The sequence below is a fragment of the Nicotiana tomentosiformis genome, chromosome 6 (genome assembly GCF_000390325.3).
Source record: "Nicotiana tomentosiformis chromosome 6, ASM39032v3, whole genome shotgun sequence".
NCBI lineage: Eukaryota > Viridiplantae > Streptophyta > Magnoliopsida > Solanales > Solanaceae > Nicotiana > Nicotiana tomentosiformis.
This window is the reverse complement of record NC_090817.1, coordinates 44,149,436-44,221,524: the sequence shown is the minus strand read 5'-3', so window position 1 is coordinate 44,221,524 and position 72,089 is coordinate 44,149,436. Positions and strand designations below refer to the sequence as shown.

The following is a 72,089-nucleotide window of genomic DNA, read 5'->3' as shown; positions in this document are numbered from 1 at the left end:
TAAAGCTTCTAAAACGAGAATCATTATTCCAAATCAATCCTGAGCCACTCGAAAATCGAAACCAACCATACACGCAAGTCATAATACATAATATGAAGCTACTCAAAGTCTCAAACCACCGAATGAAACGCTAAAGCTCAAAACGACCGATCGAGTCATTACATTTATGAAGGCTTCAAATAGAGAATAGGCTAGCTAATCACTGGACTATTCTGAATAGGTTAATTGCAACAAGACGAGTGAATTTAGTTTTGAGAAAATATCTTACTTTAATAAGCGGAGAGTTTTAAAGCGAAGGCAAACACAACTATTTATGTAATATCCTAACTATCAATAAGGTAGGCTCATTAAAAATCCAACCGACCAAAAGTTCCTTAAGAACGAGAAAGCCAACTAAAGGCTGTTCCATAACCGACTTTTGTTTCCGAGTCGAGGGGCTAGTGACACTTTCAAAATGCCACCTTATTCATTTAAAATGTGTTTTTGCTTCCATTTAATTCGAACATTAGGGATTCTTGAACCTTCCTTTTATTGATATTAACCTAGAATCAGCTATTCCTAGTCCTGGGAAGCTGGGCCTGGTAATGAAGGAAGAAATGGATGTGAAAAGGTAGAATTGAGCAAATGAATGCTATATATCCTTTCCGCTCTATGACAAAGGAATGATATATGTACACTATTGTACTATTTAAAACAAAATTTATCCAATTCTAAACCAAACACATATTTATATCATACATCATATATTTAGTGTTCGGTACAACGAACTAAACGATACGACAGGAATCACATATCCACAAAATCTTCCATTGACTATTAATCAATTTGTTATAAGCATATAATAATTTGTCTACAAATCAAACGACTCCATATTGTATTCCAATTTAATCTAAAAAGAGATAGGGTAATTATGCTAATGGTAGTTTCTGAAACAAAATAATGATAATCTACCGAAGCATGCTATTATATCAATCATTCCTTTCTTTTTCTTTAAAACTTATTATTTCGTTTTTCCTAAAGAAGAGTGAAATTAAATATATCAAGTGATAAGCAGTGGCTGTGATATGCATGTTTTGTTGTGATTGCAATTATCGTTTTCAAATTTAAAGATTAAATCAGGTTATAACTTTATCTCAAAAGATTTCACACACAATCAATGATAAATGAAGTTAGTACGTATCACTCTTGGTTAAAAATTTAACGTGCATGCATTATAATCATAGCAAGCAAATTATTTTATTAGACTATATATATTAGTGAAACATACACAAGAAACTAACTTGCATAGAAAGACAATGCTAGAGAATAAACTTTATGTAATCAAACACACAGTGCAGATCTAGCCTAACCCGATAGATTTCCTTTCAGAAGAGATGACATATATATTTATGTTTGAGTTGTTGTTTTTATGACAATATAAGAGTGAAAGATAAGGAGTCAGATTTGTTATATGTCAGCACAGCAGACAAGATGAAACAAATGGAGTAAGTTACACATGCATGGACAGAGACATATTGATGTTAGGTGATAGTTGGTTATATTTATGCAATTTAGACATTATTTACATACTAATTTAGCCACACTTTATTGATATTTGAATGCTAAAAGATAATAAAATGCTCTAATTAGGAATTTGTTGCTTTGCAGGAGCTACTCCGAGCTAGGAGGGAGCTAACGAGTATTTTGGAGTCAACATGGAATGTGGAAGGCCAATCAAAGGTTAGCCCGGTCGAAAAGGAGCGAGAAAAGCAAGCGAGACGACCCCTCCAGGTGCGCGGCCGCGAAGTGGGCTGCGAATTGGCCTGCAAACTCAAGGCAGTGAGGCAGTGGAAATCCGCGGCCGGATCCGCAGCCGCGGACGGGCGGACGAAAGCCAAACATGCAGGGTTAATTATGTAATTTTCTAGGCGACTAACCTAAACCTATATGAAGCCTAAACTCGCCCAGAAGTCAGGTATAGCTATTTTTAGAAGATTTTAGAGGCAAGAACAAGGGAAAGAAGACAGATAATTTCCTAAGAGTTTTCATCTTCTTCTTCATACTTCTATTTGTTGATTATGAATTATTTTAGTGATTTGTTTTCCATTAGTATGAGTAGCTAAATCTATTATCTAGGGTTGATAGAACCAATTATTGGATGAAGTCTTGACTCTATTTTGTTATAATTGAGCCGTGTTTGTTCTATGATTGTTCAACTACGTATTGTATTGTGGTTAATTGAAAGGCCCCCTGATTAATCGTATCTAGTTACCTTGTGTTTCTTGAGAAAGAACACTTGGTTAGATTGTTATTGAACAACATCACTTTTGGGTAAGTTAAGAGATTAATTACTTGAATTTAAAAGTGGGGTTAGAAATAACGAAGCTTTGGTGGGATAATTCTGAGTTGTATAAGTTGTTAACTAGAGTAGTTCGAGAGAATGTTTCTAGTAAATTATAGTAATTGATCGAGAGATAATTACGATAGTCTGGAACTCATAATCCTCATAGAGTATTACGGTGAGATTATATCTAAAGAGTTAAGAATTAATCCGGCAATTGGGGAAATCAATAGCCCTAGATCCATTTATCCTTGAATTCAATTTTAGCCTTGATTATTGCTAATTTTATTGTCATTTTTCCTTAGCTAAATAAATTCCACTGATTATTCATAAAACTCTTGCATCTGGAAGTTGTCTGAGCTTATCATTAGCATTATTTAAAGTTGTAGTAAATAGGTTAGTTCCCTGTGGGATTCGACTCCGGACTTTGAACTGGATTATATTTGCAGCGACCACTTAGTCATTTTTACAAGGCATAGTTGGGCGTGATCAAATTTTGTCGCCGTTGCCGGGGAACTAACAGTGTTATTTATTACAACTTAAAAGAATTGCTAGGATTCTTAGTTTAGATCAATTTCCTACGGTGTTAAAAAAAAATTCCATTGAAATTCTCACGTTTGAACTCTTATGTGACTCAGGTGTATGCCTAGAAGCTCTCTGAGGACTGGTGAACTTTTTGAAGGGCTCTCAGACCCCGAGAAAGCATTCAGGGCATTGAATCGGGCCAACAAGAAGAACAAACCGTTAAAACAAAAAGACTAACTCGAAAGTGAAATGGACAACGTGGACGACGTCAACGTAAACAATCAGAATGATCGTGTTGACCCAAACAATGGAGTGGTGGCACCTCTTATGATGGAAGCTGCTCTTTATGATTGGGCACAACCAACTGCTGATAACTTGGCCACCGCCATTGTTGTTCCTCAGATACAAGTAGAAACATTCCAGATTACCAACAACATGCTGCACTTGTTGCAAAATAAGGGACTGTTCTCCGGGTCATACATAGAAGACCCACAACAACATCTGAAGAACTTCCTATCAATTTGTGTGATTCAAAGACAACCGAATGTGACTCCTGAAGCAATTAAGCTATTACTGTTCCCATTCTCAGTGACTGGAGAGGCTCAAACTTGGCTGAATTCGCTCCCAATAAACTCCATTGCTACTTGGGAAGAATTAGTCAAGAAGTTCTTAAACAAGTTTTATCCTCCCAACAAGACTGCAAGGCAAATTGATGAGATATTGCAGTTCAGGTAGAAACCAACTGAGACCTTGCAAAAAACATGGGAGAGGTTCCAGGGTATGCTAGTGAAGTGTCCACACCATGGCATTCCAGATCAGATGCTGGGACAGAGATTCTACATGGGTTTAGCAAACAGTTTGAAGGCCAATGTAGATGCTTCAGCTAGGGGTGCATTTTTGAGCAAGACATTCACAGAGTGCAAGATTCTTCTTGACAAGATGGCTCAAAATTCAGGCTGGATGGCTAGAGGTACGACACTTACACCACTAGTGCATTCTATTGCTCTTGAGCCAAACAACTCCCATATAGAGAACATAGCCACTCTTATGACTCAGATGACATACTGACAAAGAAAATTGATGAGATGGGTACAAAGCAAGTGCACATTGTTGATACAACAAATGGAGGATTGTGCACTCCTTGCATAAACCAGTCATATATGTGCTCGTGGAGTGGAGAGAATGACAACCAGGGCTTCAGAGAAGACATGAATTATGTCAATAATTTTGGAGGTCAGAGGCAAGGTGGGCAACAATGGGGACCAACATCAAACCAGCAGTACAGACCCAACCTGCAACAACACAACCCCAATTCTGGAGGCGCACGACCACAAGGTCAAGTTGTGCCTTATCAAAGGTAGCAGGGCTATAATCAGCAGTACCAGCAACAGTTGGCCTACCAACCACCTCATCAACAACAGGACAACAACATGGTAAAAATCAGGGGTATGTTGTAACAACTCATTGGAACTAATGGTAAGATGCAAGAAAAGTTAGCAGCACATGATTGAACAATCAAAGGCATTGAAACTCAACTGGGATAACTGTCTATGGCCTTGAACAATCACCCCCAAGGAACATTGCCTGCAGATACAAATATTAACCCAAAGGAGCAAAACCCAAATTAGCTAATGGCAGTGAGTCTCAGGAATGGAAGAGATTTAGATAGAGAGCAAGTACTTGTTCAATCTAGGAGAGAGACTACACCAACTACTCTAGTTACATTAGAGGCAGATGGGTCAGCAAAGCTCACCGAGGTGGTAGTTGAATAGGCACAGGTTGACAAGGGTAAGGCGAAGGAAGGTGAACAAGTCTCAAAACAGGTGGCACCTCTTGTGCCAGAAGCTTCCAACAAAGAAAAGACATCAAGTAGTGGATAGAGGTTGACTCTTGCACTATTCTCTCAGAGATTGGCAAAACAAAAGAAAGATGATCAATACAGAAAATTCATGGAAATGCTTCGACAGATTCAATTGAATATTACACTGATGGATGCTTTGAGGGAAATGCCAGGGTATGCAAAAATGATGAAGGACCTGATGTCGCAGAAATTTGACTTCTAGGACCTATCCACTGTAACTCTGACATAGACCTGCAACGCGGTAGTGACAAGACGTATGGCCCAAAAGGTGTCTGATCCAGGTAGCTTCACTATCCCATGCACTATTGGGAGTTATGCTTTTGCTAAAGTATTGTATGACTTGGGAGCCAGCATAAACTTGATGCCCTTGGCAATCTATACAAAACTGGGCATTGGCAGAGCTAGAACGACCTTAATGTTGCTGCAACTGGCTGATCTCACAGTCAAAAGACCGACAGGAATTCTTGATGATGTGCTTGTGCGAGTGGGAAAATTTGTATTTCCTGCAGACTTTGTTATTCTTGACTGTCAGGTGGATGAAGAGATACCCATCATCTTGGGAAGGCCATTCTTAGCCATTGGGAGAGCATTAATTAATTGTGAGACTGGAGAGTTGAAAATGAGGTTGAACAATGAAGAACGTTTAACAATCCATGAGGAGACCCAGTGAACTTGCAAACTACTCACTAGTGGAGGTCGTGGATGTGATATTGCGAGAAGAGGATGAGACCTTTAATGTCAAGGATCCATTAGAAACCTGCTTGATGAATTTGGAAGAGATGGACGGTGAAGGGTTGGCAGAGTGGGTCATGGCTCTCGAAGTTCAAGGATTCTGAAAAAGGGAACCTCAGTTCGAGCCCCTACGCTTAGAAGAGAGAGCAACACCACCTGCAAAACCATCAATAGAGGAGCCACCACAGCTGGACTTGAAATCGCTTCCAGCCCACCTCAGGTACGCTTTCTTGGGGCCTAATTCTACTTTGCCTGTTATTATATCATCTGGTTTGCTAGTTGTGTAGGTAGAGAAACTATTGCAGGTATTGTAAGAATGTAAAACTGCCATTGATTGGACCACAACAAACATAAAGGGTATCAGCCCAGCCTTTTGCATGCATAAGATTCTTCTGGAAGAGGGGCACAAACCTTCCAGGGAACATCAACGACGGCTGAACCCGAATATGAAGGAAGTAGTAAAGAAGGAAGTGATCAAGTGGCTGGATGCGGGTATCATCTTCCCCATCTCTGACAACAACTAGGTCAGTCCTGTCCAATGTGTGCCAAAAAAAGGGAGGAATGACGGTTGTACAAAATGAGAATAACGAGTTGATCTCGACTCGTACAGTCACGGGGTGGCAAATTTGCATAGACTATCGGAAACTGAACACAGCCACTCGAAAGGACCATTTCCCATTACCTTTCATTGACCAAATGTTGGACAGGTTAGCTGGGCGGTCCCACTTCTGTTTCTTGGATGGATACTCAGGGTATAACTAGATTTCAATAGCCCCGGAAGACAGAAAAAAACATCATTCACTTGTCCATATGGCATCTTTGCCTTTCAGAGAATGCCCTTTGGACTTTGCAATGCACCGGCTACATTCTAGCGGTGCATGTTAGCCATTTTCACTGACATGGTGGAGGATATTATGGAGGTGTTTATGGATGATTTCTCCGTGGTGGGGGATTCATTCGAAGATTGTCTTCACAACTTAAAAAGAGTGCTCAAAAGATGTGTGGAGGCAAATCTGGTGCTGAATTGGGAAATGCGCCATTTTATGGTACAAGAAGGAATAGTGTTGGGGCATCGAGTGTCCAGCAAGGGCATTGAAGTCGACCATGCCAAGGTTGATATGATTGAGAAGCTACCACCGCCCACTTCGGTAAAGGTAGTGAGAAGTTTTCTTGGGCACGCCGGGTTTTATAGGCGATTCATTAAAGATTTTTCCAAAATTGCTAACCCCTTATGTAAGCTGCTTGAAAAGGATCAGCCCTTTGTGTTTTCTAATGATTGCAGGTTGGTTTTTGAGGAGCTGAAGAAGAGATTTGTGACTGCACCTATCATAGTGGCACCCAACTGGGAGCAACCGTTCGAGCTCATGTGCGACACCAGCGATTATGCTATAGGAGCAGTCTTGGGGCAACGCAAAGATAAGGTGATGCACCCAATTTACTATGCAAGCAGGACGCTCAGCGATGCACAGCTCAATTACACTGTAACGGAAAAGGAAATGCTGGCTATAGTGTTTGCCTTTGACAAATTCTGGTTGTATTTAATTGGTTCAAATTTATTGTTTATACTGACCATGCAGCAATTAGGTAAAGAAGGAGCCAAAGCCACGTTTGATTCGTTGGGTTCTTTTGCTACAAGAATTCGATCTGGAAATCCGTGACAGAAAGATGATGGACAATCAAGAGGCAGACCACCTCTCAAGATTGGAAGGAGCTGAAAAGAGAATGGAGATTGAAGACATAACAGAGACATTCCCGGATGAACAGTTACTTGTTGTGACAATGGAGGAGATGCCATGGTATGCTGATATTGCTAACTATTTAGCAAGCGGTATTGTACCTTATGAACTCTCCTCAATTCAAAATAAAAAGTTCTTCCGCCATTGTCGAGCCTATTATTGGGATGAACCTCTATTGTTTAAAATATGTGTAGATAACATGATCTAGAGGTGTATCCCCGAGCAAGATCAACCCTCTCTTTTGCAGGCTTTCCATGCTTCACCATATGGTGGACACTTTGGAGGAATCCGGACAATAGAAAAAGTGTTGGAATCAGGATTGTATTGGCCTACTCTATTCAAAGATGCCCATGTTTGGGTCAAAAGTTGCGATGAATGCCAAAGGACAGGCAACATATCTCGCCGTCACGAGATGTCGATGACCACAATTCAAGAGGTGGAGGTTTTTGACATGTGGGGAATCAAATTTATAAGGCCGTTCGTTAGCTCGTATGGTAACAAATATATATTGGTAGCAGTTGACTATGTCTCCAAGTGGGTCGAAGCGGTGGCTCTCCTGACCAATGATGCAAAAGGGGTAACAAGTTTCCTAAAGAAAAACATCTTCACACGGTTTGGCACCTCGGGAGCTATAATCAGTGATGGTGGAACCCATTTTTGCAATAGAGTGTTCGCACGTCTGTTGGAAAAGTATGGAGTTCGCCATAAAGTAGCCACACCGTACCACCCACAGACGAGCGGGCAAGTTGAAGTGTCCAATAGGAAAAATAAAAGTGTCCTGACAAAGACAGTAAATGCAACAAGGACTGATTGGGCGAAGAAGTTGGATGATGCATTATGGGCGTACCGCACAGCATTCAAAACTCCAATTGGTATGTCACCGTACAAGTTGGTGTTTGGAAAGGCATGCCACCTTGGTAGAGCTCGAACATAAAGCACTTTGGGCACTGCGGCAGTTGAATCTGGATATAGAGACCGTAGGCACCAGCAGAGTCACTAAGTTACATGAGCTCGAGGAATTCAGGTTCCATGCATTTGAGAATGCTAGATTATACAAAGAAAAGATGAAAATGAACTATGATAAGCACATCTTAGATCGGAACTTCAAGCCCGGAGATCTAGTGTTGTTATACAACTTGAGATTGAGATAGTTTTCGGGTAAGTTGAAGTCCCGATGGTCAGGACCCTTCAGAATGGTGCAAGTGTTCTCAAGTGGAGCTGTAGAGATTGAATCCGAAGATGGGACAAACAAGTTCACGGTAAATGGGCAAAGGTTGAAACATTACCTTGGAATGGTCGAAGAGAAAAGGGATAGAGTGGTGATAACTTTGGAAGAGCCCCAGTACGCGAACGAGGAGTGATAATGAAAGCCTGCGTCGTGCCGCGACGCTAAATCAGGCGCTTCTTGGGAGGCAACCCATGGTTTGTTGTAAATTGTCGTGCCGCGACGTTAACTTAGGCGCTTTTTGGGAGGCAACCCATTATTTTTCTTACTTTGGTTGTTGTAATTGATTTTGAACTACTTTGACCGATCTACTAGTGTGCAGGTCAAAAATTATGCGCATCGGAAGGATTCGGGGGTCGAAATTAACCCGAGAATAGGTAAAAATGTGGCAAAGACAAAACTTGGCTGGAGACGGAGATCCGCGGCCGCGAATTGGACCGCGTATTTTGGCCTGTATTCTGTCCCCCGTCCGTGGCCGCGAATTGGACCGCAGATTGGGGCGCAGATTTTTGGTCCCCCTCTGCCCAGAATCCGCGACCGCGGATCTAGGCGCGGATATGGGGCTTGTCCAGGTAAGTTTTGTTTTTTATTTTTAGTCAAATTATTTTTTTATTTTCCCTAACTTAAACCCCCACTTCTCCCACTTCTCTTCTTTCCTTCATAACTCCAAGTCCCTAAACCCTTATCCTTCCCCCCACAACTAAAACGCCCCCTCCCTTCCCCCATATTTTCCTTTCAACACAAGACTCTTCTCCTTCCTTCTCTTCTCCACTCAACCAATCTCCAACCTCCGTTCTTCTCAAGATCTCCAAGTTCATGATTTTATTCCTCTTTCTTAGTATTTTTCTTTTTTTTCTTTTCAGTTTTTGTTTTGTAATTGTTTTTCAATCTTTTCCCTTGCTATTGTATGTATAGGGTAGTAAAATCATAGGTGCTTTTGTCTGGGATTTGGATTATGGTTTATATGTGGTATATGGAGGCTATTTGAATTGGTTGATTTGGGGAAAGCCATTGTTGGGTTTATGATGAATGGTAGTCTAATTGGGTGTTTGGGTAACTTGGGTGGTCTATGCACCTTAAGTGTTTGTTGAATTGCCACAATGAGTTTAAATATAAATTGTGACCAATTGTGCGAGTGAAGTCTGAGTAACCGCCATTGGTTCCCATATTCCACCGATTACTGATAGTATTGTTTGTTGTGTAGGTACCATGACACCTTCAAAGAAGAGACGCACCACCGGAGCCTCGTCAAATGGTCATGGAGGTTAATCCTGGACACGGGCACCGGCCAATGCAGCTCAGTTGGATCGTACCAGGTTTGTCTCCAGAGCTTCCTAAGACCATTTCAGTTTGAAGGCTACTAAAAAACCTGTACCGGAAAGGAGTATTGACAGGACGTCCCTCCAGGATGAGTGCCCTAATATGTATCGGGAGCTGATCAGGCGCAGGTTGGACATCTTTTTCGAAGAGCCGAAGGAGGGTAACTTGATGCTTGTCCGGGAGTTCTATGCCAACTGCCCCAAACATGAGGATAGAATATGCACTATGCGACACCCGATGGTGGATGCTTCGATAGAATCCATCAGGAAAGTATATCGATTTCCTGAATTCAATGGGGATGAGGATTTCTATGATACTTACAGGAGAGAACCCATCACATGGAACAGGTTTTTCAGAACTATCTGTGAACCAGACAAAAAGGTAGTATGTGTTGTGCCGGGATCGAAGCTACACTCTGCCTCACTCACTTTTGAAGGAAAGTGCTGGTTGTACATCATCAACAGTCTCTTGCTGCCATCCCACAACACCATGGAGGTAAATGGTTCGAGAGCTGCCTTAATCTGGTACTTCGTGAATGGCCACGACTTTGATGTGGCCAAGGTTATTCAGTCTGAGATGTTCGCCTGTTCACCACAGAAGAGGTATGGGTTCTTTTCCCACTCTCTGATCACTAGATTGTACCGGGCAGCAAGGCTGCCTGAGAACCCAAATGCGGATGGCATGGTAAAGAAAGAAGCAAAGTTCTGGGCAGACAAAGCGACCATCGGGAAAGACCTGGTGGTACCAGGGGCAACTCATAGTGACGATTCTAATGCGTCAAAAGAGGGCGATGAAGGGCAGAAGGAGGTTGAGACTGCCTCACCCCCATAGGAATAAGCTGCAGCGGCTGAAGGACCATCCCAGGTCACACGGAGTACACGGATGACAGCCTTAGAACAGGATATGGCAGGGCTGCGTACTTCCGTCATGGAATTGGGGACTAGAGTTGATCCCTTGGCCACCCAAAATGCAAAGTCAGAGAAGAAAATCATGGGCTGGCTGCGTGCGCTGGGGAGGGCATGTCATCTCGACCCGGCCACTGTCTCCGATCAAGACTGATCCACCAGGGAAGTTCCTTTACCTCGCATTACTGTATTTTGTATGACATGGGGACATGCTATCTTTTTAAGTGTGGGGTGGGGGATACTCTGTTGTATGTTGTATGTAGATAGTTTTGTAGTTTATTTGTATAAATGAATTTCGACTTGGCCCGACGATGGATATCATTCGACGGGTTTCTTGAGGGACTAAAGTCGAAAGAAGAGAAAAAAAAACCAAAAAGATTTTCTTTTGTAGTAGTGTATCAATTCCCCCTTGGTTTTTCTTTAAACCACGGTTCTTTTCCAAGGGTTTTGTTTGAACCGGGTATAGTTAGCTTTTTATTTTTAGTTAGGAACTTATGGGCAATGGGCAGAATTAGAATAGGATCTCTTAATTTCGTAATGCCTTGAATATAACGGTTACTTTAGTATGACGCTTAGGCTCATTTGTTGACTCTTGTAAGAGGGCCTTAAAATATATGTTCTTAATTTGGCTTAAGTACCCTGATCTGAGTGTTTGATGATCTAATCTGGAATGAGTCATGTGCCATGTGTGTGTGAGGCTTGTTATATTTTATGCACGACATTTAACGCCTAGAACTTGCCCCGTGCGTCTGTAAAGCAAAATGGTAGTCGTGTTTAGTCTGGGAAGTGATATAGGCATTTCTTTGTTGAACCATATATATACATACTCCACCCACCTATTTGTTATGTACCATAGTTAACCCCGTTGAGCCTGTAATCATGTTTCCTTGGCAACCACATTACAAGCCCTATCCCTTGTTTGAATTGACCATCTTTTTGAACCCTTTACCTCTCGTAAGCACTTGAAATACTATGAATTTACAAAGGATAAAGTGTGGGGTAGTTGGTGGAGCTTTTTAGTGGAACTAGAGAAATAAGGAGAAAGGTATATCTTGTTTGAAAAGCCACCTGTGAAAAAAAATATATTGTTAATAGTGTATCATGTTGATTGGTAATAATTCTTTGGTGGCTTTTAAGGTGATTGTGCTCAAAGAAGAAGTGTGGAGTGGTATATGTGGTGTTAAAGATGAAAATATTGGTTTAACTTAGGTGTGAACTTGATTGTAAAATAAATATATTAAAGTGCTTAAGGAGGTGTAGTCACTATTATATATCCAAATATATCCTACCTAACCTGCAGCCTCCATTACATCCAAATAAAATCCTACTTGATCCTAGATTGAGTGAGCTCAATTATTAGAGTCGTACACTACGGGCAAGCCTATGGTGCATTTTTTGTGGCACAAGAATGTCATTTCTGAGGGTGAGTGAATTCTGTTCCTTTTAAAGTTCCTCAGTGTGTGTGAATTTTACTGATTGTGAAATGGGTCTCTTTTGTTGTGAGAAGGCACTTGATTCATGAAGGAGAGGTAAGTATGGCCCTATGAATTAGAGTAAGTAAGCCGGTTAGGAAGATTGCGTGGCTAGAGGGAGTCAACTCTTGAGGTGTAGATGTTGCACTAATGTCCTCAATTTATGTGAAATATTCTTAGAGTGACGAGTAGGGAAGTCGCTCAGTGAAGTTAGGCCTCTTAGAGTGTGGTTTGATGGCTCAGGGACGAGCAATGGTTTAAGTGTGGGGTGTTGATAGTAGGATATATTTATGCAATTTAGACACTATTTACACTTTAACTTAGCCGCACTTTATTGATATTTGAATGCTAAAAGATAACAAAATGCTCTAATTAAGAATTTGATGCTTTTCAGGAGCTACTCCGAGCTAGGAGGGAGCTAATGAGTGTTTTGGAGTCAACATGGAGTGTGGAAGGCCAATCTAAGGTTATCCCGGTCGAAAAGGAGCGAGAAAAGCAAGTGAGACGACCCCTCCAGGTGCGTGGCCGCGAAGTGGAAATCCGCGGCCGCGGACGGGCGGACGAAAGCCAAACACGAGGGTTAATTATGTAATTTCCTAGGCGACTAACCTAAACCTATATGAAACCTAAACTCGCCCAGAAGTTAGATATAGCTATTTTTAGAAGATTTTAGAGGCAAGAACAAAGGAGAGAAGACGGATAATTTCCTAAGAGTTTTCATCTTCTTCTTCATACTTCTATTTGTTGATTATGAATTATTTTATTGATTTGTTTTCCATTAGTATGAGTAGCTAAATCTATTATCTAGGGTTGATAGAACCAATTGTTGGATGAAGTATTGACTCAATTTTGTTATAATTGAGCCGTGTTTGTTCTATGATTGTTCAACTACGTATTGTATTGTGGTTAATTGAAAAGACCCTTGATTAATCGTGTCTAGTTACCTTATGTTGCTTGAGAAAGAACACTTGGTTAGATTGTTGTTGAACAACTCCACTTTTGGGTAAGTTAAGAGATTAATTACTTGAATTTAAAAGTGGGATTAGAAATAACGAAGCTTTGGTTGGATAATTCTGAGTTGCATAAGTTGTTAACTAGAGTAGTTCGAGAGAATGCTTCTAGTAAATTATCGTAATTGATCGAGAGATAATTACGGTAGCCCGGAACTCATAATCCTCATAGAGTATTATGGCGAGATTATAGCTAAAGAGTTAAGAATTAATCCGGCAATTGGGGAAATCAATAGTCCCAGATCCTTTTACACTTGAATTCAATTTTAGTCTTGATTATTGCTAATTTTATTGTCATTTTTCCTTAGCTAAATAAATTCCACTGATTATTCATAAAACTCTTGCATACGGAAGTTGTCTGAGCTTATCATTAGCATTATTTAAAGTTGTAGTAAATAGGTTTAGTTCCATGTGGAATTCGACTCCGGACTTGAATCGGGTTATATTTGCAGCGATCGCTTAGTCCTTTTTACAAGGCATAGTTGGGCGTGATCAGGCCAAAATGCTATACTTTTAGTACATTACTTGCTTTACATGTTGTTAGTTTAGTAGTTAATTGTGAGACGTTTGAGCTAAATTATGTTGTTTGATGTGTAGGAGCACCGGAAGACAAAGACGAGTGAAGGTTGCACAAAAAGAGGATGAAAGTGCATGGAAAGAGAACAAAAATGTCAAATACCCAAATCGTGCTACAGACCAGGCTTCGCGAGGTCTATAGCCAGCTTGACCACGCTACAGACCAGGTTTCGCGAGATCTATAACCAGGTTGACCGCGCTATAAGCCTGGCTTCGCGAGGTCTATAGCCCGGTAATTAAGTCGTGGGTTAAAAGTCTCCAACCCGGATTTGGACTCAAGGACTTCAACCCAAGCCTATAAATACTCCCTAAACATGTCTAGGAGAAGGGGAGGACGTTTTAGAGCAAATTTAACCTAAAGAAGACTTTTTTGGAGAGGTGATTCGACCTAAGGAGGCAAGAATACGCTAGGAGCAAAGCGGAGAATTCTTCTACGAGTTTTTCACTTTCTTCTTCCTATTTTTGTTATTGGTTATGAATTCTAGTATTATAATTTTGCATACTATTATGAATAGCTAATTTGTTATCTAGGGTTTTGATGAAACCTTTTGTAGGATGAATTCTTGTTATGTTTTTATATAATTGAGCCGTTGAATTTCTCTACTTGTTCAACTACATGTTTATTGATGTTGATTGAATGGCCATCAATTGACTGTGCCTATTTAGTGTGTATATTGCTCGAGGGAGAGTACACATTTAGGTAGTTATTGAACAACATTACTCCTAACGTATGTGAGAGATCAATACAGAGGGTTTAAAGGTGGGATTAGAGATAACGAAACCTTGGTGCGATCGTAGTGAGCGGTGAGTTAATGCCAGCTAGCGTAGTCCGAGAGAATATGTCTAGTAAATTATGCTAGTTGCTCGAGAGAGAATTACAACACCCGAAGTACTCACGATCGGTAGAGAATACTTAGGTGAAATTATAGAAGACATAACGGGAAGAATTCCGATAATTGGGGAAATCATAACTCTAGACCTCCTTAATCTTGTCTCCAATCCTTAGTATCTTTAGTTGTTAATTCACTCCTTTAATTTGTTAGTTAATTAGTTTAACATAAGAATATTTATATTTATAATTTAGAAATTGTTCAAGCTTGTCTTTTTAGTGATAGTCAACAGTTGTAGCTAAACCTTAGTTCTCTGTGGGATTCGACTCCGGACTCTTAGATCGGATTATTTTTGCAGCGACCGCTTATCCTTTTTTGGACTAGAGTTGGGCATGATCAAATTTTAGCGCTGTTGACGGGGAACTATCGGTGTAGTTGTAGGCTGTACATATTGCTAGGTTTCAAGTTTGAACTTTTATTTTGTTTTTTTTAGTATTTGAATTTTTTCATTTTAGTTTTACTTGTTGATTTGAGAAATATGGCATCTTGGAATTATGGGAGTTTTGATGTTGGTAATTCTACTTTTGATCTTTCTTATGCATATTGTGGAGGAAACTACTCGTGCCAAGATTATCAATATATTTCCGAGAGCGAGTTATGTGCACCAAATCAATCTCATATGTGGAATGTGTGTGATATGTGTGGTGGTCAAGATTATCACTTTTGTGGTTGTGCTTGTATTTCTTATCCTCCCCCAACCCCTTATTATGATGATTCTACTTTTTCTTGTGAGGTTAACAGGTACAAAGACCTCGGGGAAGCAGACCGGAAGGAGATCAAAGATATGTTAAAGTGCCTCTTGGAACGAAGTAATGAAAAATAACTACAAATACAAAGGTTAGGGGATACTAACCAAAGGCAAGAGGCAACTATTCTTAACCTGGAGGCACAAGTGAGGCAATTGGTTGAGGCTTTAAATGCTCAACAAGATAATATTAGGAATAGTAGACATGAGCAGTGTGCATTAGAGACATAAATTGAGGTGCCAATAGAGGAGTCCATAGTAGAACACCAACAATCAATCAAACTAGAATTTGAGGATGTAGATGTTGTAGAAGAGATACTAGAGTCAACCAAGGACATTGAGGATACATATTTAGTTGACTCTACTGTCATTGGTGTTGAGGATGTTGACTGTCCCAAAGTTCATGTAGTTGAGCGCATTGGTCCACACTCCAAGCATTTTTTCACATTGTGTTTGGATGATGATATAGAAATAGAGTCATCCGAGCCACTTGAGAAGTCAAGGAATGAGGAACAAGGTGCCTACATTTTGGAATTCTTCTTGCCAGAAAGTCGGGATTACAAACCTCATCTAAAGGCCAAAAATTACAGAATACTACATTATATCCTTGGGCCAGTTAGATTTAGTACACCACCCCAGAAGCATAATCATAATTAAGCTTGAAGCAAAACTTGGGTCTCAATTCATAAGCTCGAGATGGAGGCAAAAAGTGATTTGCGTCGTGCCGCGACATTAAATCAAGCGCTTGTTGGGAGGTAACCCAGCTTTACTTCTTTTTTATTTTTATTTTTTATTATTGTATTATTCTTGTAGTGTTGTTTTTGATTTCTCTAGGAGCATGGGAAGCAAGGCCATTGAAAAAAAGCAAAAGCAAGTGAGATGGTTAGAACTAAGTGTGGGGTGCCCGCACAAAGAATCAAGTATGGGAGAAGTCTGAGTACCCCATGAGCTGCTAATGCTTCGGCCTTTGGCCTACCAGGAAGCTTCTTTTACCCTCTTGTATTTATGGTGTGCATTAGGGATAATGCACAATTTTAAGTGTGGGATGAGGAGATGGTCTGGGTGACTTTCTATGCTATTTTAGTTGTGTTAGTTTAATTGAATACTTTTTTTTTAGAAAAATAGAAAAGATTGGACTATTACCGATGATGAATATCCTAAAAAAAATTCTTTAGGGTTTAAAGTCCGACCAAAAACACACAAAAAAAATAGAAAAATCCAAATAATATTTCTTTTATTTTTATAGGTAGTAATAATCCCCCGTGATTTTTTTTTGTGTCTCGGTTCTTTTCCATGGGATGTAGTTTGAACTAGGTCATATTTTTTTATTTTTAGAGTAGAATAGGATTTAGGGATTAAAAGAAGGAAGATGAAATTTTTAGGCGCCCTTTTGACTTGTTTGATTGTAGCATATTTACGCTCTAGCATGTGTATTACCTTTCCTATGGTTTGAAGTTGCTTATGATGCCTTGTTGAGTTAGATAGCATGTCTATTGACGCTTATGTCTAATTTTCTTGGCTCGTGTCCACTTTGTGCTTAATGCTTAGTAATGTGTGGCTCCGTGAATACTTGCAATTGTTTGAGAGTCAGAATGGTACCGTCCTTAGTGAATCATGTGCCATGTGTGGTGAGATCTTCATGTGTAATCCATGTCATTATAACTGAGTCTAGAGCTTGCCCGTCATGTGAGTTGAAGCGAAATCCTAGGCTTGCTTGGTTTGAAAAATGATTTTTGGCTTTCTTTGATCTTTTTGACCTTAATGCTTACCAAAAATAAAATCTATCCCTAGTAAACCCTTTTGAGACTATAGACTTTTATTTGGCACCTACATTACGAGCCTATACCGTTTAGTTCTTATTTGACCTTATTTTGATTCTTTTACCTCTTAAAATACTTTAATTGTGAAATGAGCGCTAGAAGAAGTAAGGACTAAGTGTGGAGTGGCTTTCGAGTGGAACCGATGAAAGAAAGAAGGGTATATTTGTTTTGTAAAATAATACACCACTAGCGGAAACTGAAAAGGAAAAAATAATAGTAGAAAAAAAAGAGAAGAAAAGAATGAAAAATATAGATGAATAAATTATTGTCTTGTTCTTGCTAGTGGGGTATAAAGTAAAGTAGTGCTTAAAGAAAGAGAAAATATTTTTGGGGTGCGATCTTGTTTGTGAAATTGAAGTGGATTGAAGAATTTGAGCTTAAAGATTATTATGAGATGTGTTAAAGTGCTTGGGAGGATGAACCACTAATCCAAAATAGATCTTACCCTTCCCTTAGCCCAGGTTACAACCATGAAAAAGTCCCACTTGATTTTAGATTGAGCAAGCCTACATTAGTGGAGATTTACATAATGGGCAAGCCTATGGTACTTTGTACATGCATGTGACTTCATTGTGAGAGTGAGGAATTTCTTTGATATATGTGAGTCCTTAAAATATATTTGAGCATTTGATTTGAATGTGTGGATTCAACTTACTCTTTTGTTCTTGTTGTTAGGGTACATGATTTTGCAAGGGATAACGTTATTAGATGTTTCTATGATGCTAAGTGTTCAAGCCATGAATGCATTGTGATATTGAGTCGGTTTGGGAGGCTAGAATTATTATAAGCATGTTGTCTTGTTGTTGAATAAATTTTTGAAGTATGACATGGAGTAAAAAAAAGTGTGTGTTGAAGGCATATGCTAAAGTTTAATTGTTGCTATCAACCATAGTCATAGGTATGGTGTGCTTCGGATGTGCTAAACGAAAATAAGTTGCTCTAGGAATTGGTGGTTGACTCGAGGACAAGCAACGTTTAAGTGTGGGGTGGTTATGTTAGGCCAAAATGCTATATTTCGAATACATTACTCCCTTTACATGTTATTAGTTTAGTGGTTAATTGTGCGACATTTGAGCTAAATTATGTTATTTTATGTGTAGGAGCATCGAAAGACAAAGACGAGTGAAGTTTGCACAAAAAAAGGATGAAAATGCAAGAAAAGAGCACAAAAATGCCAAGTACCCAAACCGTGTTATACACCAGGCTTCGCGAGGTCTATAGCCAGCTTGACCGCACTACAGACCAGGCTTTGCGAGGTCTATAGCCAGCTTGACCGCGCTATAAACCTGGCTTCGCGAGGTCTATAGCCTGGTAATTAAAAGTCGTGGGTTAAAAGTCTCCAACCTGGATTTGGACTCAAGGACTTCAACCCTAACCTATAAATACTCCTTAAACATGTCTAAGAGAAGGGGAGGACATTTTTAGAGCAAATTCGACCTAACGAAGACGTTTTTGGAGAGGGGATTCGACTTAAGGAGGCAAGAACACGCTAGGATCAAGGCGGAGAATTCTTCTACGAGTTTTTCACTTTCTTCTTCCTATTTTCATTATTGGTTATGAATTCTAGTATTTTAATTTTGCTTACTATTATGAATAACTAATTTGTTATCTAGGGTTTTGATGAAGCCTTTTGTAGGATGAATTCTTGTTATATTTTTTTATAATTGAGCCGTTGAATTTCTCTACTTGTTCAACTACGTGTTTATTGTTGTTGATTGAATGACCATCAATTGACCGTGCCTATTTAGTATGTATATTACTCGAGAGAGAGTACATATTTAGGTAGTTGTTGAACAACATCACTCCTAACGTATGTGAGAGATCAATACGGAGGGTTTAAAGGCGGGATTAGAGATAACGAAATCTTGTTGTGATCGTAGTGAGCGGTGAGTTAGTGTCAACTAGCGTAGTTCGAGAGAATATGTCTAGTAAATTATGGTAGTTGCTCGAGAGAGAATTACGATACCCGAAGTACTCACGATCGGTAGAGAATACTTAGTCGAAATTATAGAAGGCATAGCGGGAAGGATTCCGACAATTGAGGAAATCTTAACTCTAGACCTCCTTAATCTTGTCTCCAACCCTTAGTATCTTTAGTTATTAATTCACTCCTTTAATTTGTTAGTTAATTAGTTTAACATAAGAATCTTTATATTTATAACTTAGAAATTGTTCAAGCTTGTTTTCTTAGTGATAGTCAACAGTTGTAGCTAAACCTTAGTTCTCTGTGAGATTCGACTCCGCACTCTTAGACCGGATTATATTTGCAGCGACCGCTCCTTTTTAGGAGTAGAGTTGGGCGTGATCACATATATAACTCCAAGTCTCCTTTCTAGCAAATTAATTTCACACGCACGTACGCCGGCCCCCTTGGTCATATATAGTTATTTTCGATCGGACCTAAAAAGATTGCCCGTCAATTAATTTCTCTCTTGCAACTTGAGTTAATTGCAACTTGAGTTAATCGGCCTGTAATTAGAAAGGAAATGCATGCTTAAGCACTTTGTAAAACATTAATGTTAACAGGGGATGAAAATTAAAGGAGGGAGAGACGCCTGCATATCACTGCAAAGATAATTAATTAATAAATAAATACTGGAGTAGTATGATTTATGCTCATCCGATCCATGTGGAGCAGCAGTTAGATCACCGCATACATGGGCATAAAAAGGTCGCGTTGTCTGTCTGATGGTTTAAGGCAATCTTGTTCTAGTTAAGTGAGCCTATGTCATAATAGGCAATCCACACACAATGATAACACTACAATATAATTAATGATGACGACTTGAAGTGATCAAGAATCTTTCCCACACAGAGCTAGAGATAGTAGTAGATCCGGAGATGAATGTAAAATAAAAAATAATTAATGATAATTACAAAGAGCAGTTCCTATATATATATGCAAGGTAGAGTCATTACACAAACAATATGAGCCCCACATCAGTGAATTGATATAACATTAATTCTGAAATACACTACTTTTAGAACATTAAGGATCTTGTGCATCATGTATCACTTTAATACAATTTGCTCATATATTTGTAGAGACTTCACACATTCAGCAGATTGCAGGGGTAAATTTTGGAGGCTAAAGGAATAAGGGGAATAGTTTTTATCCTTTTGGAGACATCATGTATCGCTTTAACATGTATACCTTCTTAATTTCTCATCAGTCATCTCCTTAATTTTCCCAACAATATTATTTTTAAGTCGTTTTGGTTAAAAGTTAGCTTAGACTGCAGGCAAGGTATGTGCCACAAGTGATTTAAACATTTTTTTTTTAACCACGAAAGGAGCATATATAAAGCTCATGACTATGCAACCAATTATCAAAACAACATCTAGGTCAATAATGATGATCTACATGTTTAAATAACATGCTAACTTGAAGCCACAACTGCACCAAGTAAGAGGATATTGGAGGTACTAGCTAGTTATCAGGCAGAGAATCATCCGATCCAAATGTTTAGAGCTAGCAATTGAGCAAACGCCAAAAGTTTCTCTTGGAGCACATGCATGTTTATTTAAGTACATTGACTTTTAATCACCCTTCCAGAAGATATATGTTATCTCGTTTCTCTAAAGACGAAAACATCTTGGTCAATAATGTACTTACATGTTACAAACAATTCACTCAACTACAATAATTTTGCATGTCCTCTCTTGCAAGAATATAGATTACAATATCCTTCTTTCACATGTAAAGATAAACATATATTCGAAGACATTTTTTATTCATGTTTCTTCCAACAAATTGTATCTATACCCAGTCAGAGTACAAATTATACATGTAAATAGATCAACAAAGCTCAGAATGCATATGAATCGCATTTTAAACCTCTTAGTCCAAACCAAGAATTAAGTAATCAAAACAAAAATATTATGAATGAAGCAAGCAACACAAAGTTTTCTAAAAGCTAAACATTAATTTAACAAACCTCATCGTCTTTGTTCTTGTTGAGACGAGTTGTCCCGCCCTCCTTACTGATAGGTAACTTCATTGCTCCAAATGGCGTGTCCACATTAACATGACCTTTCATAGTGTAGCCAGTACCTCTTCCTCTCATCATGTCCCAAAGAGCAGACCCAAAGTTCTTAGACCTGAATTTTACAATTTTAGCAGATTTCTCAAGCTCTGCACCACCAATATTGACATCCTATAGCCAAACATCATAATCAAGTCCATTAAGCGCCAGGTCAAATTAGTCATTCTTGTTTTCTAACTTGAGCTTAAGAAGAGCAACAGTTTCTTCGAAAGAGAATATCTCAAAATGGATATTCTCATGATCAGTATCGATCGGGCTTGTAAGGTACAGGAATCTCGCCAGTTTTCTCAAGAGGCAGAGTCAGCCTGCCAAAAACAGGTACATCAACTACGAGGTCTACCTTGATCCTATAGGGAATGACGCTTCCGGACTTTATATCACGATACGTGCTTTTTATGTCATCATAAATCAAATTAACGGGTATTTTGACAGTTTCGGAACCATGTGCATGGATTGTTCCAGCATCAGGGATCAATCCAGAAATCAGTTTCCTTCCATCACTCTCAATCAAGTAATTTATGTCAGTGAGAGGGATTGGAATGGGGTTTGGGATCTTCACTAACACATGAGCTACTGTATACGGTTACCCGATTTTTCTATGATGACCGAGACCAATAAGTTGCATCGAAGGTCGATCCCGAAGTGGATCGGGTCAAGGCACGAAGACAAGGTACCGAGCTCATGATTCGAGACACCTGCCATGATCGAGGCCGACAACAATCGAGACCAAACAAGACAGGCATCGTGCAATACCGAAGATAGCGTAATAACGGAAAAGCGAGATATCCGCGACTGGTCGAAGATCGTGGCGGAAATCTCGGAACGGATCGAGTCATGAACGGTTGTTTAGTTAATCATGAGATTTCCTTCTGTAATTAGGATTGTACCATATATAGAATTCATCTACTATATAAAGGGGAGTTCTAACCATTTGTAAAGACACAACTGATACAAAAGGAATATAATTTTCTTTCTCGCTCACGCTCTTAGTCTTCAGCTCATTGTATTTTTATTTCTCTTACATCAACCAGTTCGAGGATACTCTAACTCAAGAGTTGGGCTCTATTCAAATACTGGTTTGATTTACTTTATTGTACAATTTTATCACTAATCTTCATATTTATCAATTGGTATTAAGTGAAATCACGTATCCTTAAATCCACATTATAAGTTTAATTGTTATCCAACTTTAAGGGTAAACGGTTTGGCGCCCACCATGGGGCTAAGAATAATAGTGATTGCTTAATACTAATTTCAATAACACACACTGCTTTACACTTGTTCTCATAAAAATCTTTGTTTTCAAGACAAACATGTCAAACTCACAAGCAGCACCTACACATGGTGACAACAACCTTGGATTTCACAAGGAAAACGACAACATAGCCGCCCCAGGAATCGAGGTGCCTCAGGCCGACCTCGAGGGAGCACCAATTGCAAATCCCGTTGATGTCAGTTCACATGTCGCCCTAAATGCAAATTTCGGCGTTGAGCCCAAAGGTAGTATACACAGGAAAGTTCGATCAGGTGGTCGAGGTACGCAGGGTAGAGAAGATGGTGGAGTTAGCCTCCAATTGATATTAGAAATGTTACAAGCTCAATAGAACACTATACCACAACTACAAAATCAACACTGAACACCGAGTAGAATCGAACCAGAAGTCGTTTAAAGGACCGAGCCTGTGCCGGAAAGGTCGAATGCCAACGAATAGGGGACTAACCCCGCCATTATGAAAATGTTCGAGGAGCTCACGAAACGGATTGAATCGGGAGAAAAGAAAACGAGGCAAATGACAAGAAAGTAGAAACATACAACTCCCGGGTTGACCAAATACCGGGGGCGCTGCCGATTCTAAAAGTTATGGATTCAAAGAAATTCGTATAGAATCCTTTCCCTCCAAGTGCAGCACCAAAACCCATTCTGAAGAAATTTCGAATGCCAGAAATTCCTAAGTACAATGGGACCAGTGACCCTAATGAGCATGTCACTTCTTATAAATGCACAATAAAGCAAAATGACTTAGAAGACGATGAGATTTAATCTGTTCTACTGAAGAAATTTGCAGAAACCTTGTCGAAAGGAGCAATGATATGGTACCTTAATTTACCGCCTAATTCCATCAATTCCTTCGCCATACTTGCAGAGTCCTTCGTAAAGGCACATGCCAGAGCAATAAAGGTTGCGACTAGAAAATCGGACCTCTTCAAGGTAAAACAAAAAGACAACGAAATATTGAGGGAATTCGTATCTCGGTTTCAGATGGAACGCATGGAACCACCACTGGTCATAGACGATTGGGTTGTTCAGGCCTTTACTCAAGGTTTGAACGAAGAAAGTTCGGTGGCATCACGACAGCTAAAGTAGAATTTAATTGAATATCCAGCGGTAACCTGGACCGATGTACATAATCGGTACCATTCGAAGATCAGGGTCGAGGATGATCAATTGGGGACCCCTTCCAATTCCGCTTATCCAAATAGGCCCGTCGGCAGAACTCAAAGGGATATCGACAGAGAACCCCGATCGAGTATAGATCGGTATCTACCATACAATGCAGATCGTAGAAACAGCGGCCCAGGATGCAATCCCATCCGAAATGATCGAAGACCGATCTCTCGAGGGATCATGAGAAAAAGTGGATTCGATAAACTTGCTAATCCCACACAAGCACCACGATTGTCAAAATGCAACTTCAGCATCGACGCATCAGGTATTGTGTCAGCCATTGGGAGAATCAAAGATACTAGATGGCCCATACCCCTACAAATCGATCCATCCCAAAGGAACCCCAATCAAACATGCAAATACCATGGTACACACGCTCATAAAATCGAAGACTGCAGACAACTAACGGAGAAGGTGGCCCGTCTATTCAACGAAGGTCACCTTCGAGAATTCTTGAGTGACCGAGCTAGAAACCATTTCAGAGACAGAGACGCAAACAGGAAGAGCGAGCAGGAAGAAGCACAATGGCCCGTGTTCAAACGCACTAAAGTATCAATTACCAGAGAAAAGCGAACTCCAGACTATGTGCCAGAAGGCGCTTTATCATTCAATGATGAGGAAGCAGAAGGGATTTCACAACCCCACAATGATGCTTTGGTAATCTCTATCCTTATGAATAAAATTCAGGTTAAACGTGTTTTAATTGATCTAGGAAGTTCGACCAATATTATTCGATCAAGGGTCATGGAGCAGCTCGTCCTACAAGATCAGATCATACCCGGAGCTCGGATTCTCAATGGCTTTAAATGGCAAGCGAAACAACTAAAGGTGAAATCCTCCTACCGGTAAATGTAGCCAAAATTATTCAAGAAACAAAGTTCTATATGATCGAAGGCGATATGAGATATAACGCACTGCTCAGAAGACCCTGGATTCACAATATGAGGGCGGTCCCCTCAACCCCTCACCAAATGCTGAAGTTCCCAACACCAGATGGAGTAAAAATGGTGTATGGGGAACAACATGCTTCCAAAGAGATGTTTGCGGTCGACGAAGTGATACCGGTATCGGCACTTTCGTCAACAAAAGCATCGAAGTCCAAAGGAAAACAGGAAGCTAAATTGCAACCACAGTTTCCAGCCTCGACTCAATCGGAGAAGCAGGGAACGTACGAGGACGATGACTATTGGATCCCTCGATCCTTCATAATACCCGAGGATTCCGACGCCACCAAATCAACGGTCGAGGATATGGAGCAAGTCGTATTGATCGAGCATCTACCCGATCGAAAGGTATACCTGGGAACGGGGTTAACTCCCGAGCTCAGGGAAAAACTCATTAAATTTCTTATAAATAATATGGATTATTTTTCTTGGTCCCATTTAGATATGACAGGGATCCCGCCGAAAATCGCTACACATCGACTAAGCTTGGACCCGAAGTTCCGCCCGATAAAACAAAAGAGAAGACCCCAGTCCGAGGTAAAACATGCATTTATCAAGGAAGAGGTAACCAAACTTTCCAAAATAGGATCCATTCGGGAGGTAAAATATCCCGAATGGTTAGCAAACATAGTCGTAGCACCTAAAAAGGGAAATAAACTTAGAATGTGCGTAGACTATAAAGATTTAAACAAAGCATGTTCTAAAGACTCTTTTCCTCTGCCGAATATCGATCGCATGATCGATGCCACGACCGACCACGAGATCCTTAGTTTTCTCGATGCCTACTTCGGCTATAATCAAATACAAATGAACCCGGAGGATCAGGAAAAGACTTCGTTCATCACTAAGTATGACACCTATTGTTATAATGTAATGTCGTTTAGACTAAAAATGCTGGTGCCACTTATTAATGCTTAATAAATCGAATGTTCGAAGAACAAATAGGTAAGTCAATGGAAGTTTATATTGACGATATTCTAGTTAAGTCCCTGCGAGCAGAGAACCATTTGACACATTTACAGGAGACTTTCGATATACTAAGGAAATACAACATGAAACTCAACCCGGAGAAATGTGCATTCGGGGTCGGCTCGGGGAAGTTCCTCTTCTTTATGGTATCAAACCGGGGTATCAAAATCAACCCCGATAAGATTAAGGCGATCGAAGACATCACGGTAATGTATAATGTTAAGGCCGTACAAAGATTAACAGGACGCATAGCCGCCCTAGGCCGATTCATCTCAAGGTCTTCAGATAGAAGTCACAAGTTCTTCTCGCTGCTCAAAAAGAAGAACAATTTTGCATGGACCCCGGAATGCCAACAAGCATTGGAAGAATTAAAGCGGTACCTCTCGAGCCCGCCACTGCTTCATACTCCGAAAGCAGATGAGCAACTCTACTTGTACTTAGCAGTCTCGAAAATTGTGGTAAGTGGAATCCTAGTTCGAGAAGAGCAAGGTACGCAATTTCCTATTTACTATGTTAGTCGAACTCTAGGAGAGGCCGAGACTCGGTACCCATACTTAGAAAAATTAGTGCTGGCCCTAATAAGCGCCTCTAGGAAATTAAAACCATATTTTCAGTGTCACCCGATCTGTGTGGTAACTACTTATCCCCTTCGCAATATTTTGCCTAAACCCAAACTTTCGGGCCGACTAGCTAAATGGGCCGTCGAGATCAGTGGGTACGATATCGAGTATCGACCCCGAACGTCCATCAAATCTTAAATCTTAGCGGACTTCGTGGCTGACTTTACATCGTAGCGGACTTCAAAAAGGAACTATTATTAAAATTGGGTACATCATCGGGGGTGTGGACCCTTTTCACTGACGGCTCTTCGAACGTGAAGGGGTCCTGGCTAGGCATCGTTTTGAAGCCGCCCACGAGTAATACAATTAGGCAAGCCATCAAAACTTCTAAGTTAACTAACAATGAGGCCGAGTATGAGGCCATGATTTCATGTCTCAAGCTAGCTAAAGGTTTGGGAGCAGAAGTCATCGAGGCCAAATGTGACTCCCTGCTCGTGGTAAACCAAGTCAACAGAACTTTCGATGTCTGAGATGATCGAATGTAGAGGTACTTCGACAAATTGCAAGTGACTCTACATAGATTTAAAGAATGGACCTTACAGCATGTACCTCGAGAACAAAACAACGAGGCCGATGCCCTTGCAAATTTGGGGTCATCAGTCGAAGATGGCGAGATTGGCTCAGGGATTGTCGTACAACTTTCAATGTCAGTAATCGAAGAAGGCCACGCCGAAATCAACTCCACAAGTCTAACTTGGGATTTGAGGAACAAATATATCGAGTACCCAAAGAACGAGAAACTTCCATCGAATCCTAAAAAATCGAGGACTCTACGTACGAAGGCCGCACGATTCACGTTGGCTGAAGATGGAACCCTATATAGAAGGATGTTCGATGGACCATTGGCAATATGTTTAGGACCAGGATATACCGACTACGTCCTACGAGAAATCCATAAGGCACCTGCGGAAATCATTCCGGTGCCGAATCATTGGTTCACAAAGTCATCAGAGCAGGATACTATTGGGCCGATAAGGAGAAGGATACAAAAGAGTTTGTTCGAAAATGTGACAAATGTCAAAGATATGCGCCGATGATTCACCAGCCCGGAGAGCAACTCCACTCAGTCTTATCCCCATGGTCATCCATGAAGTGGGGAATGGATATCGCCGGCCCTCTGCCATCGGCCCCAGGTAAAATTAAATTTATTTTGTTTATGACTGACTATTTCTCTAGGTGGGTTGAAGCGCGGGCTTTCGAGAAAATTAGAGAGAAAAAAGTCATAGACTTCATCTGGGACCACATTATATGCCGATTTGGGATGCCTGCCGAGATCGTATGCGACAATAGAAAGCAATTCGTCGGCGGTAAAGTGACAAAATTTCTCGAAGATCACAAAATAAAGAGGATCCTGTCGACACCATATCATCCTAGTGGGAACGGACATGCTAAATCGACAAACAAAACCATCATTCAAAATCTAAAGAAATGATTGAATGGCACCAAGGGAAAATGGAGAGAAATATTGCCCGAAGTCCTTTAGGCATATTGAACGGCGTCAAAATCCAGTACGGGGGCAACACCGTTTTCTTTAGTATATGGCGCTGAAGCTCTGATCCCGGTTGAAGTTGGGGAACCCAGCGTCAGGTTTTTATATGCAACGGAAGAGTCAAATCATGAGGCTATGAATACAAGCCTCGAATTGCTAGATGAAAAACGGGAGGCCGCCCTCGTTCGAATGGCCACACAGAAATAATGGATCGAAAGGTACTACAATCGAAGAGCCAATCTTCGACACTTCAAAATCGGGGACTTGGTTCTGAGGAAGGTCACCCTAAATACTCGAGACCCAAATGAAGGAAAACTTGATCCAAACTGGGAGGGACCATACGAGGTCCTCGATATCATCGGAAAAAGATCCTACAAACTTGGAATGGCAAGCGGTGAACAATTACCAAACAATTGGAATATATCACTCCTCAAATGATTTTACTGCTAAGGTACGACCTTCTCCATTTTTATTTTTATTTTATACTAACCATTTGTAGGTGTTTAATCAAATACATCAAAGGATTCTTCAAACGCAGTCCTTAGGTCTGAAAGCACGCGTTGCACTCTTTTTTCCTTAGACCGATTTTTGTCCCAAATGGGTTTTTCCGGCGAGGTTTTTAATGAGGCAACCATTGTTCGTGCTAACTTAGAGTAATTCAACAGTATCCGAGGCTCCTTTACAATCAACCTCGAATACTGGAGGGCATCACCCTCTGATAGTTACAAGGAAAATACTTCGTGTCGACAGGGTCTCGATAGGTAAATTTTGTAGAGGACTAAACGGTCAAATGAACAGTGTCCATGTAGATTACTCGAGCCCTAATGGCAAAACATGTACGCATGTATAATCTATTGGAAGAAGTATTTTTTCTTACCAGATGCTCCATGCTTTAGAAAAATTTATACTTTCATACTTATGATATATGGTGGAAACTGGCTTAAGGGCCAATCACAACTGAAGTTCAAACAATTTACCCGATACTCGGGGACTGTCATCCAAAAAATCAACACGATCGAATTATTAAACCTCAAGGTCGTAAGACCTTAAAAAGACAATCCTCGATTTTATAGGCCACGGGCACCCCACTCGGGGACCGATACTTCGAACAAGTTTGAAGTATATCAGGGAACAAGCCGAAAAGGTGAGTCGAAGTTAAAGGCTACGGCCAAATCAACACGGTTCGGAGACGTCCGTTTTCCGTTATTAAACAGGCCTTCGAATATTTTCACATACCGGTTAAAAAGGGCTACCCTCGGCTAAATTTCTAAGGGTCTCGATAATATCGACCCTCGAAAACCCTAATGGATACAAAGGAGTTCGAACTCTCGAACAAATTCTTTATTTTATGCTATGGCATTACGAAACAAAGGGTCTCGATAATATCGACCCTTGAAAATCCTAATGGGTACGGAACCATTCGAACTCTCGAGCAAATCCTTTATTTCGTGTTAAGGCACAACATAATTTATATGATTAAAGGATAAAATTTTCAAGCCGAAAAGGCGGAGATAGCCATTCTTTTTGTTATGGCCGTATCTGCCTAATTCAAAGCCTAAAGGGCCACTTTATTTTTGAGTTCGGAAAAATCATCCTCACTCAATTAAAACCTAAGGGTCACCCTACTCCGAGTTTGAGAAAATACTCACTCGATTATAAAAACTATACTAGTTTAGTTTCGATCAAATTACCTAAGCCTCGAACTAATGAACAAACCTTTCATAAGGCATAAATAAAACAAAACTTTCACAAGGCATAAATGAAATAAAGACAAGTCGGAAAGGAAAGAGATGTTTATATATATGAGAGTATTTACAAGGTCCGATCAGGATCCTATACAAAAGATCAAAAGTGAAAAATCCTAAGATTCCTGATCTCCTTCGGGGGCAGCTTCTTCTCCATCGAGGTCCTCCCCATTCTCGAACCCGCTCTTGCTACCATCATCATCATCATCGGAAGTGGACATCACTCCAGCTTTGTCTTCATGCTCTCTAGCCTTAACTATCTCGTTGGTAAGATCGAAACCTCAAGCGTGGATTTCCTCCATGGTTTCCCTCCGAGATTGGCATTTGGCGAGTTTGAGCGGTCTCGGTAGCCTCTCTCGCTTGGGCTTGAGCAGCTTCAGCATCAGCCCGGTAGATGGCCACGATCGCCTCAGCCTCGGCCTTTGCTTTTTTGGCTTCAGTTTTAGCCCTTGTAAGTTTGGAAGCCAACTGAGCCTCGATCTCCCCTATCTTCTTTGCCTGAGCTGAACTATCTTTCTTCAGGCCTCGGAGCTGACTTTCGGCCGATGACAATTAGGCCCGAACAGTCTCTTTTTCTGTAGCCAGGCGGTCCATACCTTCTTTCCACCCCAAGGACTCCGCCTTTATCGTACTGATCTCCTAGCGGAACTTCTCAATCCTCTCAATCTTTTGCTGCAGCTGTGAGAGTGAAATATTAGCCATCGTTCCTGAATCGAGCCCATGGGGTTTTAAAATTGTCATTACCTGCCCGATCAGGTCTGTCTGATCTTGGTGAGCCTTGTCACTCCCCGAACTCTAGGAGCGCAACCGGCGCTCAACCGAGTGAACCCAGTCGAGCAAGCTTACGTTACATCAACCTCTCATCATAACTCATGCAGGATTTATCAAAACATAATTAAATCATGACTTTCATATTTGAATACATTAGGCTCAATGACCCATAAATATTTTTTTTCTTTTCTTTTTCTCTTGTAATGGGTACATACCTTCATAAATATCTGTAAACATAAATACATGTCGAAACTCAAAAACTTAAGTACCTGACCCATAGTGTACATGGAGCTTCTATGGCAATAGATACCTAAGTATAAAACCAACTAGACTCCAATGCCCACTGGAATTGTAGCAGGCTCACCATAATCTGCTGCTCAAAAGATCCCTACCAAAGATCCAAATCATCCTGTAGAAGTATACATGTATCCATTAAAAGATGCAGCGCCCCCGACAAAAGGGACGTGAGTACATGTGGAATAGTACTCGCATGTAAGGCAAATAGAACAACATATGAAATCATGGTAATTCAAATAAGAGTCATATGAAGTACATCATTTTAAATTTCATTTAGGATTAACTGAGCCATATGAACTATGCGTGGAATAAATAATACAAAGTAATTGAAACAACATGTTCAAACAAGTCCAATGAAAATAGCACGTAATCTCTGCGTTAACAATGTGTCTCACTAAACCGTCCATATCCCTTTCTTATATTACACCTATATATTTCATAGACCGTTCTTAATGTTCACATGTCATATTAAACACTTATGTCTTTCATAGACCGTTCATAGGATTCCATAGACAATACACATATGCGTCTCATGGACCGTTCATAGGATTCACATATACCATACAATACACATGTACGTTTCATAGACCGTTCACAGTGTTTACTTACACAATACACCTGTGCATTTCATAGACCGTTCATAGTGTTTACTTACATAATACACTTGTGCATTCCATAGATCATCCACAAGATTTCATAACACAATATACCTATGCGTTTCATAGACCGTCCACAGAATTTCATAACACAATATACCTATGCGTTTCATAGACCGTCCACAGGATTTCATAACACAATATACCTATGTGTTTCATAGACCGTCCACAGGATTTCATAACACAATATACCTATGCGTTTCATAGACCGTCCACAAGATTTCATAACATAATATACCTATGCGTTTCATAGACCGTCCACAGGATTTCGTAACATAATATACCTAGGCGTTTCATAGACCGTCCATAGAATTTCATAACACAATATGCCTATGTGTTTCATAGACCGTCCACAGGATTTCATAACATAATATACCTATGCGTTTCATAGACGGTCCATAGGATTTCATAACACAATATACTTATGTGTTTCATAGAACGTCCACAGGATTTCATAACACAATATACCTATGTGTTTCATAGACCGTCCATAGGGTTCATACAAAATATACCTATGCATTTCATGGACCGTCCATAGGGTTCATACACATATATACCTATGCGTTTCATAGACCGTCCATAGGTTTCATGCACATCATTATGCATATAACCATATATAAACTCAAAGCGATATGATTAACATTACATTAAGGTCGTAAGTTTCCGGATCATTGGAGCACTTCATGTTCATGCTCATCATGGAGAAACATAGCACATTACATTAGCACATACATGGTGAATTAATAAATCAATTTCAATGGCACATGAGACCAATTTTCTTTCTTAAGGTTCATCATCATTTAGCATAGGACATCTCCCTTTCATCTTGTTATTCACTCACTTGACATATTGAGGTCATTAGCTAAGTTCATGATTCTTGAGGACTTAATATCGAAGTCATTTACATACATTATTTCAGAAGCATACAACTATAGTTGAAACCATTGGGACATACAATACCTCATAATTCTCATTTAGAAAAACAACCATATTTCATGTTCATACTATCACTTCATTAGTACTTTCAATTACTTACAACATCATTATTTCATTGGCTCCCTTTTTGCCATACATATTATTCTTCATTCATGGCACGGTGGCCGTATCTTATATTCCATACTTTCATTTTCAAGCATCTTCATAGATTATCGACAACAAAGAATCTCTAATTATGACTTTTAGTACACCTATGAGCAATTAAGAGTCTTAGGCACATTGAGACTTCTTACACAATTTGGCATAATAGCCTTCACTTGAAACACTACTTGGAGTCATAACATTTTATATCCAACTCATACTTTGAACACATTCCCGAAGGATAACATCATATGATAAGATCATTCAGAATACATTTTGAACATATACCTTTCAACACAAAGCTTATTCGGAATAGTTAATTTATAAAGGATAACTCGGGACTTACAAGAACATCATGAAATTCAATTCTAGGAAAGAAGTTTATCCAGCATACCTCGCTTTGAGCTTTCCTTAAATTACTACAACATTCCAGAAATTCTAGCAATCCTAATCTATTTTGAGACATGGTAAAATTGAACCATAATTAGGAAGATATTCATGGTTTCAGCTCATTTGAGCATTTTATCAAACACTAGGTGTGCATATTTGGCTACAAGATTTCCTTCACTCCATAACCTAATCCTTACTTATTTAAGCTCAACAATCTTCCCATAAACCTTATTGGTACATGCATGTATAAATAATACTTTCACACCCAAGAATCATACTCTCAATCAACCATCTTCTACCCAAATCCGAAATTAAAAACTAAGGTATGGAATCTTACCTCTTAAAGGAAGAACTTGAGGGATTTCTTGTTGGATTTCAAGGCTTGGACAAGATCTTGATGAACAAAGTACTTGAGCTTCTTCCTCTCTCTAGAACACTCTCACTTCTCTCTAAAAATATCAGATTTTGGCTCCAAAATGAGCTTCAATGGTTATTTATCAAAGTTGGTTCGGGTTATAAGGATAGAAAAATGGATACTCCGAAATTTCGGACCAGACTATAGACCAGGCTAGGCACGCTTTGTAGCGAGCTATAGACCAGGCTAGGCACGCTCTGTAGCAAGCTATAGACCATGCTAGGCACGCTCTATAGCATGGTCCAGCGCATTACAGACCTGTCTTCGTGAGGGATATAGCAAGGTCTAGTGCGCTACAGACCTGGCTTCACGAGGGTTATAGCGCGGTCACATTCTTCCAGCCTTTGGGAATTTGATCATAACTTATTATAGGAGTGTCCAAATGACAAACGAGTTAAAGCGTTAGAAACTAGACTCGAAGGACTTTAATTTGATAGGTAGATCACCTTCTAATTCATTATAGTTTGGTAGCAGCATGCGTTTGAAGTAGAATCTTGTGCGAATTAAGACATCCTTTCCATTTAATGTATCCAACTTGTTCCACACAAATTTTTGTCATTCACAAAACTCCTTAGTATGTTCAAACATACCTTAAACATATATTTTTCATTTCAAAATAAAGTGGTTCTATCCCATGGGTCTCCTTTAATAGTCGAATATGTTATTCCCAAATTCCGTTGGCGCACTTTAAAATCTTAAATCATTAGGAAATTTTAACGGGGCCTTACAATCCTTGGCCAACTCGGCCCGAAGATACTTGATCTCTTCCTCTTTTTGCCCACTAAGAAGTTTGAGGGCATTTCTCTCCTCCGAAAGCCCTCGGAAGTCAGCCTCACATCGGCTCAGCTCTGCTTGAGACTTGGAAAATGCCTCCTGATGAAGAGCTAAAGCCTATATGAAAAGGAGAAAAAGTTAGGCAGAAAATGGAAGAATATGACATCAACAAAGGGAATCGATACCTACCCGATTCAGGGCTCGTTGAGCCTCGAAAAAAAGACCCGATGCATCACTCGGGTCGGCAGCATCTTCGATACCTATAAAAAAATCACGGAAGGAGTCCTATCCTTCATGAGCTCCGTCTACCTCGAGGGTCCCTAAAGCTCGGGCTTCCCGAATTGCCCCTTCCGAAAAAGCAGGGAGAGTAGGTGAATCTCCGATTACTATTGCCCCAAGTGAGTCACTTGGGGCGTTCTCCTCAGTTTGAAAGGCTTCAGGGCCGGTCCCTTCAGATATACCCACCGTTTGTTCACTTCGGTGGGAGGCATCTTCAATTCCAACGACTCAGGGACTTTGCCCGAGTCCTTCTCCGATATCCCCTCAGTTCGAGGCGGAGCCTCATCAACCGCCATCGATCCAGCTGCCTTTAGGGCATCGATGGTTTTCTTCACTCGGGCTACCAGTACGGAGCCACCGTTTTATTCTTATTCGTCTCCATCCCTTAGACGTCGAACAGATTCTTCGATCAGAGGGATGATGTTCTTCCTCGGCTTACGAACTGTCATTTTCTTAAGTTCTGGATCCTCGGAGGCAGAGGCCCTCTTTCTCTTGTTGTCCTTTGCCGTTTCGGAACCGGGGCGGAAGTCTTTTCCTCGCCAGACGGGGGCCTTATGACCGCATCTTTGCCCAGGCTTACACGCAAGAAAATTGGTTAAGTATAAGAAAGAAATTTTGATCAAATCATCAGATATCTGAAAAATAGGCTTACCATGATTTTTGGCCTCCCATCAGCCCTTTGATAAATCGTGCCATGAGCGCTCGGCGTACATAGAGGTCGAGGCAGGTCCCGAACCTAGCTCTCGAGATTAGGAATTGCACGAGGCATCCAAGCAACCGCTACATCATGGAAAGGGATATCGATAAGAAGAAGTAAGGGGGAAAAACAATAAATAAGAACCAACAGTGGGATTATACTTACGGTTCATATTCCATCTCTCAGGAAATGGCATCTTCTCAACTGGGATTAGGTCGGAAGTCCTCACTCGAACAAACCGGCCCATCCAGCCTCGGTCCTTGTCCTTGTCTATGATCGAGAACAACACTTTGGTGGCCCGACGTTGGAGTTTTATTAATCTGCCTCAATAGAGGCGGGGGCTGTATAACTTGATGAGGTGGTCGAGGGTGAAATACATCCCCTCGACTTTGCTCACGAATAATCGGAGAAGAATAATAATTTACCAAAAAGAAGGATGGATTTGGCCTAGGGTTATTTGATACTGATGATAAAAATCAATGACGACGGGGTCGAGGGGGTCCAGCGTGAAAGGGTAAGTGTAAACACTTAGAAACCCTTCCACATGGGTAGTTATGTCCTCTTCGGTGGTCGGGATCACCACCTCTTTATCCCCCCAGTTACAGTCTTTCTTTACCTGTTCGAGGTATTTCTCTGTTATCGAGCATAAATATCTTGACACAGGCTCAAATCGACCTGGAACCGACGAAGCCTTATCGATTTTGAAATCAGAGTTTAACGCGCACCCCCGGGGAATACACTCCTCAATACGGGGTTCCACCGTCATTTTTTCGCCGGCCGGTTAAGAAGATAAAGCAGCTTCTTTTTGTGGTACCGTTTTTGATGTTTTTGCCATTTTTCGTATGAGTTTGAAGGAAGTTGTAGGACTTGGTGTTTTGAGAAAGGGTTAATAACAAAACCTGAGGATTTCGTAAAATGGAAAAACTTGAAAGAGGTAAAGGCTTTGGAGAAGAAAGTGAAAGTAAAATTTGAATCAATGAAGAGAAGGCCTATTTATGGGATTTATAGCGACGGTTCAAAAGCACTAGTCGCTGACCACCAACTGACGCTCATTAATGACTTGGGGAACCGTACTGACGGAATATTTTCTGTCATTTACGAGGATGATATCATGACAATGATGACATCATGATAGGTCAAGCTAGAGAATCGAAGACTCAGTTCGTTCCTTGTCGTTATACTCCAAAGAACTAGGGGACTATCTGTATACGGTTAAAATCGGGGCCACCCGATTTTTCTATGCTGACTGAGACCAAGAATTTGCATCGAGGTCGACCCTGAAGTGGATCGGGTCAAGGCACGAAGATAAGGTACCGAGCTCGGGATTCGAGACACCTGCTAAGATCGAGGCTGACAGCAATCGAGACCAAATAAGACATGCATCGAGCAATACATAAGATAGCGTAATAACGGAAAAGCGAGATATGTGCGACTGGTCAAAGATCGTGGCGGAAATCTCGGAACGGATCGAGTCAAGAACGATTGTTTAGTTAATCATGGGATTTCCTTCTGTAATTAGGATTGTACCATATATAGAATTCCTCTACTATATAAAGGGGAGTTCTAACCATTTGTAAAGACACAACTGATACAAAAGCAAAATAATTTTCTTTCTCGCTCATGCTCTTGCTCTTCAGCTTATTATATTTTTATTGCTCTTGCATCAACCAGTTCGAGGATACTCTAACTCAAGGGTTGGGCTCTATTCAAACACTGATTTTATTTATTTTATTGTACAATTCTATCATTAATCTTCATATTTATCAATTGGTATTAAGTGAAATTACGTATCCTTAAATTCACATTATATGTTTAATTATTATCTAATTTTAAGATAAACTGCTACTAATTCAGCCTTTTAAAGATTGATACGAGGAATGTGAACTGCAGTGACATCTGCACTTGGTTTCCCAAATCCTATTTTTTCCTCAATTTTCTCACCAACATCTTCGATCAACTCCTTAAATTTCTCAACAAATCCACCCTTTTCTTCATCTTGTTTATCCTCCTTATCTTTCTTGCCGAAGGCCCTTTTAACAGACAACATAGCTTACAAGCAAACAAGACGGACGTTCAATGAGTTAGATACCAGATTGACCACTTCTTTTAATACGATCGAGAGTAGAACGTTTTAAAGCTGAATGTATATCGACATTATTTCTACATTGAAATAAAGGAAACGCATCATAAAGAAATAGTAGTAGATTTTATTTAAGATATAAATGCTAAGCTTTACTCCCAACTCCAATGCAGTTAGCTATGGTAAGTGGACGTGAAAAAATGCATTCTTTTATACATTATACTTGTACCAGCTTGTTGTAAACGTGGTGGGGACGAAAGGATAGTGCTCCTACAAATAATAGTTACCCGCAATACTATATATGTTAGGATCAAAATAATCAAGTGTCATGTGTAAGTTAGTAAAACAATACTTGAACGACGATAAATTAGAGAGAAATATACTAAAAAAGACACAAATATTTAATGCGATTCGGTCAACTGACCTACGTCCGCAGGCAGAGATGAGATATCCACTATATAAAAGAGAGTACAACATATCGAGAGAACAACCTCACAAAAAGGCAAACACAAGTGGCAGGCTAACACTTGTTCCGAAATTCTCCCGCTAAATAAGACTCTCAAACCCCTTAGGCACTACATTGTAGATGCTACTAAATAAGAAGGAAGGATCTCCGATTTAAAGAAGTCCGAAATCTTTCACTACTAGAAATCCGGAAAAATCCGACCGAAGCATACCGACCAACGTTGGTCGGTCAACAAAAGCGACCAAAAACACGTCCAAAGCGGATGAAAACTACCAAAAAAATATTTTATATTTTTTTAAAATTATTAGTTATGATTCATTCAATTTAAACATAAACTGTAAGTTCAATTCATACGCAAAAGGTTAAACACTTATCCCTAAAAATTCAATTCATATCCAAAAAGTTCAACCATTACCCCTAAAAGTTCAATTCATATCCTAAAAGTTTAACTCATTCCCTAAATAATTCAATTAATACCCTAAATAATTCAATTAACCTCATAAAACATAAGCTCTATCCAAAAAGTTCAACACTTACGCCTAAAAATTCAATTCATACCCTAAAAATTCAATTCACAAGAACAAATCCTAAAAACTCAATCCAGTTCAAAGTTAAACATTCAATTCCTAACTAAACTACTCAAGTCAATACAAACTTAAACATTCAATTTACACCCTAGGTAATCAATTCAATTCAATTTTAACATGACCTAAACCCTAGATTTCAATAAAATTCAAAGTTAAACAATCAATTTAAATAATAATTAACTAATTCATAACTAATTAATAAAATATTAAAATTATACTAAAAATGTAAGTTCAAATCGAAACCTGAAATATTTAGGAGGTGGAGGAAGAGAGGCAGTGGCGGTAGTGGAGGCACTAGCAGTGGCAATGGCGGCGACGACGTGGGATGGGGAATGGGATTTGTGTGAGGGAAATAGAGAAGGGGTGGGGGAAGGGTATTGTGTGTGTGAGGGAGCAGAGAGTGGGGGGTTAGAAAATTTTGAGAAGAGAATAAGAGAAATGAGGGGGAAATCCCATATTTCAGATCTGAAATTAAAGGTACCGACCGACGTCGGTCAGTACACTTAAGTGACTGTTGACCGTGTTTGACCACAGTTAACCAACCGAAAACTAAATTAATTTTTTTGTGTTATTATTTCTTAAAATATTATAAACTATAAGGATATATTTTATTCACATATATATATTTACTAATAAATAATTATAAACTATAAACATAATCTTTATAAATAATTATATTAACTAATTAATTTTAATAAATTATAAGCATATATTTTATTCACATATATAGAATTAATCAATCATAATAAAAAAAATAAAGGTATATATATGAGACGTTTATTTTATTCGAATTTCACATTTTGTCTTATATATTCATTCGTTTTATAACTAATTACAAATCACATAGATTAATAAATATCGGTGAAGATGTTTTACTTTTTGTATTCATCTATCTAAGTTATAATTAAGTATATGAGTCATTTCACACACACATACACACATATATTATATTGTAATTGACGATCAATCACATACATTACTACGTACGAAAACTTGATCAATTGATGAATTGGTAAATCAATATTATTCTATTTTAAATATGTTTAGTCGATTGTTATACTAACTCGTTTACTTAATGCTAATAGCTTCTTTCGTTTATTTAATTTGTGATACATATATACATGTCAAAGAAGTTTAGTATTCTTCTATATTTCATTCATTCATCACTAATAATGCATGACATAGATTAATCGATATAGGTCAAGACGTTTTTGTTTTTAATATTCATCGATATAGGTCGAGACGTTTTGTTTTTAGTATTCATCGATGCATCTAAGTAAGTTATAAGTCGATGAATCAATTTACAAATAGATATATTTGATGATGATCAATTATATATACTAATTAGATTATTGCTTCTTCACAAGTCTATCCCTAAAAGAATAGATATACACTTCGTTGTACTACTTTAACTATATAAAGCTTGTTATAGTACATGTTAGTGCATTCATCGTTTGTATTATAAAATAAAGTGTTAATAAATTATTTTTATATTATTTAGATAGTAAATTTTATTATGATTCAAAATTTTGACCATGTTTGACCTATGAACCGACCGAAGTTGGTTGGTTATTTTTCAGAAATTACAGCTACCGACCAAAGTTGGTCGGTAAAATCTTCTCCTGTAATAACTGACCGACTTTGGTCAGTAAATTCAACTATAAATTTTATAAAATATTTTAAATAATAATATAATTATTAAATTATATTTACTATAATTTAATTTTGGTGTAATTAGTAAAAATTAATTATCTTAATTAACTAAAAATAATTTAATTAATTTATAATTGTGGAATAAATTAAGAAGTTCTAATACTTATGGAAATATCTCAATTTATTTTTATTTTATTTGTATAGATGGAACATCGTACTTGGATGTACAATAGGAATTATCCTAATCGGCGGGGATTGAGGGAGAATTTTGTAGATGGGATTGATGACTTTGTTGGACATGCAATGTCACTTTCATCATACCAAATTGAAGGAGTAATTAGGTGCCCTTGTGTGAAGTTTAAAAAATTGGAGAAAGTTAAGCTTCATCTTTAGAGGAAGGGGTTTATAGAGAATTACTTTGTGTGGACTAAACATGGAGAGATCAATGGTAGCCGTGGAATATTTCATAACATGGTTGTTGGTGAAAGTAGTAGGTCGGTGGAGAATAGAAATTATGATTCTAGAATTCATGATATGGTTGCGGATGCTTTTGGGATGCACTCCGGGGTTGAGCCCAATGAAAATGTTGAACAAACTCCTAATGATGATGCAAAATATTTTTATGGACAGTTAGAGAAAGCTAGTCGTCCACTACGTGAAGGAAGTCCGCACTATGAGCCATCTGTTGCGGTGAGATTACTAAGTATCAAATATGGTTGGAATATTTCTCAAGCGGCCATGGACTCTTTTATTAACCTTATGAGTGAACTAGTTGACCCAAATATCAACTTACCTGGTGATTTCTATAAGGCAAAGAGATTGGTTTCTAAGTTAAGACTTTCATCGATGAGAATTGATTGTTGTGAAGATGATTGCATGTTATATTATAAAGATGATGCAAATTTAGAAAGTTGTAAATTCTATGAAAAGCCTCGCTTCAATACACTTTCCAGCGGGAATATGGTTGCTGTGAAAGCGATGCATTATTTGCCTCTTATACCTAAGTTAAAAAGGTTATATGCGTCGATGAGATGCCTATGTCTTATCATCCACCACACGGCTATACTAAGCTGCCACAACATCACGAGGCATATACCTTCATCCAGACACCGGGTCTTCCATCACAGGGCCATAGGACTATACGTTCGACATACAGTCCAGTTGCCTCATAGCCACGTGGATCGCAACCATCTGCATCACAACAACGTGGATCACATCCCTACATATCACAGCCACATGGATTGCAGCCATCCATATCACAGCCATATGGGTCCATCCATCCGTATCACAACCACATGGATCGTATCCAGCTATGTCGCAGTCACGGGGATCGCAGCCATCTTCATCATCGACTCCATCCATTTCAGGACTTCGCCTGCGAGACCGTAGCTTTGAGCCCCCATCTACACCGTCTACACATGCCTCTGATACACATGCTAAGGATGATGATCCAGATGTAGTGCATTATGATCGCTATGGCAGAATCATCATAGTCCCTGAGGGTAACGGGTAAGAGTAATTTGTTATTTTAGCGTTTATTGTTTTATAATATTTTTACTAATATTTTCATGTATTTTTATTGTTAAATTGCAGGTTCAGGCCGGGTAACCAAACTACTAAGATAATCACCAATGCGATCAAAAAGCTTTATGATGGCCCCTATGCTACTTGGAGTGATTTTCCATACTCGCTGAAGGAGCAAATTGTCAATCAGTTTAAGGTATACATGTTCTTTTAAGAAGTTTAATAATTTATATTCATGTTGTTTCCATCTAATATTTAACTTTTGAAATGCAGAGTAAGTATGTATGGGAAGACTGCTATATCGAGGAAGTGGCTGCAAATTTTTATCTTAAATCCCGCAAGAGATTGACAGATCATTTCTCGGATGGTAGAAAAAAGAACAAGAGGCCTGACTGGTGTCTGTAGCATTTATGAGATGATTTGTTAAGGCAATGGCAGTCCGAGCAATCCTTACAAAAGAGTGAACTAGGGAAGAAAGCTCGCTTATCTAAGAAGGGAGGCTCCTTGCACACTGGGGTGCTATCAGCATCGGGACAATAAGAAGAAGATTGGTAATTGCTTAAATTATTACGTCTTTACTTTTCTAAGTATACCAATTTTATTTATTAACTAAATTAATTTATTTTCAGGAAAAGAAGTATGGGCATCCAATGCACCATGATGAGCTATTCAAGGAGACGCATATTTTAAAGAAGAAGAAAGAGGGGGATGCAGATAGGTGTGTCGAGGACCGGGAAAAGATTACATATGTAAGCTTTCAATTTTCCCTAAGTGTTATACTTTACTTTTATAAGATTTTTTATATACTAATTTAATTTAAAATAATGTAGGGTTGCTACCAAAGCAACGTGGAGGAATTCATCCGTAGTCAGCCAACTGGTAAATCGGGCGAGCCAAACCAATCTTCAGACGAGGATGCTGAAAGAATATGATTAGAAGTTGTCGGCAATCCAAAAAAGGGGAAGGTATACGGGTTTTCTGAAAAGAAAATACCATCACTACAGGTGTGAAATGTAAGGAATAGGGACTTCCACACAGGGTGAGGCACTTAATAGGGAGAGCTTTTCGGCTATGCAGGAGACAGTGACAAAGCTTACATCTGAGCTAGAAGAGGCCAAGGAAAGATAAAGGCTTAGAGATGCTCAATTCCTTGGTATGCAAGCTGAGATCAGAACTCTTCTTTCTACTGGATCTTTTCTGTTGTCCCGATCTCGTGAGTCATCGCCAGAGGCTCGACCTCCACGTGAGCGTTCCTCCTCGTGATCATTCTGCCTGTCCTCTATGTGATCGTTCTTCCCATCTTCCACAAGACCGTTCTTACCATCTTGTAGATGAAAGTTCATCAGATAGTGCTGATGCTGTAGAAAATACCTTTTAACCAATACTTTGATATACTTGAACTAGACTAATAGAACTTGTTTTGAATTAGAATGAACATTTTTTAACTTGTTGTAATTACGTAGTTTTTGATTGGTGTTGAATTGTGATGTATAATTGAACTTGTTAGTTTTAAAGTATTAATTGGATGTTTGGTTGAATTTGTGGTGAATTAGGGGTTGTTGGTGGTGAATTAGGGGTTGTTTGATGTGAATTAGGGGTATTGGTATGCTGCTTTTTGTATGGCGGGTGGTGTAGCTACCAAAACAAGCATTTTCTGCCAAAATTATTCCCAAAAAACCGACCGACCTTGTTCGGTAATTAAAAAAAAATTAATTACAAAATACCGACCAATGTTGGTCGGTTAATGCACATTGAATTCCCAAAAATTTAACATTACCGGCAAACTTTGGTCGGTAAGTTGGCTGCCATGTCCAGATTACCGACCAACATCGGTCGGTATTATTAAATTTTAATTATTTATAAAAAATATTTTTTTTCTAATACCGCCCAACGTTGGTCGGTATATAAAATATTATATGATTAATTTATTTTTCATTAACGACCAAAGTTGGTCGGTAATTAAATTATTAAATTTAGAACACCGACCAATGTTGGTCGGTAAAATTAAATTATTAAAATAATATTTCGACTAATAATGGTCGATAATTCAATTAAATTGTCAGATGGTCGTGTAGAGCATACTGACCAAAGTTTGTCGGTAATTTCCGACCGATTTTGGTCGGTATGCTCTACGGACCTTCAAAATACCGATCACACGTAAATGATCGCGTTTTGGACGGTTATTGGTCATTACCGACCGATTTTGGTAGGTTTTTTCGGACGGTTTTACGCGGATGTTTAGTAGTGTTTTCCTCCAAGAAAATAAGACTAGCCAAATATGGGAGATTTATGTTTCCTTCTAAGAATAGAAAAATTCAATTATGGTAAATATGTTGCCATTTTCTTTATCGAGAGATAAAAAAACCAAATATGATAAGAAAATCAAGCAACTAACAGTATAAGGGAACATAAAAGGCTTATACTTGTGCGACATGTGATAGATGTACATTTTGCTGGGCTAATGTGAATGTTGAAAGTCATGATACACATCTAAAGACTTAATCAGATAAACATATCTGATCCATGCATAATACTCAGAAGGAAAAAAAAAACGTACATTATCATTACGGGGAATCAAGATTGATTGAATCACTTACCGTCACCACATGAAAAACTTTAAGAAGAAATTTTGATCAACAGTGTTGGGAAAAGAAAACAACAAATCAGAATGAAGAATTACCTAATATGTAGAACTTTTTTGTGGCCTTGTATTAAACTTTGGAAATGCCATTGAGATGGGGAAATGGAAAGCCTTAGTAAGATGATCTGAAAAAGGAAGCGAGTACGAGGTTCTTGGACTTCCTGACACGTCTTCTCCCATTTTGTTTCAGTTATAATCATGTGAGATCTATCATGCAGACACTTTATATCTTATGTTATACTAATGAAAATCCATATTCTTGGTTTTTGTATTTTACACTATTAATCAACTCACTATCCATTAGCCAGCCTTACACTGAGATTTTCTTAATTCTACTTTTATTGCTCAACACCTTGAACGCAATCCGATAGGTGGTCAAACTTTTTTTGCAACACAAAACATTTACTTATATAAAACAAAAAATCAATTTAAGTTTCTTAATAAATCGATGTAGTGATAAGAACATTATTTTGGAACAGATGGACAACATGTTCAAATAAGTACTGTATTTCATGGACAATTCTATAGAAAAAAGCAAAGAACTGATTGATATGCACATCGTGATTTACAATTGCTAAGAAAGCCTAACACAGTTTGCACAGAATATCCTTCTCAGTTTAAAAATACAATATGTAGTATGCGGAAAAGGGTCAAAAATGACCTTTAACATATTAAAAATGACTCAAATATACTCTCCTTCCACATATTGATCCATAAATATCCTTCACGTTAATTTTCAGACTAAAACTGCCCCTCCTTCTAACAGAACTATGACATGGCATATGTGGGGCTTTGCATTAAATATGTGGCACCGGTTTATTGGTACACATACAGATATCAGACCCAACACAAATAACCCAACCCATTTAGACTAACCTCAAACCCGGAACCTTTTATCTCAAGCCTACTTTCCATCTGAAGATTGGAAGCCATTGTCACAGAAGATTGAAATTTTCTTGCACGATGAAAGAAAGACATGGTTTAAGGAGAATTTAGAGTTATATCCTTTTAAATTTTTATATTTTTCTTGTCTTTTCTTTTTTTTCTTTTGTTTGAAGTGATTGTATTTTTTGTTGTGGATAAATTACAGATACTTCAACTTGGTTTCTAATTCTTATAGCAACGTATTTTTTGATTATTGGAATATCCAAAAAGAATTGTGAGAGATTGACAACCCTTAATACAGAGACCCTCTCACTAGACTGAGTGAAAATCAAGTGTAAGTTCAATTCAATAATTTGTTTACTCATTCATAGTATTAAAAATTTCATCTCTCATATCTATTCATAATTGTTTCTCTGGTATGTGTATTCGTAAATTTGTTAAATATAAGCGATGTAATGTAAATTTGGAATGGAGGAAAAAATAGGGGGAAACGGTGCTTGGAAGCCACAAAAATGGATAAGGATTCACCATTACTAGCAATAAAAAAATCTTTTATCATCTCCTTAAAACCAAGTTAGCAGAGAAACCAAACGCCTTGAACCCGTTGACAGCCATGAAAAGTCTCCATCACCTTTTGAGTGTTGTTTTTGAGAGAGAGAGAGAGAGAGAGAGAGAGAAAGAGGATTTGGTTTTGAGGAAGATGAATTATTTCTCGAGAGGCTTTAATTTTTGGGTTAGTCTTGGGTTATTTATGTTGAGTCTAATATCTCAATGTGTACTAATAAACCAGTGCCACCTATTTGATAAAACCCCCCACATATGCCATGTCATAAATCTGTTAGAAGGAGGGGCATTTGTAGTCCAAAAATTAACGTTAAGGACATTTATGGTCAAATATGTGGATGGAGGGCAAATTTGAGCTATTTTCAATACGTTAAGGGCATTTTTCCGTATGTGAGACAAACTAATAAAGACTACTATAGCATCAGTCTCAAAATGGAATTCTTTTGTCTAAGATTTCCAGCTTCTTTTCCCATAAGCTGTTTGCTGGCTGCATTCTCATTCTGCACGGCTGATCTTTCGCAAGATGTTTGTTTACCCGAAAAAAGGATAGAGCTAAATTTGTACGTAGTTCTAAGAATATGTGATATAGCTTAATACAAACCATAGGGATAAATAAAAATATCAAACATGGATTGCAAAGAGTACAAAGTGGACAATGTTGTAAAGAAGAAGATTTTTAGGATTGAGCAGGTTGAATCAATTTATAAAGCTTAAAAGAACAACTCCTCACTGTAGGAGAATATAGTGCTTGAACTACAATGTAAGCAAAAACTTGGTCTTTACAGAAATAACCATCCCCTTTGTAGTAGAGGGATCTTACTTTAGATATAATTAAAAATACATAGTGGGAGACCCATGATAAATCAGCTTTTCCATAATTCCTGTCAGGATTCTCTCCTCTAGTGGGGTTACAATGGCTCTTGTCTATGAGCTCGATATTGACTCGAGTTTTCGGTCTTGACTCGAACTCTCGATCTTGACTTGAGCTCGATTCTGACTCGGATCCTCGCTTTGATTCGGGGTCAGTGTTGGTCGGTCTCTGAATCATAAGCTTGATAACTTTACTTTGCATCATAGTTCGATTTGTATTCGAGCTTGATAATGATATCGAGCTCGACATAGATCGGTCCCTCGGGCTCGAAGCTTGTTTGTACCATCTTCGGAACCCATCTCGAAGTCTTACTCCGATCTATTATATTTTGACCTCGATCGATCGTACGAAGGCCGAAATCTATTTCGACCGTATACAGATAGTCCCCTCATTTATTGGGAAGAATGTGATGAGAAACGATATGATTTTCCAACGGCTCGATCAGATTATAACCTGACGTTTACATTGGGCTCGACCATGACACATATGATAGTAGTCCCATCGATTTAGTCTATCAAGGTATTTAATACATGTCAGACGGTGGTCGGCCACTGTGATACTAAACCACCATTGCTTTAATTTATAAATAGCTCTTCCTTTTATCATTTACCACTTTCGATAACCCGGGAGCATCTCGAGCGGATAAAAAATGATTGTAACTGGGAGAACAAAAAAGTGGTAGTGCCGTCTCCCGAAGAGGATATTACTAGTCACGTGAGAGGGGTTTTAAGCATGTATACTTACACTTTCACGTTAGGTCCCCTCGACCCCGTTATCATAGATTTTTGTCGTAAATACCTAATAACCCTAGGCCAGATACATCCTTCCTTTTGGCGGATCGTTATTTTGATCCGATATTTTGTATGTAAAATCGAGGGGATGCCTTTCACACTCGATCATCTTGTCCGATTATACCGTCCTCGCCTTTTTCGAGGAGGGTTAATAAAACTCTAACATCGAGCTACCAAGGCTCTATTCTCGAGTATAGACGAGGATAAGGATCGAGGATGGATGGGCAGATTCGTTCGAGTAAGGACTTCAGACCTGATTCCGACCGAAAAGATGCCTTTTCCCGTAGAGTGGAACATGAAGCGTAAGTGTAATTCTGTTGTTATCTCCTACTATTTTATCCTTTCATTTCCTTCACCAATATTCCCCTTTTTTGATGCAGCGATTCCCTGGATGCCCTGCGCAGTGCCCGATCTCAAGAACTAGGTACGTGATCTTGTTTCGACCTCCTCCTACACCGAGCGCTCATGGCGCGATTTGTCGAAGGGCCGATAGGAGGCCAAAAATCACGGTAAGCACCTTTCTCGTATCTTTTGATAATTTGAATAAGATGCTTTTCACGTAATTTAATAAAATATTTCCGTGTATAGGTATGGGCAAAGATGCGGTTTTGAGGCCCTCATCCGTCGAGGAAGAGGCTTCGGCCTCTGTCCCAAAGCCGGTGAAAGATAATAAGAGGAAAAGTGCCCCCGTCCTCGAAGACCAAAAACTGAAGAAGAGGACGACTCGTAAGCCGAATTAGAGTATCATTCTGTTGACCGTAGAATCAGTTCTGTATATGAGGGATGAAGAAGAAGAAGAAGAAGAAGAAGAATAAGAATAAAAAGAAGAAGAGAACGATAGGTCTGCTCTGGCGGCCCGAACGAAGAAGACCACCGACATTCCACAGGCAGCTGGATCGATGGTGGTTCATAAGGCTCCGCCTCGAACTGAGGATATATCGGAGAAAGATTCGGGAAGAGTCCCAGAGTTGTCGGAGATCGAAGACGCTTCCCATCGAAGCCAACGGATGGGGGATATGTCTGAAAGGACTCTTTTCGAATCTTTTCGAACCGAAGAGAATTCCCCAGGTAATTCTCTTGGGGTAGTAGCAATCGAAGACTCGCCTACCTTCCCTGTTTTTTCCGCAGGGGCAATTCGGGAGGCCCAAGCTTTGGGGGCCCTCAAATTAGATAGGCCTCATGATATAAAGGATCCTTTTCGTGACCTATTTATCGGTGTCGAGGACACTACCAGTACAAGTGACGCGTCGGATCTTTTTTACGAAGTGCAGCAGGCTTTGAATCAGGTAAGCCTTAAATTATATGGCGTTACCCTTAAGTTTGCTTTTCTTTTCTAACTTTGTTTCTTCTTTCTTTGCAGGCCGTGACAGTTCATCGAGAATCATGTTCTCGGTCCCGAACCGAGCTGCATCGATACGAGGCCGAGCTTCAACAGGTTACGGAGGAGAGGAACTCCCTAAAACTCCTCTTAGGCCAAATGGGGGAAGAAATAAAAGACCTCCAAGCTGATTTGGCCAAAGCTCACCAAAATCAGATCAATATGTCCGAGCAGGTAATAATACTTTTAAAAGCCTATGGGCTCGATACCGGAACGATGGCTAATATTTCGGTCTCACACCTGCAGCAGAAAATTGAGATGATCGGAAAACTCCATGAAGAAGTTGATGTGATAAAAGCGGAGTCTTTCAAGTAGAAAGAAGGAATGGACCGCTTTGTTGCAGAGAAAGAAGCTGCTCGAGCCCAATTGTCATCGGCCGAAAACCAACTTCGAACAATGAAGGAGAAAGGCTCGGTCCTAGCAAGAAGAATAGAGGAGCTCGAGGCTCGGTTGGCCTCTGAAATTGCCAAGGCCGAATCTGACGCCAAAAAGGCAAAGGTCGATGTGGATGCACTCGTGTCCGTCTATCGAGCCGATGCCGAAGTTGCCCAGGTCCAAGCAAGAGAGGCAGCCGAGACGGCCGATACTCGAGCACATTGGATCGCTAAACTTGCTAAGTGCCGATCTCGGAGGGAGACCCTCGAGGAGATCCATCCTCGAGGTTTCGATCTCGCTGAAGAGATTAAAAGGGCCAAAGAACTCGAAGCCGATGTTGAAGCCTTGGTTTCCGATGACGATAATGATGATAATAATGATGATGATGGGAGTAAGAGTGGGTCCGAGAATGGGGGGGAGCCCGATAGAGAAGAGACCGCTCCTGGGGATAACCAAGAAGCTTAGTCCTCAAGTTTTATGTTGTAATCAATTATGTAAAAAATCTTGTATATAAAAATATCCCTTTTTGCTGACTTGCTTCTGTTCTGTTTCCTATCTTGTGAAGATTTTATTCACGCCTTATGAATATTTTCACAAGGATTTAGGCAATTTGATCAAATTTGGACTTTGTAGCCTTTATAATCGAGTGAGTGCTTACTCAAACTTGAAGTGATGTAACCCTTAGGCTTAGTAGTCGAGTGAATGGTTCGAACTCGAAGTAATGTAGCCCGTAGGCGTAATGGTCGAGTGATTGCTTGCTCGAACTCGAAATAAAAGTAGACCGTAGGCTTAGTAGTCGAGTGAATGATTCAAACTCGAAGTAAAGTAGCCTGTAGGCGTAATGGTCAAGTGAGTGCTTGCTCGAACTCGAAATAAAAGTAGCTCGTAGGATTAATGGTCGAGTGAATGATTCAAACTCGAAGTAATGTAGCCCGTAGGCATAATGGTCGAGTGAGTGCTTACTCGAACTCGAAATAAAAATAGCCCATAGGCGTAATGGTCAAGTGAATGATTCGAACTCAAAGTGATGTAGCCCGTAGGCGTAATGGTCGAGTGAGTGCTTGTTCGAACTCGAAATAAAAATAGCCCGTAGGCATAATGGTCGAGTGAATGATTCAAACTCGAAGTGATGTAGCCCGTAGGAATAATGGTCGAGTGAGTGCTTTCTCGAACTCAAAATAAAAATAGCCCGTAGGCGTAATGGTCGAGTGAATGATTCGAACTCGAAGTGACATAGCCCGTAGGCGTAGTGGTCGAGTGAGTGCTTGCTCGAACTCGAAATAAAAATAGCTCGTAGGAGTAATGGTCGAGTGAATGATTCGAACTCGAAGTAATGTAGCCCGTAGGCGTAATGGTCGAGTGAGTGCTTGCTCGAACTCGAAATAAAAGTAACCCGTAGGCTTAATAGCCGAGTGAATGATTCGAACTCGATCCTGTTTGCATAATAAATCTCGAAATAAAGGAATTTTTCTTCGATATAAGATGTCGGTATAGAAGAGTACTTTTCTTTGCAAGTCATTATACATGTGTTCATGTTTTACGTCAGGGTTCGGGCCAACTACATGAGCATGGTTCGTTTTGACCATTTGGCTCTTACAACTTTTCCTATTGGAACCCTGTTGTTATGAAATAACTTTCTTGCATCAGAACTTGATATATTTGAGGGCTAATGCCCCCCCCAGTATTCGAGGTTGATTATGAGAAAGCCTTGGATACTGTTGAATTTTCCTTAGGTAGTACATGGTTATTGCCTCGTTAAAAACCTCACCGGGAAAACCCATTTGGGATAAAAGCCGATCTAAGGGGAAAAAGAGTGCAACGCGTACTTTAAAACCTGAGGTCTCGATGTCTTTGGTCGAACTCCTGCAATGGGTTAGCTTCGAATATGTATATATGGGCGAAAGGAAAGAGAGAATCATACCTTAACAATAATATCGTTTGAGGAGTGATATGTTCCATTTGTTCGATAATGGTTTGCCATCCGTCGTTTTGAGTTTATAAGATCCCTTTCTAACTATATCAAGGACCTGATAGGGTCCTCCCAATTTGGGCCGAGCTTCCCTTCATTAGGATCTCGAGTATTGATGGTGACCTTCCTTAGGACTAAGTTCCCGATCCTGAAGTTGCGGAGGTTGGTTCTTATATTGTAGTTCCTTTCGATTCGTTGTTTTTGTGCAACCATTCGAATGAGTGCCGCTTCTCATTTTTCATCTAATAATTCGAGGCTAGTGTTCATTGCCTCATGGTTCAATTCCAATTATGTATGTCGAAACCTTGTGCTGGGTTCTCCGACTTCGACTGGAATTAAGGCTTCGGAGCCATACACTAAGGAAAATGGAGTTGCTCATGTACCGTACTTCGATGTTGTTCGATATGCCCATAGGACTTCGGGCAGAATTTCTCTCTATTTCCCTTTGGCTTCGTTCAACCTTTTCTTCAAGTTTTAGATGATAGTCTTGTTTGTTGATTCGACTTGTCCGTTCCCACTGGGGTGATACGGTGTCGATAATATCTTTTTTATTTTATGATCTTCGAGAAATTTTGTTACTTTACTGCCGATAAATTACTTACCATTATCGCATGTTATTTCTGCGGGTATCCCGAATCGACACACGATGTGATCCCAGATGAAATCTATAACCTCTTTTTCTCTTACTTTCTCGAACGATTGTGCTTCAACCCATTTAGAGAAATAGTAAGTCATAAATAAAATGAATTTAGCTTTACCTGGGGCCGATGGTAGGGGGCTGACAATATCCATCCCCCATTTCATGAATGGCCATGGGGATAAGACTGAATGAAGTTGTTCCCCGGGTTGATGGATCATCGGTGCAAACCTTTGACATTTATCACATCTTCAAACAAACTCCTTAGTGTTCTTTTCCATGCTATCCCAGTAATATCCTGCTTTGATGATTTTGTGAATCAGTGATTCAGCGCCGGAGTGGTTCCCACAAGTACCTTCATGGACCTCTCGTAAAACATAATCGATGTCTACCGGTCCCAAGCATACTGCCAATGGTCCATCGAACGTCCTTCTGTACAATGTTTCATCTTCAGCCAACGTGAATCGAGCAGCTTTGGTTCGTAGGGCCCTTGACTCTTTAGGGTTCGATAGGAGTTTTCCGTTTCTCAAATATTCAATATACTTATTTCTCCAGTTCTAGGTTAAGCTTGTGGAGTTTATCTCGGCGTGCCCCTCCTCGATTACAGACCTCGAGAGTTGAACAACAGTCCCCGAATCGATCTCATCTTCCTCGACCGATGACCCCAAATTTGCGAGTGCATCGGCCTTACCGTTTTGTTCTCGAGGCACATGTCGCAAAGTCCATTCCTTGAAATGGTGCAAAGTTACCTGTAATTTGTCCAAATACCTCTGCATTCTGCCTTCTCAAACCTCGAAGGTTTTGTTTACTTAGTTTACTACCAGTAAAGAGTCACATTTAGCTTCAATCATTTCCGCTCCCAGGCTTTTGGCCAGTTCGAGACCTGCAATCATGGCCTCGTACTCGACCTCATTGTTAGTTAACCTAGAAGTTTTGATAGACTGCCTAATGATGCCACTCGTGGGGGGTTTCAGCATGATGTCAAGCCCGGACCCCTTCACATTCGAAGCATCATCTTTGAAGAGGGTCCAAACCCCCAATGATTTACCCAATTTTAACAAGAGTTCTTTTTCAACTTCAGGTATGAGGGCTGGCATGAAATCGGCCATGAAGTCTACTAAAATTTGAGACTTGATGGTCGTACGGGGTTGATATTCGATATCGTACCTACTGAGTTTGACGGCCCATTTGGCCAATCGTCCTGATAGTTCGGGCTTGTGCAAAATATTACGAAGCGGGTAAGTGGTTAATATGCATATGGGGTGATATTGAAAGTACGGTCTTAACTTCCTAGAGGCTCTTATCAGTGCAAGCGCCAGTTTTTCTAGGTGCGGATGTCTAGTTTCTACTTCTCCTAAGGTCCGACTTATATAATAAACGGGAAATTACGTACCTTGCTCTTCTCGAAGTAGGATACCGCTTACCGCGATTTCCGATACTGCCAAATACAAGCAAAGTTTTTCGTCTATTTTTTGGAGTATGAAGCAGCGGTGGGCTCGATAGATATCGTTTAATTCCTTTAATGCATGTTGGCATTCTGGGGTCCAAGCGAAATCGTTCTTCTTTTTGAGTAGAGAGAAAAAATTGTGACTTCGATCTGACGCTCTCGAAATAAATCGGCCTAAGGCTGCAATCCGTCCCGTTAGCCTCTGTAAGGCTTTCACACTGTCCACGATGGTGATGTCTTCGATGGCCATAATTTTATCGGGGTTAATCTCGATCCCCCGATTTGACACCATGAAGCCGAGGAACTTGCCCGAACCGACCCCGAAAGCACATTTCTCGGGGTTGAACTTCATGTTGTATTTCCTTAAAATCTCGAACGTTTCCTGCAAATGGGTCAAATGGTCCTCTGCGCGCTGGGACTTAACTAGCATGTCATCAATATAAACTTCTATTGATTTACCTATTTGTTCTTCGAATATTTTATTTACTAGGCGTTGGTAAGTAGCTCCCGCATGTTTTAGCCCGCAGGGCATCACATTATTACAATATGTTCCATATTTGGTGACAAATGAAGTCTTTTCCTGGTCTTCCGGGTTCATCTGGATTTGATTATACCCGGAATAGGCATCGGGAAAAGTAAGGATCTCGTCGTCGGCCGTGGCATCGATCATGCGATCGATGTTGGGCAGCGAAAAGGAATCTTTGGGGCACGCTTTGTTCAAATCCTTATAGTCTACACACATTCTAAGTTTGTTCCCTTTTTTAGGCACTACACACTACATTGGCTAACCATTCGGGATATTTCACCTCCCGAATGGAACCTATCTTGAGAAGTTTGGTTACCTCGTCCTTTATGAATGCGTGCTTTACCTCGGACTGGGGTCTTCTCTTTTTCTTCACTGGTCTGAACCTAGGGCGAGATCTTTGTTATATCTAAATGGGACCAGGCAAAGAAATCAATGTTATCGATAAGAAATTGAATAAGTTTTTTCCTGAGTTCGGGGGTCAATCCCGTTCCCAGGTGTACCTTCCGTTCGGGCCAGTGCTCGATTAGTGTAACTTGATCCAATTCCTCAATCGTTGATTTGGTAGCGTCAGAATCATCGGGAATCACGAAGGATCGAGGGATCCTTTGATCATCAACTTCGTCGATCTTCTGATTATCTGGTCGGGTTAAGGCCGATGTCTATGATTGCTATTTGGTATCTCGTTCCCCTTTTGAGCCCGATCCCTTTACTGGCGAAGGCGAGGATATTGGATTCACTTCCTCGACGGCAAACATTTCTCTTGCGGCCGGTTGTTCTCCGTACACTATTTTGACTCCTCTCGATGTTGGGAATTTAAGGACCTGGTGTAGGGTCGAAGGTACGACTCTCATGTTGTTGATCCATGGCCTTCCAAAAAGGGCGTTGTACCTCATGTCACCTTCGATTACGTGGAACTTTATTTCTTGGATGGACCCTGCCACGTTTGTCGGTAGAACTATCTCGCCCTTGGTGGTTTCACATGCCATATTGAATCCGTTTAGAACCAGGGTTGCAGGTACGACCTGGTCCTGTAAACCGAATTGTTCTACTACCTTCAATCTAATGATGTTGGCCGAGCTACCTGGATCAATTAACACACGCTTAACTTTAGTTTTATTCATAAGTACGGATATTACCAGTGCATCATTATGAGGTTGTATGACTACTTCTGCATCTTCATCATTGAAAGATAAAGTTCCTATGGGTGCGTAATCCTGAGTTCAAGATCGCTTTTCTCTCACAATCGATGTCTTAGTGCGCTTAAGCACCGGCCCTTGAGGGGTATCGACACCGCCGACGATCATGTGAATGACATGTTATGGTTCTTCTTGTTCGTTCTGCTTGCCGAAATCCCTATTTTTGAAATGGTTCTTCGCCCTGTCGCTTAAAAATTCTCGAAGGTGCCCTTTGTTGAATAATCGGGCTACCTCATCTCTTAGTTGCCTGCAATCTTCTATTCTGTGGCCGTTGGTACCATGATATTCGCACATTTGATTGGGATTCTTCTAGGCAGGATCGGTCTGCATGGGTCGAGGCCATTTAGTGTCTTTGATGCGTCCGATAGCTGACACGATGGCGGATGCATCGATGCTGAAGTTATACTCCGATAACCGAGGCACTTCCCTAGATCTGGCAGGCCTGCCGAACTTACCTCTGTTCATCAGCCCCCGGGACCCTTGACCTCGATCATTTCTTTTGTTATTTTGTCCAAGGTTATGTCTTGATTCACTGATTCTGCGGTTTCTGTTATATGGTTGATATCGATCCCCGATCGGGCCTTGTTCTCGATTAATATCCCTTCGAGCAGCGGGTTCAGACCCCAATTGAGCATCTTCGACCCTAATTTTTTATTGGTACCGATTGTGCATGTTGGCCCACGTGATGGCTGGGTATTCGATCAGGTTATGCTTCAACCGCCGTGAAGCCGTCGAACTTCGTTTGTTCAAACCTTGAGTGAAAGCCTGAACTGCCCAATCGTCTGCGGCTGGTGGAAGATCCATTCGTTCCATTTGAAAACGAGATACTAACTCCCTCAGCATCTCGTTATCTTTTTGTCATACGTTGAAAAGGTCTGATTTCCTTGTTGCGGCTTTTATGGCGCCATCGTGTGCTTTTACAAAAGAATTTGTTAACATGGCAAACGAGTCGATGGAATTTGGCGGTAGGTTGTGATACCAAATCATTGCTCCCTTCGACAGGGTCTCTCCGAATTGTTTTAACAACACAGATTCGATTTCATCATCTTCCAAATCATTGCCCTTGATAGCACACGTGTAAGAAGTGACGTATTCGTTGGGGTCGGTCGTTCCGTTATATTTGGGGATTTCGGGCATACGAAATTATTTGGGGATTGGTTTTGGGGCTGCACTCGAGGAAAAAGACTTTTGTACAAATTTCTTGGAATCCAACCGTTTTATCATGGGCGGAGCCCCTGGGATTTGATTGACCCTGGAATTATATATTTTTACTTTCTTATCGTTGGCTTCGATTCACTTTGTGAGCTCCTCAAGTATTTTAGCAATTTCGGGAGTAGTCCCCGATTCTTACTCATTTGACCTTACTACGGCTGGCTCCGTTCGGTGGGCAATTTCTCGAGGTGGACTGGGCTCCGGTCTGCTTCGTAGCTGGGTTTGGCTATGCAGCTGAGCTATCGCTACCTGTTGGGCTTGCAACATTTCAAAGATCATACGCAAGCTGACTCCGTTCTCCTCTACATTATGGGAGTCTCGAGCTGCAGATCGAGTGCCGCCATTAATGCTATTTTCAGGCTCGGAACGTTGGTTTGTCTCAAAGGCCACATGCGAGTTGACATTTAGCGGTACTTCGGCTCAAGCTTCAGGTACTTCGACTCGAGCTTCAATGACATCGATAAGCGGCCTTCCGCCCCTGGGCATCAAGTTATTGGTTTCGTTTTAAAGGCCGGCTTCGTTGTCGGTAGGTAAAGCCATTAATTGAGGGTTTGCATTGCTGATTCAAGGTCAAAGACACCCTCAAAAGACGAGCGTAAACTGGTGTGTGTTGCAGATTAGTATTAAACAAACACTGCTATCCTTAGCTCCATGGTGGGCGCCAAACTATTTACCCGAAAAACGGATAAAGTTAAATTTGTACGTAGTTCTAAGGATATGTGATATAGCTTAATACAAACCGTAGGGATAAATGAAAATATCAAACATGGATTGCAAAGAGTACAAAGTAGACAAGGTTGTAAAGAAGAAGATTTTTAGGATTGAGCAGGTTGAATCAATTTATGAAGCTTAAAAGAACAACTCCTCACTGTAGGAGAATATAGTGCTTGAACTACAATGTAAGCAAAAACTTGGTCTTTACAGAAATAATCATCCCCTTTGTAGTAGAGGGATCTTACTTTAGATATAATTAAAAATATATAGTGGGAGACCCATGATAAATCAGTTTTTCCATAATTCCTGCCAGGATTCTCTCCTCTAGTGGGGTTGCAATGGCTCTTGTCTATGAGCTCGATATTGACTCGAGTTTTCGGTCTTGACTCGAGCTCTCGATCTTGACTTGAGCTCGATTCTGACTCGGATACTCGCATTGATTCGGGGTCAGTGTTGGTCAGTCTCTGAATCATAATCTTGATAACTTTACTTTGCATCATAGTTTGATTTGGATTCGAGCTTGATAATGATATCGAGCTCGACATAGATCGGTCCCTCGAGCTCGAAGCTTGTTTGTACCATCTTCGGAACCCATCTCGAAGTCTTACTCCGATCTATTACGTTTTGACCTCGATCGATCGTACGAAGGCCGAAATCTATTTCGACCGTATAGAATGCCAGTAGTTGAACTCAATCTCCTTATTGGCAACCTGCAAGTGCTGAAGAACACTCAAAAACACAGGAATAACGTCACGGCTCGGCAAGAAAATATTAAAAAACCTACATAAAAAGCCAGCAACTTCAGGGCCACTGGCAAAATCATAAGGAGGTTTGCACCATATAATAATTCTGATCCTACAGTAAAAGGTTTGTGGGTTCTGTTGAGGCAGTATGATCCACATACTTTCTTGAAGAAATAAATTAAGTAATTCAAATTAATTATGTAAGTCTCTCAAACAATTTAAGTTTTTAGATGAGATGCTCACACAATTCAACATGATATCAAATCAAGTAGAGGTCCTGAGTATTAGTCTCACCGCTACCAATTATAAAAAAATAATTTCCATGTGCTTAGCTATGAAAAAAAGAATCAAGTGAGGGGACATGTTGAAGACGTAAAGTAAATAATTAAAATTGTGTAGTTCTATCTAACAACTTAATCTTTTAAATGAATTCTATTACAAGCATACAACTTCAAAGACCATTTTAAAGAATTCCCAACAACATAGAGGATTGATATTTAGTAGGAAATTCATAAATCTCCATCTTTAAGCAGAAGTGATCTCAGTAATACTCCACCAAGAGGACTTCACAATTAAATCCAGTCACACTTGTCTTCCACCCAAAGTAAGCTGTCCACGGGTAAAAAAGGGCAGCCCGGTGCACTAGGCATTTCGCGTTCACGCAGGGTCCGGAGAAGGGCTGCAACCCAAGGGGTGTGATATAGACAACCTATCATAATGCAAGCATTAGTGACTGTCCATGGGTAAGAGAAAAAAGAATGGAGAAAACAATATAGGCCTAAATTGTCTGCCCAAATAGTGAATTTACTGTCTAAATGACGGAGGAAGAGAGTAATTACATGATCAACTTAATGCAGAAAGTCATCGATCTGGTTTCATTTGCATCTATGTTCTCACTGTACATTGAACAAGCTAAGTGCAGAAGAGATATAAAGATGTCACTGAACTAAGAGTATCCAGCTTTTATTGGGACTAGCATCTCAGCCTATATAAGTGACAACTTTTGCAGACAGCAGTTTACTATAGCAAACAACATTCTTCTGTTAGATTTAAAGGCTTTCTGAGGTTAAATAAAGACAAGAAAGGTTGCTGATATATCTCACTCTAGTATTTGTGGTGTATATTGTTCAATCAATCAACTACACCTCAATTATAATCTATTTGAGTCGGTTATATGAATCGTCTAAGTGGTTTAACAAATACTACCTATCAAAAATTGAAGTACCGCATTAGTACAATATCACTTTGAAAAGTAAGAGAAATATATATCTGCTATATGACAGAGGAATGAAGAGCAAACAACTGAAGCACAGTAAAATACAGCTATAGATTTCCCTATTCTATACTTGAATGACCATCTTCCATTTCCACATTGAAGCTCCCTTCAATAATGCCACGGAGATACTCTAACTGCTCAAACCCTCCTTGGAGCTCTTCCCACTGCAAAATAGAATCAACAAGGACCACTCAGTCAATTTATCATTTGCCTTTGTTACGTCTATGCTAAAAAAGATGTCCTTTCATACTTGAGTATGAGTCTATGACCTATCTTAACAAATTGTTAATATAAAGTGAGAAAGGAGGTAAATACAATGTCAGACCAACATCAAATTATTGAAGCTGCTCTGAATAAAGGAGGTAAATACAATGTCAGACCAACATCTAATTATTGAAGCTGCTCTGAATAGTTTTCCTCGTTGGATTGAATTGCCCTACTGTCATAATAACACCTAGAGAGCTATTCATTAATCGAAACAGCTCTCACGAGAAGAGAATGATTTAACAACTCATTTCCTCTCCCTCCAAAAATATAGCTGTAAAGAAAATTTGTTTCTTAAGTTGACCATAACACCCGAAAACTTCTGGGGACACATGCAACTTCACATGGTTTGGCACTTAGCAAATGGAACTTTCGGTAATGGCTCATAGGAAGCCCATGGTATTTTTTTTAAAATCATTTTAGGAAGTCCATGGTTACTCACCCTTCAAAACGTACAGATTGGCAAGCTAGGGTTACCCCTGTTGACTCTAAGGGCTCTTGCCTCATGAATGAATGAGGGGAATCAGGGGATAAACTGAGGGAATAGACATGGAGGTTTGCTATCACTTGGTTTGCTCATTTTTCGAAGATAGAGAGGGTGAGGTATTAAGCTAAACCCAGACCCTTGCTCCCTGCAAGCATTGTTTGTATCACACATATCATCAATCTGTCCAGTGGCGGACCCAGGATTTTGTGCAAGCGGGTTCAATCTTAGAAGTACATAACTTTAGTCGTAAAATAGTAGTTGTCAAGTGGGTTCAAATAAAATATTTATACAAAATTTATGCAGCTTTAATCGTAATTTATACATATACACAGTATTATTTTTTGACGAAGCGGATTCAGTTGAACCCGCTTTCCACCATGTGCGTCCGCCACTGAATCTGTCTGTCTATTTTTCTTTGACATTTAGTTGCTCGTTAAGTAAGTGATGAATGAGGGTGGAAAATATCAAATACAGGAGAGCAAGTGAACCTAATGTTGGGTGGAAATTCTTCAGTATTTCTCATGTGGCCACCAGTTTTCTCCCTTTTTTTAGGCATGAAGGGAAGGTAAGAAGTAGTTAACAAAGATATTAACTTAAGATATTAAGATAAGAATGCCTTAACCTCAATGAAATATAACTGATCAAAAATGAAAATATGCCAAAACTCACTTCCTGATGAGGGACAGATATGAGCCTCCAACCAGCAGCAGTGATATATCTGCGTTTTAGCATTGTATGTCCCAAGGGGATTCCTGCAAGGAGGTAGTAATGTCATTACCTATTTGAGAAAATGTTACCTTTTAACTTTTGGGAGACTTATGAATAATGATACTAACAGGTCTGCAGATGATAATAAATTAATAAGCACCTGAGTTCCTTGAGAAATGAGTAGGGCCGTCTATCTCAAGAGCAACTCTTCTGTCAACAACGACTGCGTCCAGAGTATAACCATCCACTGCATATTCTCTTACCCAATCTAGTCCAGTGCTGACAAGAAGGCGAGCAACCTCCTTCTGAAATGAGGAAGTAACCTTCTGATTGAACCGTTTTGTCCTTCCAGCATTGCAAATTTTCTCCTCCAGTTCACCTTTAAGGCATAAGTCAAGATGCGCGTACTCTAGCTTGAGACATTGGTTCACAAGATGAACTTGAGAAGCAAACATAATGTCTTCTCTATACTGCTCAGATATTCGTTGCTCCTCAAAATAGCTGAGAGTATTCCATACATTAGCAAAGAAAACTCGATTCATCTGCTCAAGAACAGCATAAGACCATGATATATTACCTAGCTGATCCCTATTAAACACTAGCACGGGAGAGTTAATAGCTCCAGACTCAACATCTGCAATACCATCTGCTGTCCTTTCTTTACTATAAGGTAGCTTACCTTCACTCAAGCTGCATTTGAATTGATTGACATCACTAAAAACATTATCAAGAGAATCGAGCATGGGACCAGCTTGCACATTCAGAGAAGCAAAAGCCCACAAGACTTGAGCAATCTCTTGAGGCTGAAAAGTGTGGATTATGCCTGAGGCCGTTCTTGCTAACCCCGAAAATAGTTCTGGAGCAGAATGCTGCATTGAAGCAAAAGCCCCAGCTACATTAGCAACATTTTGTGAATTGAACTCATCAACCTTAGTCAACGCCACTTCTGCCACTCTATCCATTTCTGTCAAATAGAGAAGCTCACCGCCAATCTTTGACAGCGCCCACGCAATATTTGAAACACCTTGTGCCGAGCACTCAGGCAAAGCAGTCATAGCAATGCCAACAAGCATACACATCTCTCTCTGGCGAGCAAATGCCAATCTTCTACTCCTAACCATTGAAACTTTCTCCATGTTCTTCGCTATCCTATGCAGCGCTGTAGCTATATTTAATGGAGAAAGAGGCGAAGGGCTAAGCCCTTTTGCAACAGCTGAGACCGTCTCAGCAGTAACTTCCAACACCTCCTCAGCCGTCATTGCTTCAACAATTGCTTTATTCAAGCTAATTTCTTTCTTACGGTCTGATGGCCCTGCAAACTCAGATAGCCTTTGGACAAACGTTTCCATGGTTTTAGCTTTCTGTTCCTCAAACATACCATCAGCAAACATACTAACTGTCCTCTTAAGGTGACTTGCATTGCCTAGAGGAATTTCAGCATCCAAATCAAGATCTTCATCATCCGAGTCTGCATCAATTTCTTCATCCGGGTTTCGCTTATCAACTTTGGACTTTATTTTCTTCTTTTTGGTCTTTTTATTACCACTAACCATACTCTTTATAACAGGGGTCAATCCTCTAGCTTCAATAGACTTGAGAGCAACTTTCCTAGCATTCATACACCAGTCCATTGTTTCAGTATCCTTAAGCAATCTAGAGTTTATCTTTTTTTTCTTCTTCTCAGGCAAAGCATCTTCAGACGGGTCCATCTTTCCAAGGAACTTTGCTTCCCAGTCCACATTGGCCGGGTTTTCCTGATTTTCTTCTTCTTGTTTATTATCAACTAATATTTTAGTCCCTAAGGAATTGGGAGCTAAACGACAAGTCTTGTGGAATAGAATATGAAACTTGGAGGATAATTTAATTCCTGGATTACTAGTTAAAAATGAAGTCTTTGCAGGATCAAAGAGCAAGAAATTGTTCCTTGTGGTATGGGAAGGAGGTCTTTGGAAGCTAGGAATTGTGTTTACTGCAGCTACTTCCATGATAATTGATATGCTAATTACCACACCGTCAAAATTTCTTAGAGCAAATTATCAAATAAAAGTGCAAAACCATCAAAATTAGTATGAACAAACAAAGCAAGAATCTTACTCAACCAAGAATTTGGGGCTGGGGTTTAGACTCCAAATATGGAGAGAGAGAGAGAGAGAGAGAGAGAGAGAGAGAGAGAGAGAGAGAGGAACCTACAGATTCATTTCAGGGGAGAGTTGGAAGCTATGGAGGAGTGGTGGTGGTGCTTCAATTGTCATGGCGGAAGAAGATAATCCATTAATAGTGTCGTTTGAAGTGGGCCAAGTGCATAAAATAGCCTTCTTATGACCTATTTAATGAATAGCCGAAACTTATAAATATTTTAAAGTTTAGCCGCCCAAAATCAACTTCAAACATGCAGGTCTGGAGTAGAAAATCACGAATTTGGAGTTTCCAATTTTAAAGTTGCGAACCTGAGGTTTAAAGTTATGATTTGATAGAGCCCAAGTTCAAACTCTAAGGTATGAAAAAGAAGAAGCAACAACAACAAAGGAGGTTAAGTTTGAAGAATTTGAAGATCACTAAAATTGACTAAATTTTAAATAATTTTTAAAAAGTAAACGTATTTTAAATAGAGGTGCTAAAAATGGATATCTATCAGAAAATGACAAAATAGGATAGAAATGACACCAGGTAGTCACTCTGAAGGATTACTATTTAGGAATTACTCAGTGCGCCCTTAATTTCAGTTTTCTAGTTCAATTTTTTGGGACACAAATAACCCGAATCGTCCTGAAGTTAAGAATTTTAATTTAAAATTTTAGGACAAAATAAGTGTTGGTTAATCACTAAATAGCATCAATAAAATGGTTGTTTTTGCACTTGCCCCAGAAAATAGGACACCATAAGGGGTGCTTTTAACTTTTGACGTTCGGGGCATGTTGCCTAACCAATGGGCAAACCTGCAAAGTCAAAGGTTAACAATTTTGCTTGTGGTGCAAAACTTGTTAAACTTAAACTTTTATCCATTGGTTGAGTGACCTACCCCAAAGGTTAAAAGTTTAAGACCACCTCCTTTCAAGGTATTTGTGAACTTAACTCTGTACTTGGTGCCACTCTACATTTTGAAGTTGGCGGGTCAAATGACTCGAACCAATCACAATTTGGGCTCAATAAAAAATCTAGATATTCGTTCGTAAAAATAGCACGGGCTAGTCAGTTTTCGGACGGTTAATTCAAAAATAGCCAGCGTTTGTAAAGTCATTGAAAAATAACCACTATTTTGCTGCAACACGGACCGGTCCAGGATAATATACTGGAGATTGAAACACTTATGTATGAACTTACAGCATATTATGTTGTACCGTTTTATTATGCTGGAGTTCCAGTATATTATGCTGGAACTCCAGTATAATATGCTGGAGTTCGTTTTATTATGCTGGAGTTCCAGTATATTATGCTGGAATATTTTCCGGATTTTGAACAGTGTTTTCGTTCAGATTTATCTTTATATGAAAAGTGGCTAAATTTCGATTACTTTTGAAACTGTGGCTATTTTTCAATTACCACTTGTAAATATGGCTATTTTTTGAATTTCTCCCCATTCGTTCTCTATCCAAATAGTATTTGGGCCTAGTGAATGCTAATGAATTGGTTTGTAAGAGAAATTTTAAGGCAAAAATCTAAAGTGTTCAAGAACCATTGCTGGCTACATTTAGTAGGAGCTGGTATAATTCTGTATACTAATCCAATTTGGAAGAAATAACGTTGCTGTAATGGATAAAAAATGATCCAACAAGGAGCTAAATTAACATCCGACTTGCCCTATGGTGCACTTGGAGCAAGTCTAATATGGATAAAATTTAGTTTGACCAACCACCAAGCGATCTTGGGATCGAGTTTTGAGAATTAAAAAACCTCATAATACGGCACAAATTTCAATTAGTCGGGGCTTTAATGGGGTATAGGACACCGTATGGGAAACAAAAAAAATAGTTTGATCTTGGTGTTAGATTTTGTAAAGAAAAAAAACTAATAAGCTTTACTAGATTTTCACATTCAATCTTTTCTAGTTGTAGGTTTTCTCTCAGAATATCATAAGGTATAAATGAAATTTTTTTCTGTTGAGCAAATATTTTATATCTTAAAGGACTTAAATTTGAAAGTTGTTGAATGTTATACATAAATGGTTCAAATGTTTACTTTTAAGAACGTGATGATTGAATATTTTGTCAACATGTAATAGGTTATTTGTGTTAACCATAATAGTAGAAGTGTTGTAGTGAATGATTTGAAATTCGAGTTATTACGTAGAAGAATATCCGTATATACAGAGCTCGTGATGGTACCTCGTTGTCCTTGTAATTCAATAGTCTATGAGCGTGTTCTTGGGCGATCATAACAATATAAAAAGAATCGACAACAAAACGAACAACAAAACTTTACGACAATAATAGCATCTCATATTGTGTGATATATTTATTTTACATTTAATAATCCATAGATTTAGTGTACATTTTGGAAATAAAATCTTTAAAGTTACAACGTGCACAGTTATAGCTTCCCAAATCAAATTAAGTGGAGTATGATTGATAATTTGCATTTAACACTTAGTCATTAATTATAAAATTTAATATCTTTTGGCTTAGTGGTTGTCATTGTTTCAACCTTCGAGAAGAGACCCCTCTCTTGCGATCGATGGGCCGCGACGGGCACCCGGTGCCTTACCTAACCGAGAACCAACGTAACGTATATTTCTTATCATACCATCATGGGTAAATGGGCCAGAAGTGATGTCATGAGATAACCGGAATAAAACATAAGGGAATACTAGACATAGGACGGCCCAACATAAAATACAAACTTATGCATGTGACATAAGGGCCTATAAGGCCGACATGAATATTTTCATACTCAAAATATAGGCCGATAAGGCCATACAAGTATCCATATACATGACATCTGCCTACAAGACTATAAGAGTACATAAATGTCATAAAAGTCGGGACAGGGTCCCGCCATACTAATTAATACATGTCCAAATCACACTGACCAAATAGGCAATTCTGAAGCAAATGGAGTGCACCAACACCTTCCGCTAAGCTGATAGCCTACTAGGAGAACTCTCAACCTGTCTATCGGGACCTGCGGGCATAAAACGCAGCGTCCCCAAGGCAAAAGGGACGTCAGTACAAATAAAGTATCGAGTATGTAAGGCATGACAGTAGTATATAAAAGACATGAAAGAAATATGGAGTAAAGAACTCAACCTGTAATTCTGAATAGCTCTTTGAATCATGAAAAATTTATAATGTCACGCATGTGCGTATAAATGCCATACCATACATAGGTATATGCGTACATAACATCATCAAGCCTCTGAGGGCATGCCATCATATCATCTCAGCCACTGTGGGCGAAATCATCAACGTATACCAGCTGATCAGGTGGTGGTGCATATATAACGCCATAACCTTTCTCCCATACCCCATATACATATACTATACGCGTATATAACGCCATATGGTCATGGGTCAATATATATGTATAAATGAATGAAGTGCATAATGAAATAAGTCAATAAGATCTCTCGGAATATCACAAGACCCATGAACAGACGATATGATAGTAGGACATATAGGGAATCAAGAACATAGGTAACACTAGTACTTCTAGGAATAGAATCATTCGTGAAAGTGGCGTGCTTGCTCATTTCGGTGTATCATATGGATCATGCCAAAAGGAAAGAAGGGATAGCCTTAACATACCTTTGCAATCTTCTCTCCAATCATCAATCAAGCTCAATATGATCTTCTTACGTCTACAATGAGTAACCCGACTTCGTAGACATCATATAAGCATTGTAACTCTTATATTTCAAAATAAATATTTTATAAAAAAATGGACAGCACCTCCCCTGTTTTTACTACATCCCATAAGTTACTAAAAGTCACCAAACAACAACAATATAATTCACAATAAGCTCTCTGATTACTTCAACAACCATTTTGAGCGGCAAGCTCAAATTACAATTAACAAAATATAATTTAATCAAATTTCTTTTCCACGAATCTGCCTACATCTTACCCGGGGGCCTCGGGTGAGTTTCGGATGCTTAACGGATCATTTTGGACTTGTGAAAGATAGCAGATTTTCTAGTTTTCCCAGTTGTTGGTTTCCTTCTTCGCGTTCGCGAGGGGTATTCCGCATTCGCGAAGAGGAGCTGGAGGCAGGAGGAAGATTGTTTTTCGCGTTCGTACAGCGGGGGTCACGTTCGCGAAGGGGTTGTTAGGCAGTGCATCGCGAACGCAAGAAGGGCATCGCGTTCGCGTAGAGAAAGTTGAGCGGCTGGGACCCAGACCTTTTTGCCTACGCGTTCGCAATGTTGGTCCCGCGTTCGCGTAGGGTTGAGCTGAGTGGTCTTCGCATTCACAACAAGGGTATCGCGTTCGCGATGAAGGGATTTTGGGCCAAAGTAAGTTGTGCTTTGCGAACGCGAGGTTCCTTATGTGTTCGCGAAGAAGGATTTTCCTTGGCAGAATATAAGATTTCAAAAACGAGGGTTTGGCCATTTTTATCAAAACTTGAGTTTGAGAGCTCGGATTTGGGCGAGATTTTGAGGGATTTTCAGAGACATAAATTGGGTAACGATTCTTCACTTGATTTTGGTTATATCCCACTAATCTATCGCTAATTTCATCTTTTAATTTCTGATTTGGGTGGAAAAAATGGGAAGAAGTTCTTCAACTAAGATTTTGGGTTTTGATTGAGATTTTGATATCGGATTTGGATAATTTTGGTACGAGTGAACTCGTGAGTGAATGGGTGTTCATATTTTGTGACTTTTTTCCGATTTCGAGACGTGGGCCCGGGGAGGCTTTTTAGGGAGATTTTTAAAATTCTTGTTAAAGTCTTGATTTCATTAATTAAATTAGTATATTATAGTTGTATTTATGGTATGAAATTGTTTTTGGCTAGATATGGGCAATTCGGAGTCGGATAATCGAGGAAAGGGCATTCTTACTGATTGATTGAGCTTGGTTCGAGGTAAGTGGCTTGCCTAACCTTGTATGGGAGAAATTCCCTTAGGATTTGGTACTGTTGTGACATGTGAGCGCTATGTACATGAGGTGATGAGTATGTACACGGGCTATTTGTTGTAAACCCCGATTTATTTTACTGAGTAGTAACTTATTTTTCCTTTAATTTGAGTTATACCGTTTAAATGAGTATTAGTCTGTTTTCATTCTTAATTGAGTTATTCCAATATGTGTAGTTATCATGTTTAGTCTAATATCGCATGTCTACGTGATTTAACTGCTTATTTGAACTCTGTGAAGCATGCCTAGTTGATTTTCCTGCTTTTCCTTGTTCTTTATCAGTATAACTGTAGAAAGCTTGTTGTTAATTATCGTATTTATCGGTTTGAGCTGTGTGTTTACTTTTGAGACTACGAGGCAGTTCCTTGAGAGTTCTCCCTGCATATTTACTTTTGAGACTACGAGGCAGTTCCTCCGGAGTTCTCCCTGCACATTTACTTTTGAGACTACGAGGCGGTACCTCGGGAGTTCTCCCTGCATATTTACTTTTGAGACTACGAGGCGGTTCCTCGGGAGTTCTCCCTGCACATTTACTTTTGAGACTACGAGGCGGTACCTCAGGAGTTCTCCCTGCATATTTACTTTTGAGACTACGAGGCGGTACCTCGGGAGTTCTCCCTGCACATTTACTTTTGAGACTACGAGGCGGTACCTCGGGAGATCTCTTTACTTCTTTACTTCGGGACTACGAGACGGTATTTCGGGAGATCCCCTGCTGTTTACCCCTATGTTGTACTGCTTTTTTTGCTGTGTTTTCCTTTTGTTAAATTCCACTCTCTTAATATATTGTTATATTTCCCTGCTTTATGTATTATATACCAGTGTGCATGACCTGACCTCGTCACTTCTCGACCGAGGGTAGGCTTGGCACTTACTGGGTACCGTTGTGGTGTATTCATGCTACTCTTTTGCACATGTTTTTGTGTGTAGATCCAGGTACTTCTTATCAGCCCCGCAATTAGCTGAGAGTGCTTGGTGTTGTACAGAGACTTCAAGGTATATCTGTCATGTCCGCAGACCTAGGAGTCCCCCTCTATTCTCCCCTATGTCAAACACTTCCTGTATTCCTTTTATTAGACTCTGGTGTATAGAGTTGCTATTTTTCTTCTGTAGCTTGTGACTTACGATGTTCCGGGTTTTGGGAAGACTGTGTATTTATAGAGTATTGGTTATTGTACATACCGAGCGACATTGTTACTAGTTATTCAGTTATCCACTGCTGTTAGTTGTCAAGTTTTACTTACATTTTGTTATTTTTCGCAATTTGTTAGGATTACCTAGTCGTAGAGACTAGGTGCTGTCACGACGTTATACAGAGGAAGTTTGGGTCATGACAGTCATTTTGTGTATTTGAGCCCTGTTTCCCCTATTTGTTGCTTCCCGTATGCTTCTTTGTTGTTTTTTAACTTGTGGGAATGGTTGGTTTTCTTTTAGGGAAGTTTTGAAGTAATTTGGAATACTTTGTTCCAAGGTTGGAAGTTTAAGTTATAAGAGTTGACTTGTCACGACCCTAAATCCCCACCTTATGATGTCGTGATGGCACCTAGTCTCTAAGACTAGGTAAGCCTAACATACATCAAGATTTAGCAAGAATAACGATTTAAATATAAACCTTAATTGGTAGTCTATCATAATAAATCCAAACATATACAACTGTCAATAACTCCCAAAACCTGGTGGAACCGAGTTATAAACTCTATAGAGAATGCACTAATAACCTCGAAATACAATACTATTTTGAACAGGAAATAAAAAGTAATACAACTAAAAGCAGAAGGTGACTTCGGGTTTGCGAACGTCGAGCAAGTGTACCTTGAAATCTCCGGGAATAACTAATCAATCACTGGCGTCCGACACAAGTTGATGTACCTGGATCTGCACAAAAATATACAGAAGCATAACATGACTACACCATAATGGTACCCAGTAAGTATCAAGCCTAACCTCGGTAGAATATTGACGAAGCCAGGTCAAGACACCTACTAGGACAAGAAAAACTGAACAGAGTATAATATAGACTAATAACGGGAAATAAGAAAGCGAATAATAACAAAGCAGTACAATAATGTAGACTAACAACAGGATTTAAGGCAGTATAGGTAACAAGGAGTGAACACATGATAAGAACAATAAGTAATTCAATGCGGACAGATACAAGTAAGGCAAATGAAATAACCAAAATTGTACAACCAACAGGTTTTTTTAACAAAGAATTTACAACAAGAATCATAACAGAGGCACCATACCTCATATCCGCATTTTTCACAATTTACAATCACAATCTTCCTTATATCACCACGTGAGACTTGCATTTGTATATTTTTGAAAACAATTTCCCAAAATGGCTTCACACACTTTAGCCCCCTTATCTTGCCGTGTGGCTTCAAGTAAATCCCATACTAGCAACACGTGCATAAATCCCACCTTATGTCACCACATGCACATCAATCCCTATCCTTATACCACCTCATGCATATCAATATCACAATACGATAACAACCCGCACCATACGTGCCCATATGTCACAACTTGCCAAAATCAACAATATTGATATTACCATAACATATAGCCTACAACTCAACCACATTGTGTTCAAAAGTCTCAATAACAACAAATAAATGAGAAGCGACTCGACAAGGAAGGATATATCAATAGTCACAACTTTAACCTGCATGTGCTAATAGCCTTCATAACAACAACTTCAATAACCCACATGCGCTATAGAGATTTAGAAAGTCATAGCTTTAAGTTCATTAGTAATGAGTGACTTAAACATATTGAATTTCTTTCAAAGAGTTGAGCATAATGATTGCCAATTGAAACACAAGTTAGAATTTTAAGCGATTAATACACCATTTATTCTCGAAATACTTTTCCCAAAGGGGAGCTTTATATCTTTAGTATTAACTCATGAGTATGTAAGAACTCAAACATGTTGGAAACACTTACAAAGGAGAGAATGGTGATTTACAATTGAAACATGGATTCAAATCTTATGCATTAGTTACAACAACCATATTTGGACATTTTCCCACGGAGGGGGAGCATAACACAATAGGGGAAGTTTGAACATGATTCGAGCACATAAACATTTAAGCATTTCAATCATTGAAACAATTTGGAATAGTAGGAATAGAAGTTTAAACAACCAGATTTGGAACTTACGAGGAACTCATGGATTCCGATTCTAGAAAGGGGGTTTAGCCAACATACCTCAATGAAGCTTTCCCTTAGAGTTACTACAACGTTCCATACTCCTAGCAACCTCAATCTATAGAAAATAAACAAAATTTAACCATAATTAAGAAGGTGTTCTTAGATTTAGCCCTTTCTGACGTTTCCTCAAACACCTAATATGCGAAATCGACTACAAGGTCAAATAATAAAAAATTCCTATAACCTCACAATGAATTTTCAAGAAGCCAACCAATATACAATATCCCTACAACACCCACCAACCATCATTGTCACATGCATGCCCCACCATTTACTTCAAACCCACCAAAATCATATTTCCTAGTCTTTACATACTCCCAAATTCGAGATTGAGGGCTTATTGCTTCCGATCACCATCCCACTAGCCCCACCATGAAAACATCCTACTTAAACACATTATTAAACTTTGCATAAAAGCTATGGATGAAGTCTTACCTTGTAAGTAGAAGGTCTTGTGAGTTTCCTTCTCGAATTCACAAGGTTTGACGAAGAGTTGGAGAGTTGAATTGTTAGAGCTTTTCCCTCTATCTCTAAATTGATATCCTCACTCTAAAACATCAAGTTATAACTTATAAAATGACCCCTAAGGCATTATATAAAAATAGAGTCGGATTAGAAAATTTTCAAAAATAACCTTCGATGTCAATTATGTGATGCAATTCCGTGGTAGCAAAATAGGTATGTGGCCGGCAGAATGGCCACAAAAAGGTATGTCAATTCCGTGATACAATTTCCCAGTAGCAGAATAAATCTGTTATCTGCAGAATGGCCACAAAATGGTCTTCAAATTTTGAGTTGCATCTGAATCATTTCGTGGTGATTCCGCGGTTAACGGAACAAATCCGCTATAGCATAATGGACCACATAATCGTCATTTTCTGCAAATCCTTCTACCAACTCCACGAGGCATTGCACAATCCAAAAATCTATGTTCTGGCACGTTAGCTTCCTTGGCACCATTAACTTTTACGGGGCCTTACATCCTACCCGCTTAGGATCATTCATCCTCGAACGAGAAATAAAGTCCACCTAAAACGCTAGACATGACTTAACTCTTCATTCACACACCTCATGTTCCAAATTCGGCTAACTCCCCAAATTTCTAGAAATTTCGGCAGAGTTTCCCCTATATTTGGGCATATCCACCTGTCAGAGAGCCCAGAAACCAATTCTAACAACACATCCATAACCCCCCGAAACATCACAACATATTAATGACACAAATCTCAGCATTACACGCGTTACATCACCAAAAAGTGGTATCTCAACATCAGTTGTACATGTTTAAATCATAACACATAGGAAGTACACCTCTCTTTTTTTTCTAAAGACATCAATTTGGTTAGACAAACAAGTGAGAATATTTTATTTTCCTAGTACCCTCAGCCTCCGAGGTGACCTCCTCGACTCATAGACTTCTCCATGACACTTTGACGCAGGCAATCTCTTTATTTCATGAACTTCCGAACTTGTTTAACATGGATGACAATCCGGTACCTCTCATAAGTCAATTCTTCATTAACTTCACTAGCCTCCAACGGGAGGATGAGCGCCAACTACCTTCTTTAACATAGACAAATGAAACACCAGGTGTACTAAGGACATCTCTTGAGGTAGCTCGAGCCTATACGCCACTTGACCAACCTTCCTCAGAATTCCATAAGGTCCGATATACCTTGGACGCAATTTACCTTTCCTAACAAATTACATAACGTCTTCATGGTGATAATCTTGAGAAGCACTCCTCCACTTTCTCGAACACCCAAATTAAACTTTTGGTGACCTTCAACTTCCTCCTCCTTATTCTATGATGTGTTTGAATGAATATGACCATAGAGTTTACTACCCAGTATGTTTGATCCCTGAGTGATACTTTTTACATGTTTGAACCTTCAACTCCAGATAGATTAATACAAATTGGAACAACAAGGTTTGAGATTGAGCTGGAATTGTTCAAGAATCCATCAATGTGTTGAGTAACAGCGTTTCTAGGAGTTATATCCTAATAAGTAACAAGGTAGTGCTGGCATAGTTAACCATGGTGATAAAATCAT

General features: G+C 39.6%; 2 protein-coding genes and 2 long non-coding RNA genes across 4 annotated transcripts; 1 reads left to right on the top strand and 3 right to left on the bottom strand.

Moving 5' to 3' along the window:
- Positions 1-20,852: 20,852 nt before the first annotated feature.
- On the bottom strand, positions 20,853-43,900 carry LOC104121048 (uncharacterized). Its single transcript, XR_011408545.1, has 3 exons — positions 43,743-43,900; positions 30,437-30,576; positions 20,853-21,238 (listed from the first exon to the last, which is right to left on the bottom strand). It is a non-coding gene; the product is annotated as an uncharacterized lncRNA (long non-coding RNA).
- On the bottom strand, positions 29,427-30,430 carry LOC138893309 (uncharacterized). Its single transcript, XR_011408546.1, has 2 exons — positions 30,141-30,430; positions 29,427-30,074 (listed from the first exon to the last, which is right to left on the bottom strand). It is a non-coding gene; the product is annotated as an uncharacterized lncRNA (long non-coding RNA).
- Positions 43,901-47,713: 3,813 nt separating the features above from the next.
- Positions 47,714-50,357, top strand: LOC138893899 (uncharacterized). Its single transcript, XM_070178566.1, has 4 exons — positions 47,714-48,100; positions 48,175-48,366; positions 48,508-48,744; positions 50,301-50,357. The coding sequence occupies exons 1-4, from the start codon at positions 47,714-47,716 to the stop codon at positions 50,355-50,357; spliced, it is 873 nt and encodes a 290-aa protein (XP_070034667.1).
- Positions 50,358-57,363: 7,006 nt separating this feature from the next.
- Positions 57,364-62,014, bottom strand: LOC104121047 (RAP domain-containing protein, chloroplastic). The gene is made up of 4 exons (XM_009632942.4): positions 59,907-62,014; positions 59,708-59,790; positions 58,358-58,451; positions 57,364-57,720 (listed from the first exon to the last, which is right to left on the bottom strand). Exons 1-4 carry the CDS (start codon positions 61,729-61,731, stop codon positions 57,584-57,586), a joined length of 2,139 nt encoding a protein of 712 aa, XP_009631237.1. The 5' UTR covers positions 61,732-62,014; the 3' UTR covers positions 57,364-57,583.
- Positions 62,015-72,089: the final 10,075 nt, after the last annotated feature.

Excerpts from the sequence above, each read along its gene's own strand:
- LOC138893899 (XM_070178566.1), top strand. The coding sequence starts at position 47,714 with ATGGTGGTTCATAAGGCTCCGCCTCGAACTGAGGATATATCGGAGAAA. Across the intron at positions 48,101-48,174 it reads TGCAGCAGGCTTTGAATCAG|GCCGTGACAGTTCATCGAGA; the intron begins GTAAGCCTTAAA and ends CTTTCTTTGCAG. Across the intron at positions 48,367-48,507 it reads AGATCAATATGTCCGAGCAG|AAAGAAGGAATGGACCGCTT; the intron begins GTAATAATACTT and ends TCTTTCAAGTAG.
- LOC104121047 (XM_009632942.4), bottom strand. The coding sequence starts at position 61,731 with ATGGAAGTAGCTGCAGTAAACACAATTCCTAGCTTCCAAAGACCTCCT. Across the intron at positions 58,452-59,707 it reads TATCTGTCCCTCATCAGGAA|TGGGAAGAGCTCCAAGGAGG; the intron begins GTGAGTTTTGGC and ends TCTATTTTGCAG. Across the intron at positions 57,721-58,357 it reads AATGGAAGATGGTCATTCAA|GTTGTCTATATCACACCCCT; the intron begins GTATAGAATAGG and ends GCATTATGATAG.